The 71,870-nt window shown below is 27.7% G+C and overlaps 2 protein-coding genes across 4 annotated transcripts in view; one reads left to right on the top strand and one right to left on the bottom strand.

The window, feature by feature from the left end:
- LOC117177374 overlaps positions 1-8,650 on the top strand; it is a 15,634-nt gene extending 6,984 nt beyond the window's left edge. The window contains exons 3-7 of one of the 3 annotated variants that reach the window (XM_033368018.1): positions 2,016-2,138; positions 2,237-2,401; positions 6,131-6,295; positions 6,539-6,584; positions 8,169-8,285. In XM_033368018.1, coding sequence (XP_033223909.1) covers positions 2,016-2,138; positions 2,237-2,401; positions 6,131-6,295; positions 6,539-6,562 — 477 coding nt within the window. In that variant the 3' untranslated portion in view covers positions 6,563-6,584; positions 8,169-8,285. Of the gene's footprint in view, positions 1-2,015; positions 2,139-2,236; positions 2,402-6,130; positions 6,296-6,538; positions 6,585-8,168 lie in introns of all 3 variants that reach the window. The other 2 variants (XM_033368016.1, XM_033368019.1) reach the window with 2 other exon arrangements.
- Positions 8,651-11,786: 3,136 nt separating this feature from the next.
- Positions 11,787-59,277, bottom strand: LOC117177170 (interferon-related developmental regulator 1). The gene is made up of 10 exons (XM_033367679.1): positions 58,937-59,277; positions 49,065-49,535; positions 44,124-44,286; positions 43,795-44,025; positions 34,818-34,825; positions 25,611-26,086; positions 21,578-21,831; positions 18,548-18,791; positions 16,571-16,786; positions 11,787-12,559 (listed from the first exon to the last, which is right to left on the bottom strand). Exons 1-10 carry the CDS (start codon positions 58,968-58,970, stop codon positions 12,473-12,475), a joined length of 2,184 nt encoding a protein of 727 aa, XP_033223570.1. The 5' UTR covers positions 58,971-59,277; the 3' UTR covers positions 11,787-12,472.
- Between the last annotated feature and the right edge of the window lie 12,593 nt (positions 59,278-71,870).

Below are 71,870 nucleotides of genomic sequence, written 5' to 3'. Positions count from 1 at the left end.
GATTGTGAAGATGTTAGGGTATTTTTAATCATTTTAAGGAATTCTTAATAGTTCTCACAAATTTTAAGGGATTCCTTAATATTTAAAAGATTTTCATTCTTTTGAAATATTTCAGGATATTTTTGAAGGTTTTACAAATTGTATAATAGGTTTCAGTAATTTGAAAGATTTCAAAGGTTTTAAAGATTGTAGGGTAATTAAGAAAAATTCCAAGTAATTTTTCAGTGCTTTAAAAAGTTTGAAGAAATTTCAATTTTTTTTAATATTTCAGACCATTTTAAAATATTCTAAGAAATTTGTAATAGATTTGAATAATTTGGAGATTCCAAGACATTTTTAATAGTTTTCAATAATTTGAAGGTATTCCAAAAGATTTTAAAGAGCGAAAAAAAAAAAGTTTTAAGGGATTTTAAAGAATTTTAGAACATTTTAAGTATTTTAAAAGATTCCAAGGAATTTGTCATCGATTCCAACAATTTGAAGACTCCAAGATATATATTTAATATTTTTTTAATAATTTGAAGGGATTCGAAAAGAGAATGTTTTTAAGAATATTTTTAAAAATTGCAAGGAATTTTCAAGGGATTATAACGTTTTTAAGGTTTTAAAAAAGTTACAAAGCATTTTAAATATTTTACATTATTTTAAAAGATTCCAAGGAATTTTCAATAGATTTCAATCATTTGAAGAGACCGCAAGACTTTTTTTTTATAGATTTCGAAGGAAATCCAAAGAATTTGAAAGATTTGAATTATTTCAGGGAATTTTTTATAGGTTTCAATAATTTAAGGCGATTTTCAAGATTTTTTGGTACTTTTAAACATTCTAAGGAAGTCGAAAAAGTTTGAAGGGATTTGAAATATTCTAGAGTATTTTAAACGATTCCAAGGAATCTGTAATCGATTTCAAAGAATTTAAAATATTTTAGGGTATTTTTATAAATTCCAAGGAATTTTTAACACATTTCGAAGGAATTCCAAAGGGTTTGAAAGATTTGAATTCTTTTGAAATATTTCATGGCATTTTTATATCCCAAGACATTTTTAATATGTTATAATAATTTGATTGGATTTCAAAGAATTTTGAAGATTGTATGGTACTTTTAAAAATACCAAGGGACTTCTAAAAGTTTGAAGGGACTTCAAATGATTTAAATATTTTAGGGTATTTTAAAGGTCCCAAGGAATTTTTTTATAGATTTAATAATTTTAAGGGATTCCAAATGATTTAAAATATTTATATTCTTTTGAAATATTTCAGGGTATTTTCGAATATTCAAAAAAATGTAATATGTTTCAATAATTTGAAGGGATTGCAAAGGGTTTTTGATGGTTTTAAGGTATTTGTAAAAATTCCATTGGGGTTTAAAGTGTTTTAAATAGTTGGAAGGGATTTCAAAAGTTTTAAAAGGATTAAAATTTTTTTATGGTATTTAAAATAATTATAAGTAATTTTTAATAGATTATAATAATTTAAAGTAATTTAATTTAAAGTGTTCTAAAGATTTTAGGGTATTTCAAAACCAAGGATTTCACATATTCTCACGTGATTTTATATTATTTGAATGGATATCAAAGAATTTGTTAACGAGAAATCACTCTGAATTCTTGTAAATTTTGTAAATTAAGATTTTTTAATTGGTTTCAGTTCACATGATTTTTTTTAATTAGCCTTGAATTTTTATGAATTTTATAAAACTTTAAAAAATAAAATAAAAATAAATAATAATAATAAAAATAAAATAAAATTTTTATAAATTCACTCCATTTTTGTTGAAATCAGTGGAATTTTTATCATGAATTCGATAACATTCACGTGGAATTCTGATTTATTTCACAGAAATGTTTTAAATTCAGGGAAAATAAGAAATTGCTAGGGTAAAAATCAGAGAATTTAAAAAACGGAAGTTTTAAGGCCATCCTGAATAATTATCTTGAGGAAGTAATAATAATATACAGATTAAAATATTTGAATAATTATTGAAGATGTTCTAGTTTATTTCTAAACTGTTTTAGACTCTAGTCATCAGTCCTCAGAACTTAGATGAGGATGTTATAGAACTGCTTGGTTATACGAAGTTACAACACCTCCATATCGTACAAAATCGCTACAGTCCCAAAGATACGACTATACGTTTGGTAAATACTTATAGGATTGCTTGAAATTTTTAAAATTGAAATTTATCTGCTGGGTACATTGAAATTAAAATTTTTAAATAACAAAAATTGAATTGCAGCCAAAGAATTTCTCCTGGTCACAGATGAGATTAAACAATCCCAATCTAAAGGTGCACTTTGAAATAGAAACTCAAAAATCCAGCGATATGATATTGGCAGTGGATTTATTAAATTACAAATCAATTCCTTGCTACAGCATTGTCATAGACAGTCCAAAGTCTCAGGTAGACTTCCAAATTCTTCTTCTTCTTCCTCGTTAAATTATTAATTACAGGTCTCACAGGCTGATCCCTATATCCCCTATTGTACCCTATATTAAGTTGAGGTCCCTAAAGTACCCTATTTTTAAGATTTGGTCCCTATCGTACCCTCGGTGCAGCCCTTAATGTAACTTTTAATAATGTCACTTTTCTTTCAATAAACTAACTTATGGATTAACAGGTTGGCAGATTGGTCGGGAAACTGGAAACTTTATTGGTGGGGAAATGACCGGGAATTTAATTTAAAAAACGGGGATATACTTATAATCGCAGAAAAATGCAAGTTTTCATTATTTTAATATTTTTGTTTAATTTAGAAAAGTTATTTCTATCTTATCTACAGTCTCAGGATTTTCTGATTAAATCAGTTTACTCTAATTAAATCATAATTAATTATTGAAGGTTTATTGTATTCCATTGTGGGAAAAACCTTTTGAAATTTTGTTCTCTGAGATTTTTTTCGCTGACTTAAGTTTGATAATCGAGTTGATGATATTTCAAACATATATAAACAATCATTTTCTTAAATTAAAAAAAAAATCGATTTATCCCTTTTTATTAAGCAAAACTTGCATTTTTTCGAAAAAATAAGTTTGTGGATCTAACTTCCGGGACATGAATTTTGAAAAAGAATTATCATTCGAATTTCTTCAAATTTTAGATAAAGAAAGTACTTCATGTAGTTGTTAGAATAAAAATATAATTTCAAAGAAGAAATATTGCTGAATTATAATAAAAAATTTCATTATGTTTTTTTTTCGTTTGAAGATTCATCACTTTATTTGAAAATTTGTATCTAGTTGAAAATATATCTGCTTTGTTGAAAATCAATTTTGTTAGTTAAACATTGATCTATTCCAGTAGAAAATTGAACTATTTTGCTGAAAATCCATCTTTTATTTTGGTTAAGAATTAGATATTTATCAGGAAACTTAACCATTTTTTTTTGTTGAATATGTATCATTTTTAGATACAAATTCAACTATTTGTAGGAAAATTTGTTATTTTTCATTTACAAATGAAAGTAGCTGCTTGCAAATTTATGTACTTTGTGAAAAAATCGCTTTTTTGTAGAAAACAAATTTTTATAATTAAAAATTCATCTTTTTGGTGTCAAATTTAACTATTTTAGTTGAAGATTCATAATTTTAGTTTATAATTCATCACTTTGGTTGATAATTAATTCCATCAATTAAAAATTCAACTATTACATTGAAAATCTGCATATTTTGTTACAAATATATTTTTTTTTGTAATTTTGTTTTCCTTGCAAGTTAATCTTCGTGTTTAAAAATTCCTCCTTTCGGTTAAAAATTCAAGCGTTCCAATTAAATATTTATAATTTTAATTAAAAATTCATTTATTTGGTTGAGATATGAGTTATTTGATTAAAAAGTTCTTTTTTTCTTTGGATGAATAGTATTTTTTTGCCGAAAATTTAACTTTTGGTTGAAAAGCAATTTGTTTTAGTTGAAAATTCATCGTTTTTAGTGGAAATTAATCTTCTTGGTTGAAAATTCATCTACTTGGTAAAAAAATTACCTATTCTAGTCAAAGATTTATAATTTTATTTAACAATTCATCTTTCTAGTTTACAACTCAACTATTACAGTTAGATATTTACAATTTTAGTTGAAAATTCATCACCCTTTGAAATTCGTTTTTTTAAACGTTGCAAACTTTAGCGACATACTATTTCCGTGAAAGTTAGTTTTTTTTGTGGAACGTAAATTTTTAAGCTTGAAATTAACTTATTTAAGATTAGTTTAACAATGCATCTTCTTTCTTAGTAAAAATTAATTTTTTGCTTAGTTGAAAATCCAACTGTTTCAGTTGAAGACTAAGGCATTTTCAAAAGCTTTTAATTTAAAATATTGTAAAGAATTTTAAAATATTTCAGGGCATTTTGCTATCTATTATGATTTGAATAAGTTTCAAGGGGTTTCAAATATTTGAGGATAAAAACTTTTTTTGAATTTCGGAAGATATGGAACGATTTTACAGGACCTATAAGATTTTAAGATATTTTAAAGAATTTATTCAAGAGAAGTGATTTATTTCGTAGAGTTTCTAAGATTCGAAATTATCTTTTGGAATTCACCCTTAATTCTTATTAATCTATCCTAGATACATTTAATTCTTTTGAATTTTTTTAATTCACTTGAATTCTTCTAGATTTTGTTAATTTTACTTACTTCAATGGATTTTTTTAATTTCTAAAAGTCGTATTTAATTTATCCTGAGGATCAATTTGGCAAAATAATCAAAGAGTTTGAAATGTTTCAAACCATTTTCTCAAATTTCTGGGCATTTTCAAGGTATTTAAAAAATTTCAACATATTTTAAACGATTAAAAATATTTTATGCTATTTTAAAAGATTGCAAAGAAATTTTTAATGAATTGCAGTAATTTAACGGGATTTCAAAGCATTTAAAACATTGTTTTTCTCTTTCTTGGTTGAAAACAAAATTAATTTAATCAATATTTTATTATAGGACCATTAAGGTTATAAGGGAGTAAGGGTCTTTCAAAAGATTCCAAGGATTTTAAGAAGATTTCTTAGGATTTAAATGATTTTATGGAGGTTTAAGAGCTATCAAGATATTTTCATAGATTTTCCAGTATTTTAGGTTTGGAAGTTTTTTGTTTCAGAAGTGAGGGTTTTCGTAAAGTTCCAAAAATTTTAAGAGTTTTAAAAATATTTTTTACGATTAATGTAGAATTCGCCCTGAAATCTTAATAATCTATCCTGAATTCTTTTAAATCTTTTTGAATTCTTTTAATTTCACTCAGTTTTACTCAATTAAGTGGATTTAAAAAAAGTGTGTTCAAAATTCGATTTGAAGTGTTTCAAACTCACTTTGAATTTTTAGGTATTTTCTCAAATTCCTTTAAATTGTATTTAATTTTTCAAAAGTCATTTCAAACCTAATTTAATACATTTTTTCATATTTTTGAATTGTTTTCAATTCACTTGATAATTGTTTAAATTTTGTTTGATTTTTGATTAATTTTATCGAATTATTCTCATTTCCCTTAAATTCACTCAAATTTTATTGTAATTAATGGAATTTTTCGATTTTTAACATTTTCTCCAATTCTTTTTAATTTAACTTGGATTGTTTTGCAGTCATTAGTTACTTCATTGCTTAGAAATTAGTAGGGTTTCAAGATTTTACGAGATTTTAAATTTGTCTAAATTCATCCTGAATTCTTTTAAATTCTTTGGAATCTTTTTAATTTACTTGAATTCTTCTACAATCATTCAATTCTATTTATCTCAATGGATTTTTCTTCTACATTCACTCAATTGTATTTAATTCAATGAATTCAAAATTGTTTTAAATTTTTTATTTAATTAATCCCGAAGTTTTGTAACCTCACCTTAAATTCTTTTGAATTCCCTTGAATTTTTCTAAGCTCATTTCAAATTTACTGAATTCAGTGAAGTTTTAAAAGTATTTAAAAATTATATCCAATTCATTTGGGTTTTTTTGGAATTTAACTGAAATTGTTTTTAAGTCTGTTGAATTTTTCCTGAATTTGTTCTGTATTGAGCTCGAAAAAAATACCATATTATCGTGACAAAAAGTACCTTTTGGTCCCTATATTTGAACCCATAGGAACTGTGAGGCCTGTTAAATTATACTTCTTTCAACTTTGCATTTTCGAATACTCATGATCAATTGCAGGTTCCAGTATCTGCCATACTAGAACACGCCTCGTGTTTCGGATCAACGATCAGAGCCTATGCTTTCAAAGGATTATCCAGATACTATCTGCCCAAAAATTTCTCAAAACGAATAGACGAGGCTATCGTCAGATTTTGCCGAATGTGTCCAAATCTCCACACTCTGGTAGCTTTTTAAGTTGGAAAAACTTTATTGTGTTGCATTGGCTTAACTTCGTTTGTGATGGCTATTGTACATAGATAATAACAAAGTCTGTATTTTTCTACCCTTGGACTAATTTTTTAACACTCAGCATTAATTATTGTAGATAAAATCCTACGAGAACTTTGTTCAAAATCTAAACCAAAGTTTTAAACTTTTTCTTTGGCATGCTTTGCTATTTTTATGATCGTACCTTTTTCTCCTCAGCTATGTTTCAGTACCCAAACTTGAATCGAAAAAGGATTCAAATTAGGTATGACTCTTATTTTTCTTTAAATTTCTTTTTAATCCAAAATGCCATATTCAGGCCTGCCAGCGACATTTTAATGTTGAAAAAGTAAAAAATTCTTTGACGGGGTGTATACTTACCTGGAAAACCTGGAAATTCTTTTAAAGCGCGTGCTTAAATTTTTTTGAAATTTTAATATAAAATTAATAAAGTAGTTTTAGATTACTAGCTTTAACTATTTTGTTAAAACTCATTTTTTTCGTAAAAAATTCACTTTTTTAACTGTAAATTTAATTATTCTACTTTTGCTTGAAAATTGATCTTTTTTTAGATAAAAATTCAAATATTTTGTTGAAAATTCGTCCTTTTTCAAAGAAAATTAATCCTCTTGGTTGGAAATTCATCTTTTTGTTTGAAAATTCAACAGTTTCGTTGCTCTTGTGGACAATTCGTATTTTACATTAAAAATATTTTTTGGTTGAAATATCGACTTTTACATTTTCCCCTGATAATTCATTCTTTTTGGTTGAAAGTTGCACTTTTTGGTACAAAAGTATATTTTGTTGAAATTTTGTTGAATATTCAGCTATTTTAGTTGAAGATTCATCTGTTGAGTTGATAATTCATCTTTTTGGTTAAAAATGTAATTATTTTATTTAAAATTCGTTTTTTTATTGACAAAATTTAACTTCTTTTTCTGAAAATTTGACAATTCTAGTTGAAAATTAATTTTCTAAACTGATAATTGAACTTGAACGTTCGTCTTTTTTGGTAAAAAAATTAATCTTTTGGGTTCGAAATTCATCTTTTTAGTTGAAAATTCAACCATTCCAGTTGAAGGTTCATAATTTTAATTGAATATTCATCTCTTTGTTTGAAAATTAATGTTCTTAAGTGGAAATCTATCTTTTCAAAAATTTATAATTTTAATGAAAAATTCTCCTCTTTGGTTGATAACTTAACTAATTGATTAACAATTGATTTCTTAACTGGAAATTTACATATTAAATTTTTGTTTGACAATTTATCCTTTTTAATTGAAAATGCGTATTTGTAGTATAAATGTAATCCTCTTGGTTGTAATTTCATCTATATAGTTGAATATTCCATAATTTTAGTTACAAATTTATCTTTTTGGTTGGCAATTCAACTACGTTGTTGAAAGTTAAACTCTTTTATAGTTGAAAATTCGTCTTTTTTAGTAGAAAATTGATCTTGTTGGTTGAGAAGTCATCTATTCAGTTAAAAATTCAACTATTCCAGTTATTCCACCATTTTAGTTGAAAATTCATCTGGCAGTTGAAAAACACATTTTTAATGAAAATTCATATTTTTTAATAGAAAATTAATCTGATTGATTAAAAACTCATTTTTTAATTGAAAATTCATCACTTTGGTTGACAATTGAACTATGTTGTCGAAAATTCATTTTTGGTTGTATCATATTTCAACGTTTCAATTGGAAAACTTATTCGGTGGCAGGTTTTAATATTTCCTAGGTGGATGTTTTTTGAAGAAAGCATGATCTTTGTTTTTATTTAACCGAATTAATGTCGCTTTTTATTTTGATTAAAACGAATAAAAATATTGAACGTTGGTCCTGTACAGATGATTCATGACAAAATATCAACGGCTACGATCCTAGAAATAGTATCGACGGCAAAAAGATTGCGCTATTTATACGTCCGGCGAAACGTGATTTTAAAAAGATGCGACCGGGATTGGTCAAATGTCACCGACTGGTCACCCAATCATTACCAGTGGATTAAAATGAATAGCAATAGTTACGAAGGCACTGAAAGGGAAGTATCGAGAATTTTGGGATATCGATGGCACATGCTTTCTGAAAAAGAATTTAGAAATCAGGAGGTGGATTTGCACATTTAGATCCACTTCATTTTTCAAAGACTGTAAAAAAATCATCATTCACTAAAATTCATTTATATCAAGATCATTAAATTATAAATTATTTTTTGACATCTTTATTGTAACAAATAAAATCTAAACATCAAAAAATGATACAAATGATGTATTTATTAAAGTTGTTAAAAAGTGTAGATGTTATGAAAAAACGTAATAAACTTCTTGAAGAATTAAATTTTTATTTATTTTCTATATTGTTGAATTAACGTAGTGAAATTGTTTTTTTTTTGTGTTTAGTCTAGTCACTAATTTATCAAAGTACATTTTGGATTGTTACATAGGAATGAAATAAAACTGGTTTTCTATTTGTGATGTAAATCTTATTTATTACATTCCACCTAATCTACACGTGAACAAATCAACAAATAAAACAACGTCCCGAAAGCCAGAGGGTAATTTTATGTTTAATTTACCATAAATACAATTTTATTTTATAACAACTATTTTTGTTGGAAATCCAACTATTTTAATTGAAAATTCAACTGCATATTTTGGTTGAAAATTTAACTATTTTATTGAAAATTCAGCTATGACAGCTGAAAATTCAACATTCTTTTTCGAAAATTACCTTTTTGAAGAAGTCCTATTCTGCTGTACAAACTAAAAAGAGAATTTTGTTTGTTAAACCTTTAACTATTCTGGTTGGAAATTCAACTATTTTGATTGAAAATTCAAACATTTTGTTGAAAGTTAAGCTATTTTTATTGAAAATAAAACTATTTTGTCGAACATTCAGCTATTTTAGGTGAAAAGTCAACTATTTTTTTGAAAATTACCTTTTTTGTAGAAGTCCTACTTTCGGGTTGAAAATTTAATTGTTTTGTAGAAAAAAATGTTGTTTGGTCAAACCTTTAACGATTTTGGCTGAAAATGCAAGTGCTTAGTTAGAGAATTCGTTTAACATTATACTATTTTGGATAAAAATTCAATTATTTGGTCGAAAAGTGAAAATCACCTATTTAGTTCAAATTAACTTTTTTGATGAAAATTTATATTTCGGGTAGATAAAAAAAAATTTCTGTAGAAAATTATTTTCATTTAACTTGAAAATTCTACTGTTTCCATGAAAGGCACATTCTTTGTTAAATTCATATTTTCGGTTTGAAAATTGAAATGTTTTGTGAAAAATTCATGGGGGGGGGGGGATGGGTAAACACTTAAATATTTTTGTTGAAAATTGAAGTACTTGGTTGCAAATAAACTTTTTCGTGCAAAATTTACATGTTATGCTAAAAAAGGGGATAAGAGAGGTATTAACAAAGAGAGTATCAGAAATTTTTAGAGAAACAAAAAACAGGGTAAGGTTAGGAGAGTAATTAGGGAAAGACAAAGATAATGAGATTTAGAAAAGGAGGGGGAAGGAAGAAAGAATGGACAGGGAGGTGGAAAGGAATAAAGTTAGAAGTCAAAGAGTATAAATATTTGGGATATATCTTGCAAACGAATGAAGATCATACAGCTCATATAAGAGAAAGGAAAAAAAGCAGCAGGGGTAATGAAACAGATATGGGGAATAGGAAAAAGAAGGTTTAAAAAAAATTGGAGAAGGAGAATGTAGTTATTTGATACGCTGGTATGGCCGGTATTAGGTTATGGAGCAGAGATATGGGGATGGAAAGAAAGGAAAGATATTGAGTTTACAAGAAAGGTATATAAGGTGGGCACTAGGGGCAGACTGGAGGACGCCAAGATATATGGTGAGAGAAGAAACGCAAAGGGGTAAGTTAACTTTGAGAGCGGGAAAGAGGGCATGGAAATTTGAGACGAAGCTGTGGGAGGGAAAGGGAGGGGAGTTGGCGAGAAAGTGTTTGATGGTGGTAGAAGAGAGGAGAGGGAGGACGATCATATTAACGAGATGGGAAGAAGAAAGGAGGGAGTTTTTTAATGATACAGAAATAGAAGACGGGACTGGAGTAAACTATGAAGAATTGGAAAAAAGGGAGAGGGAAAGACAATTAATAGAAAGATGGGGGGCGATTGAGGAATCAAAATACAAATAAATGGTATAAGATGATAAAAAAGCAAGGGGTGCCAAAGTATTTAGAAAAGGGATGAGGAGAGAGAAGGTGGACCAGAATAGCAAGATTTAGATTGGAAAACGAGGTAAGGGAGGGGATGTACTGGGAAAAAGAAGAGAACAGAAAGTGTAGATTATGTGAATGGGAGAAGGAAACATGGGAGCATGTATGGGAAGGATGTAGGAGAGGAATGGAAGATAAAGGAAGCTGGCAAGAAAATGTGGTTAAGATTCTAGGGGAAGATGGATTAGGAGAAGAATGGATGAAGGAGTTGGAGGGTGCTAGAGGAGCGAATGAGAGAGAATGAAAGAATGCACGTGAAAAAAGGTATAAAAAAAGTGAAAAAAAAGGAAACGGAAGAAGCTTAGATTAGAAGCGTAAAAATTGCAAGTAATGGTAAAGTAAAAGTTAAGTAGACTAAGATGCGTTTGCGTTCTCATGTCTGTTTGGTTTAAAAATTCAACATTTTGGGGTAGTAGATTCAATTGTTTGTAGAAAAAACTTGTTTAGCTTTAAATTCGAACTATTTGGTTATAAATTACCCTTTTTTAAATTCATATTTTCGGGTTGAAAATTTAATTGCTTTGTTGAAAATTCATATTTTCGTTTTAAAAATTCAATTGTTTTGTAGAAAATTGAGCTATTTTAGTTGAAAACCCACTGACTGAAAATTAGACTATTTTGATGAAAATTCAACTATTTTGTGAAAATTACCTTTTTTGTAAGAGTCAGACAATTTTGGGTTAAAAACTCAAAATTTTTTGCAGAACATTTTTTTGGGTTCAACATATAACTATTTCGGTTGAAAAATCAACTATTTTGGTTGAAGACCCAACTACGTGGTTGCAAATTACCTTTTTATTTGGCAATTAAACTGTTTTGTAGAAAATTTAACTTTTATGACTTGAAAATATTAATTATATGTACCAGAATAAATATTATAATATACATAAAGTATTAAAGTTATAAAACTTTGATAGAAAATTTAACTGTTTGGTTAAGAAATTACTTTCGTGCTGAAAATTACATTGCTTTGTAAAAGTTCTTGTTGTTTTTAAAATTCATCTTTTGTGTCTGAAGATTAAAAAAATTATACAAATGATGTATTTATTCAAGTTGTTTAAAAACTTAGTTGTTTTAAATTTAATAAACTTCTATGAGAATGAAATGTTGATTTATTCCGTAGTAGCCGTTAAAAAAATACGTCACACCTTTAGAAGGAGGACCTTAATTTATAAAATTACATCTTCGATTGTTATTTTCCAATGAAATAAACCCTGTTTTATACTTGTGATGTAAATCTTCTTTATTAAATTCCACTTAATCTACACATGAAAAATCAACAAATAAAACAACGCCCCTTAAACCAGCGAGGAATCATGTGTTTAATTGGTCATAAACACTCAATTTCCAACAAATTTTTACAGAAGTAGATACACAAATTAGTAAAGTATATTCGATTGTGAAGCGGAATACGATAATAAATTACACGTATTTTATTGTATTTAGATACCCACTACTCATAAATGCTTGTCTTGCCTTCGTCCAAATTATGAAATACTGCACCTTTTTTTTTTTAAAAAAACGTCATCATAAAAAATGTAATTTTCCACAGAGGGAAACCTAATAGTGCTACTTGCGATCACTTAACAAAAACAGAATTTGTTTATCTAAAATATGCAGTCAACAAGTAAAATCATGTATATACAATAAATAATTTAGGCACGTACAATGTATCTCGATTAGCAAAAGTATTAAAGGCTACAATAATTTCGGGGCAAGTATTCTGCGAATCTTACCCAAGCATTCTGCACTATTGTCTTATTGACTATGTATATACAGTTTGTATTTTTTTCCATTCTGATAAGGTAATTCTCTCATTACCTGATGATTGTTACAATAAATTAAAGATACAAGACAGCCGATAATTTCTTATTTTAGTCAATTATCTAACGAGTAAGGTGAGAAAAGTTACATCGACAAAGCTATTGAACGCTTGTCGCGGTTTTTGCTTCGAATGAGAGTCCTTGCCTTAAAGGCTGCTGCATTCATCAGAGTCTGAAAAAGGAATTTATTTATTAGTCCTTAGAAACATTTAGAGTCACGTAAGTTGGAAGAGCAGACCTCGGACGCACTTTAGAGATCAAAAATATTGTAAATAGTGTCAGAAAATTTAAAAAAAATAACGTCAAAATATTTTTATAAAAATAGTGTCTATAAATTATAAAAACTCTCATTTATCCACCTTTTTTCCATTTCAATGCTAACTGAATTAACCCTTAAAGTGCACTGTGGGTGTCAGACAACCCAAGCAACTGAAATTCAGAATTTTATCATAAAATTGACTTTTCAACTGTGCAAATAAATATTTTGTTTGAAAGCACCCATGTTGCAATATTTTTAAAAATGAAATTACACTATTTCAAAAGTGAAGTCATACATTTTCAGGCATTTTTTCACTTAATTCAATAATTTTCTTAACAAACAGAAAAAAAACGGTTATAAAATCAACTCTGCCTTATAAAAGATACCTTAAACTATACCCGATAATTTTATTGTGACAAAATATTCAATAGGGGTTAAACAATACATGATTAAATACGCTGGGGTCTGGAACACCCACGATGCACTTTGACGTGATTTTTACCATGTATGCACTTTGAGGGTTAAAAGAACCCGTTAAAAAAACCCAACTATTTTTGGTTGCAAATTCATTCCTCTCGATTGAAATGTTCAATATTAAACTTTTCGTTAATGATTTATTTTTTATTTAAAAATGTTATTGCCTCGATCAAGATTGAATTATTTTGTAGAAAATTCAAAAATATGATTGAAATTTTCTTTCTTTCTTGACAAACCAAATTTTGTTTAAAATTGAAAATGTAAATATTTTCTTTACAATTAATTTTTTGGTTCAAAAATGTATTTCTTTCTGTAGAAATGTCAGCTTTTTGGATAAAAATGCAACTGCCTGGCAAAAAATTGATCTATTTCATTTGAAAATTAAATTATTTGTTGAAAATTTACATTCTCTGGTTGAAGATTCAACTGCTTTGCAGAAAATTCGTATTTTCGGCTCAAAAATTAAACAATTTGGTAGAAAATGTAACTATTTGGCTGAGAATTGAAATATTTTGTACAAAACTAGTTTTTTTACTTAGTAGAAAATAATTTTTTTCATTGCTAATGCACTATTTTGGTTGAAAATTTTATCTTTTTTACTTGAGGATTCAAGTATTTAGTAGAAAATTAATCTTTTTCAGTTAAATTCAACTGTTGTTTTTTTAAATTTTAAATTAAAACCTTCTTTGTTGAAATATCAACTAGTACATTTTTCGTTCGAGCTCATCTTTTTAAATTGAAAATTGAACTGCGTTATTAAAAGTTATAATTTCTCTGGTTATCGATTATTTTATTAAACTGCAAAATGAAATATTTTGTTGAAAATTCAACCGATTGATTGTAACTTAATTGCATTGTTGAATATTTATTATATTCTCCGGTTGAAAATCCAACTGTTTTATGAAGAATGCTGTCATTTTGGCTTGCAAATTCTGCTATTTGGTAGAGAATTCCACTATTTTGTGAAAGATCTATGTAATTTAAAAAAAATGGTTAACTATTTAGTTTAAAAAATTTAGACGAAAAAAAGTATTTAAATAAAATTTAGACTAATATAACATCCATTATTTAAAATATTTAGTTAAAAATTCATGTAATTTGTTGAAAATTCGTCATTTATGGTACAAAATTAATTTCGTTGTTAGAAATCCAACGATATAGTTGAAAATGAATCTGTTTCAGTTGAGGATACAAGTGTTTGGTTGAAAATTTGTATTTTTTGATTATAATAAACAGTTTATTGTTAAAAATCAAAATCTTATTTTAGTTTAAATATCAGCTATTACATTTTTTTTATGGAAATTAGTATTTTCAGGTTGAAAATTCAACTGTTTTGTAGAGAAATCGTCTGTTTGGCTTAAAAAATCAACGATTTGGTAGAGAATTCCACTATTTTGTGGAAAATCTATGTAATTTGTTAAGAATTTATCTTTTTGGTCCTACACTCAACCATTGAGACAATTTGTAACAATTGTGATAAAATAGTGTGTCTTTAATGTCATTTTTTTCAAAATAGTAGCAAAATAGTCTCATCGCTCAAAAAAAAAGTTTCAAATAGTGTCAATAATGTTGTGTATCTGAGGCCTGGAAGTAATTTTTTTCACGTTTCCAAAGTCTTTCACATATTCCGCTGTATTTCCTTTTTTTTTCCTTCAAATTCTCCCTTTTTCCCTTTGCTAGAAAAATGTCTCCTTTCTTCCTTTTCTCTTTAAATGTATGATATTTGAAAATACAATTATTCGTTTTAAATCTACAAAATAATTATATTCAAAACTAGAATATGCTACCCCGACTAGTGAAAGTTTTTTAAAATTTTAATTTAGAGAATTATCTATTATGATTCAACTTTTTTTAATTTGATTAATTTCAAACTAAAATATTTAGGATTTAAATAAAAATGTTAAGCTAAAGTATTTTTTTCCTATATTCAGTAGATATTCAATATTTTCCCTCAAATATAGATTCGGCACAATATTTAAATTAATGTAAAGATTGTTCAAAATTAAAAAAAAATCTTCTTGCTCTTACTTTTTCTTAAATGAAGTAATTCAATTTATAATCATGGAATTTGAAATTATTTCAACATACCTATATAATGCATGTTTACGGGATTTCTACGGATGTTAATAATTTCAAGGGACATGAAGGATATAGCCAAATATTTCAACGGACATTAAAGATTATAAGTTATTAAAAAAAAAAGAACTGAAAGCGATTTCATTTCAAAAAATTTTAGATCTCTTAATATTTAAAAATTTTTTATGGATTTTTAAATGAAAAGTGCTTTTATTATAAGAAAAATAAAATTGCAAGAGGCGTGAATGCACGCGTTGCGCGCGTGCATTTTGTTTGCAAATTGTTCACATATATTTAATGAATTTTAATTTCATTTATATCTCAGGGAACAAATCTAATTTTATTTCAAAAGATTTGTTTGGATTTCAACAGTTTCAAGGGATACGAAAGAATTCGATAAATTTTAAAGGATTATAAAATTTTAAGTTATTTAAAAAGATTCTCAAAAAAATCAAGAGACTTTGGGTTTCACAAATTTGTAGAAATTAAAAATTTTTCTCCTATAGATTTTTACAATAGTTGTTTTCAATTGCGTAAATGCACGTGTGCATTTTATTTAAACCTTTTTTTAGATACATTTCATTTATAATTTTAATTTAATTTATATTCATGAAATTTCAAATTATTTTGGTATATTTTAACGAGTTTTTACTATTTCCCAAGACTTCAAAGGATTTTAATAAATTTACAGATAACTTTAGGGAATAAATTAAATTTTATTCGAAGAAATGTCTATGGATTTCAACAGTTTCAAAGGTTATAAGGGGCATATGCAAATTTCAAAGGATTGAAAGTTATTTTAAAAGATTACAAAAAATTTCAAGATATTTCATTTAATAAAACTGTAGAACGCTTAATATTTAAAAATGTCTTATTGATTTTTAAATAGAGACCTTTGGGGAATAAATCAATTTTATTTCAAGAGATTTTGTACGAATTTCAATAGTTTCAAGAAATATAAATGAATTTGACGAATTTTCAAAGGATTTCAAAGATTTTAAGTTATTTTAAAAGACTCGAAAGAATTTCAAGCGATTTAAGTTTAAAAATGTCTACAACTTTTTATATTTCAAAATCTTGGACAGAACTATTTCATCATAATTATAAGTATCACGTTTTAATTACTAATGAAGGAATTTTTTGAAGAGGAAATATTCTTAATTACGAGAACGTTTTGAAACATTTAAAAAAATCTTTACTTAAGTAATTTTATGTTTACTCAGACTTTTTATATCGCCGTAAATGGATTTTTAACGACCTAAAGTAAATCCAATTTAAAAAAATCTTAACTATTCTCCCCATTTTTCGTGAAAAAAATAAGCTCTCTATGCGCTGCGAAACTTGTCTTTCCAATTTACGAAAAAATCTTACCTTTTCCAGCTTAGAGGTCTTCTGGTTTGGATCCATAGGTAAGACTCGATTCCCAAGGTGAAAAATTTCCCTCAAAAGATGGTTTTCCGAGAGCTGAATATTAATTCCAGGACCGAGGAGTCTGCAGCACGCGTTGTATTGAGTTCGAGCGCACCAACCTTCTAGACACAAAACTTCCCTGCCAAATCTGATTTGCATTTCCGGTATAATGTCTTCCTGTAAAAAAGCAGAGGAAAAGCGAAATTAGATGCTGTCTGAAAACAATAGTGCTCGGACTCCATTCAAAAATTCAAAATAGGATTAATTATAACATCAATTTAAGAAAATAGGGTGGAGAATAGAGCTATGCAATTTTTTTTAAATTACATCAAGGGGAAATTTTTTTCGAAACTTAAAATGCCCAAAAAGCTTTGAAATCTGTTGAGATACTCTGAAAATTCCTGGAACTCTTAAATCTTTTTGAATCCCTTAAAATCTTTGAAATAATCATTGATATTCGACCTATAATTGTGAAATCCCTAGTAATCTCATAAAAACATATTAAAACCCCATAAAAAATCCTTAAACCTGTTATAACTTTCAAAATTCGTTAAAATGCTTTGTAATGACTGGAACACTCCCAAATTTTTTTAAACTCCCTTGAAATCTATAGAAATTCCTTAAAATTTTATAGAATCTTTTAATTCCTTTTGAAATTCTATTAATCCCTCAAATATTGTAAAATTTTTTGAAATTTTGCAAATGCCGTAACAGTTTCTTGCAATCTTCTAATTTTTTAAATCTTCTGAAATCTTATGAAATCAAAAAATTTTCATGAAATTCCGCAGATACATTTTCAAGTACACTATATTATTTTTAATTGTTTGAAATTTAAAATAAAATCACTAAAATCTTGTCATTCTTTGAAATCATCTGAGAGCAACATAAATTTCCAAACACCGAAGTTAATTTTGAAACAAAAAGTTAAACTTTCAACCTAGAAGATTAATTTTCTTGAAACAACAAAAAAATTATTTTGAACATATTTGTATCAGTGAAAAAAAAGTATTCTGTAATCATAACCATATTATTTTTGTTAATTTCTTTAAGAACAATTATAATCGAATTATTTGTGCAAAGATTAGGATTAAATTTGAAAATAATACTAATCTAAAAAGACTGAACTTTTTAACAAAGTTAAAATATAACTTTCAGATCGCAAGAACTAAGAAAATTGTTTACAATCAAATTTATCAAAATTTAATCATTTTACGAATTTTTTCTTCAACATCTTCCTGTTTTTTTTTTGCTTTTCTTATTGAATCTTCCATTTCTTTTAATTTAATTCTTACACTTTCTGTTATATTTACGTTTTCCTCAGGTTTTCTTTTTCAATTTTTAAATATAGAATTCTCTATAAAATACGAAATTATTAAGACTTTGAAATAGAGACGATTAAAAAAGTTCCAGTAATTTTTTCGAATTATATGACTTTTCCAGGTTTATTAAACACTTTTTTTTTATTTCATGACTTTTTCAGGTTTTTAATCCTAAAAGTACAGTTTCATTTTAAACATAATTAATTTATATTCACAGTTGATTAGCTAACAATATTTTTTATCTAAAATCTTCGTTTTCAGACACTTCTGATTCTTAATTGTTTAAGTCTTTAAAACTGCATTTTAACATTCTTTTAATTAAAATGTAAGCTTAAAAATTAAAATCTACAATGCAATTTTTTTAAAGTGATAGATTTTCGAATTAAGCATTCTAAACTGAATTGCATCATAATTGAAAAAGATAGCAATTTAACAAATTATTTCAAAAGCGGTTGAAATCAAAGTTGGGCATATATTTTTTTAATTTGTAAAATTCCCGATCAAAAAATAAATTCATTCTCATTTCCCGTTTTTTTCCCCTCAGTCTCATAAAATTTCCAATTTTCCGGTCCAACGGCCACCCTGGGTACTTCCGAGGCATGTGATTAACGCTATTTACCTCAACATATCGCAAAATGTCTCTAAAGCTGGCACGTTGTTGTTTACGATCTTTCTTCGCTCTATATTTGTTGGAATCTGTCGCTAAATCCTTAAGTATGTCAACAAGATCTAGAGCCCACTCTTGTTCGTAATCATCACAGTAGTCGCGACCAAGTTCAAATATCACCGCCAATGCTTCTCCGGCTGAGAGACGCACATCTAGATGTGGAGATTGCAGCAACTCTCGCAATCGGTTCAAGGACCTAAAAATTATTTTATTCTAAATTTAGCTTTATTGCAAAAAAACAACAACTTATTAACATATCTTTTGTTATATTGAAGATAATAAGGTCTCAGACTCACTTTAGAGAACAAAAATAATATAAATAGTGCCAAACATTTTAAAAAATAGTCTCAAAATAGCATCACAATATTTATCAAGTATTTTGTTTGAAAAATTATTATACGATTTTCAATTTGTTTGTTAAATTCTAGTACTCAAATTTTTATTAATAACTTTTAATTACATTTTTTTATTAGTAGTTGAGAGAATGATAAATTTTGTGAGAAGATTGAAAATTTACTAATATCATGTACTATTTATGTCGTAATAACTGTTCGGCATTTACTTTTACAACTGTAAAATTTTATCACTTCTTCAGGGCCTAAAATGTTGCGTACTCTGACACAATTTGTGTAGTTCGAAATTAGAAGTGTATAGTCCGAAATGAGTGTGCAATGGGAAATTAACTTTATTTTTCAAGCATAATTACCAGTTTTATAGTCTAATATTTGTAAAGTTTTAAAATGTTTTTTCTTTAGTCTATAAGATGATCAAAATTCCTATTTACTTATCGCAGACTTGCCAATTTTTCCCCTTTTTTCTTTTTCCCATTAAAAAAAAATACAAAAAACATATTTCTGTTTGGAAGTTCATTCCCTTCGGTTGAAAATTCAAATTTTTTTTAAATAATATTTAAGTATGTTCATTAATTTTTTTAATTTACATATATTTTATTGAGAATTGGTCTTTTTGGTTTGAAATTAATTTTTTAAATTAAGGATTGAAGTATTTGGTCAAAAATTCGCATTTGTTGGTTAAATACAACTGTTGTTTTTAGTTTAAATTGATTTCTTTAAATATCAAATATTACCATTATCGTTGAAAAATCATTAATTAAACAATTTTTAAAACGAAAAATAATATACACTAAAACTTAATCAAATAAAATTTGGACTAACATCGCATCCATTGTTAAAATATTCAGCTAAATACAATCGACAATTTTCTAGAACATTCAATTATTTCGTAAAAAAGTAATCTAATCTACAGAAAATTCATTTTATTGTTTGAAAATTCATTCCTTTATTGAAAACATAATTACTCCATTTTTTGTTTAAAAATTTATAATTTCAAAATTAAAATATCAATGAGTAAAAAATGTAAGTAACGAAACAAATATAAATTACAAAATTATTCAAATAAAATTTGGACAACATCACAGCCATAGCTTAAACTTAAACTATTTAGTTGAAAATTTATGCGGTTTCGTGAAAATTAGTCTTTTTTTTTGTATGGAAAATTGATTTTCCTTATTGCAAATTCAAATATTTTGTTGAGAATTCATGTTTAAGCTAAGGATTCAACTAATTTCTTAAAATTTTATCCGTTTTGATCAATTCAATAATGTTTTATTTGAAATTGAAATCAATTTCGGTTACAATAGCAGCTCTTATATTGGTATTAAAATTCATATTTTTAGGTTGAAAATTCAATTCCTTGGTTAAAGATAATTCGATTTATTAGAAGATTTATTTCTTTGGTTGAACATTGAACTTTTTTGTAGAAACTTCATTTTTTGGATTCAAGATAAGCTTTTTCTACAGAAAATTCAACTATGTGGTTAAAATATTACGTATTTTCGTGAAAATATATTTTTTGGGTAAAAAAAATTATTTTTTAACTTAAAATTGAACTATTTGAGAGAAAATTATCTTTTTTGTTAAAATTTAATATTTTTTGGTTGAAAATTCAACTGTTTAGTATGGAAAATCCCTATTTTTGTGTTTAAAATTCAACGGTTTTGCAGAAGATTTCTTTTTTCATTTAAGATGAATTTTTTAAATGCAAATTTAACCATCCCACTTTTAAATCGAAATTAATCTTTATAGTTTAGGAATTCAACTATTTGGTTGAATATTGTTTTTTTCTTGTGAAAAAATTAATTTTCTTAGTTAAAAATTCACATATTTGGTGAAAAAATATGTATTTGTTGAGAATTCATCCTTTTTGATCGAAAATTAAACTATTTCATTCAAAATGAAACTGTTTCATAGAAAATTAATTTCTTTATATAAAAAATTAATTTTCTTACACAAAAATTTAACTACACCATTTTTTTAAAAATTGATCTTTTTTATTTTAAAAATTAAGTAAACTAACTTACGATACGAAAAAATATAAATTTAAAATTAGGGAAAACTACTTAGTTGAGAAGTTGCGTTACTTGTTGAAAATTTGTATTTTTTGGGTATAAAGTAACCTTCTCGGTCTATAAATTTAACTGCTTGGCTAAACAAATGTGCTTGGTTAAATATTCATGTTTTTTTTTTGGCAGAAAATGATCGTTAGGTGTTGAGAATTCATCTTTTTGGTTTACTAACTTAACTATTTAACTGTTTTGCGGAAAACTCATGTTTTTGTTTAAAAATACAACATCTCGGATAATTTTTTTTCTTTATTTACTATTTTGTTAGAAATGCATCCTTTTTATACAATAGTTTTTTTTAAAATGAAAATCTTACCCTCATTAAAATATGAACAATTATATTTTATATTGAGAATTTTTTGTTTCGAAAATTTATAATTGGTTTATAGATTTTTTTAAAGGAAAAGCAAAGAATTAGTGACATTAGCGGACAATTGTGTAAGAAAATACTGCCTTTAGTGGAATTTTTTCAAATTAGTAGCAAAATAGTGCCGCTCAAAATAGTGAGCTCGAGGCCTGGGAATAGGATATCACTCGATGTTTGGATTTAAAATACTTACGGCATGAAATTTCTGGATTGGCTGCTTCCGAGAATTCTGTAAACATCAGATGGGGCCATCACAGACAAAAGCAAAGTCCAGGAAGAAATTGCAGCTGCGTGAAGTGCTGCCATATCTGCCGAGACAGTTGCCAATGCACCATTGCCTTTCAGATATGAACCAGCAAAAATTGCCGTCAGTACTTGATTTATTTCAACCGTGTCAGACTCATCATTCCCAGAGAAGAATTGATTCATGCTCAAAGCCCAGCAGCACTAAAAAATAAAAATAAATTCCGAGAATTATTAAGAATCTAGAAAACTATTTCTATTTTTACCAACTAAACTCAGAATGGCCACAAAACTTTATTTTTATAATTCCCTGGCTAACTTTAACGTTTTTCTGACAGGTAATATTTAAAGAGCAAAATTCTAATCTTGTAAAACTTTTAATATATATATATATATATAAATTTAAGTAATGTTATGAATTAAGTTTATATTTATAAATCTTTAATTTATTACTCTCAGGTCAGGTGATTTTACAGAAATTGAATGGAAATGAGAAAAAGTCGATAAAATTCATAAAAAATCAAGGTGAATTAAAACAAAATCAAAATAATGAATTGAAAGTACTTAAAAAATATGAAAAAATTCATTGAATAGTTAGTTTTAAATGAGATTAGACAAATTCAAGGGAATTCGAAAGGATTTCATGAAATACCTAAGAATTCAAGGCCAGTTAAAAAGACTTTCAAGATGAATTACGTAAAAACTTAAAAATAATTAAATTAAAAAAAATCGATTGAATTTAGAAGAATTCAAGTAAATTCCAAATTAACTCAAATTAATTAGAAAAAATATTTGACATTTTCTTCAAATCGTTGAACCCCTACGACTTCCCCCACTACTTACAAATGAATTCTTTGAAATCTATTAACATATTAAAAGATTTTGTAAAATTACAAAAAATCTGATATTTCCGGATATTCTGCAAAATTTATTAAAATATATTGAGAGCTTCTAAAATCGCATCTTCGAATTTTCTGAAATCCCTTCCAAATTTTTGAAATTTTGTGATCTTTTGTGATCTTTTTGTGATCTTTAGAAATTCTAGGACACTACATAAAACCTATGAAAATTTATTGAAATTCCTTCAAATCGTTAAAATCCCTCAAAATTTTGAAATTTTTTGAAAATGCTTTGGAATATTTTTAAATATCCGAAAACATATAAAATCTTTTTAAATATATTGAAATCCCTTGAAATTTTTAAAAGCTCTCAAAAATGCCTCAGAATTTTTTTAATGCTTCGAAATTCTTCAAAATTATATAATCAATTGACAAATTCTTGGAATCGTTTAAAATATCCTGAAATCTTTAAAATTCTTTAAAATCGTTGGTAATACCATGAAACTTTTGAAATTCTGAAAAATGCATTAAAATACCTTTAGAGCTTTTAAAATCATAGAAATCCTCGGAAGTTTGATAAAATCCCTTCGATTTTTTTAATGCCCTAAAACTGTGTAGGTCCTATAAAATTGTCATATCTTCATAAATTCTAGGAAATTATTTAAAACGCCATGTAAATTTATTTAAATCCCATGAAATCACTCAAATCCTTGAAAATGCCCTAAGATATTTAAAATCCTTTAAAATCTTCTAGAATCCCTTGCGATTTTTTAAAGCTCTTAAAAATTCTTTGGGATTAAACAAAAATATCATGAAATCTTGAAAATCTCTTCCAAATTACTGAAATCTTTGGTAATACCTTGATATATTTGAAAATCTACGAAATCTCAAATTTCTTGTGAACAATTTTTATGGAAATCCATTACAATATTATAAAATCCCGTAAAATTACACGAAATTTGCTGAAATATTTATAGAAATCTTCGGAAATCTTATAATATCCATTAGGATCTTAAAATACCCTAAAATCGTTCCACATCATACGAAATTCTGGGAACCTAATTTAAAACCCCACGAAATTTAATTTAAATTCCTTAAAATCGTTCAAATTCATTAAAATTTTGAAGTGCCTTGAAAATGCTCCGGAATTTTTTAAGATACTTAAAAATTTTTTAATCCTTTAAAATCTTTTGAAATCCCTTAAAATTTTTTAATCCTCTTAAAAATTCCTTGGAGTTTTTTTAAATACACTAAAATCTTTAAGATATGTACTTTGAAATCCGTTCTAAATTATAGAAATTAATTTAAAATTTCTTTTAATCCTTTAAAATAGCCTACATTCTTTCAAATCCTTTACAATACCTTCAAATTATTTAACCCCAATCAAAATTCCTTTAAAACTTTTTAAATACTTTTAAATATTTTAAACCCTTCGCAACAGTTCAAAGCTCTGAAACATTTCGTGTGAATTAAAAAAGATTCTTAATAATTTTATTATTAATTCTGATTCTTTTAATAATGCTTATATATCCTTGGGAATCGCTTTAAATGACTCAAATTATGAAAAATTCCTTGGAATCTAAAATAAAAAATATTATATTTAAAAAGTAATTCGAGAAAAAAAAGGGGAAATATTTCAAGAAAGAAAAATAGGACAAATTTCAACAACAAAAACCAATTTACAACCAAAAATGGAAAAAGTTACATTTTTGCATGCAATTTCATATTAATAAACCCAAATCATTTTTTTTTAAACTAAGTTATAGAACTTTCAGGACAAAATGACGAATTTTCTATGCAAACAGTTGAATTATCAAATAAAAAATATGAATAAATTTTTTTTACAAATTTATCTTTAAAATGTAGCACTTGGTCATTTACAAATATAGTATTCGAAATCTGCGAATGAAAAAGATTCCAACGATATGTTTGAATTAAAAATTTGAGAATAAATGATCTAGTTTATGTGAAATTTAACGCGAAAATGTTCAGTATATTTTACTAAATTCAACCACGCTAACTTTAATTTACTGATGTGATACCCGACTTATTTTGGGGAAATTCTGTAGCTAACTTTTAGCTAGATTTGAAAACTTATTAAACTAACATGATAAATTTGGTTTATTTCTCAAAAAATGGTGTTTCTCAAAACTATTCTAACATAATTTTGTACTCCCATGTGAAAAAGTATGAATAGTCTCATTCTTAGCCTAATTTTGAAACTTATTAACAAACATAATAAATTTTTTTGATTGCTTAATCAATTACATTGCACAACATTACCCTTTTAATAGTTTGCCGTTAAAAAATTTATTTTTGTTTTATACAAGAAATTAATAAAACAGATGAAAATTATACATCATATTTTCCGCTATAAATTTTCCGCCTGGGATACTATGATGAATATCATGCAATTTGTTTATGGAACTTAATAAAAATACCGCTTGAATTAGGGAAAGCTCAGGGGATTTTATTGATCAGCCGAAGTCAGGGATTTTGAAAAAGAATTTCAAAAGTCCAAGAATTTCTATAAGAAAAACTTTAAGTAATTGTTAAATAGTATCCTTTTTTTCTCGAATCACTTTTTTAATGTAAAGTCATTATAGTTACTCTTTGAAATGAAAAAATCACTGTAGCCACTTTTCTTTCAATAATTAAACCCACGAGTTAATCGCTATTGAATTCGGGTATACCTATATCTGAATTTTCTTGAATGCTTTTGAAACTTTTGGAAGTATTTTAATTTAATTTAGAAGTTATGAATAGCCTTTTTTCAAATTTCAAGGAATTTTAAATATATTTCAGTCATTTCAAGCGATTTCAAATGATATTAAATATTGCAAGGTATTTTTAAACATTCCAAAGAAGTTTCCATAGCTTTAAACAGTTTCAAAGCGTTTGAAACGTTTCAGGGTATTTAAAAAGTTTCAAAAGTCATTTTTATTAGGCTTAAACAATTTGAAGGCATTTCAAATAATTTAGGATTTTTTAAAAGATTCCGAGGAATTTTCAATTGATTTCAATAATTGAGAAGGGATTTCCAAGGTACCGTACCGCAGATAGCTGGGGCGGAATTGACCATGGCCCTGAAAAACACCCTGAAAATGATGATTTACTTGTAGAATTATATTTGTTTATAATTACCTCAGATCTGGCATTCGTGGAAGCGGAATTGTCGTTAGCAATGAAGGTCAGGGTGGATTTGAGATCCCTACAAACGAGTTCGGCACTGTCAAAAGCTCCCAATTGAACACAAAGTAGTGTACTCAATCTTGCGGCAGTTGATTGTTCTTCGCCGCGGCCTTTTTTTAACCCTCGTTCAACCGAATCTGAAATTGTCATTTTTCTGTCCTCAACGAAATCAGGAACATACTTGGTGGCGAAAATTTTCTCAATTGCCTGGAAGCAGCCAGTTCTTCCCTTAGCGCTCTTTTGTGTTAATCCGTCGATGGCTTCCTTCAGATTATCTTCAAAAGCATCTAGCTGGGTAGGTTCATCTACCTCATTATCGTTAATTTCATCCAGTATATTAGGGTCCGACAGGCCACTCGTCTCGCTGCACGCATCATTTATGGATTCCTCATCAGATGTTGTTTCTGCCCTCTTCCCGCCATGATGACCTTGAATTAATTAATACAAAATTGGTGAGAAAATTCGGTCTCGAAATCTAGTTAGGGTGTCTACTCAAATTCTGAACATAAATTCTGTGACACTTCCAGAATTTTTCCAGAGATTTCTAGATTTTTAGAGTTAAAATATTTCCTAATTCGGAGCCATTCAAGTAAATATTAAGAATCACATTTTTTAAAACAGTTTCAGACTTCAAAACATTATAAATCTGTGAACGGTTAAATTGTAATTAACTAAATTTATTACAAAATCGGAAAAATTTTAAATTATAGGAATAAGTATACGACAATTATACAAGTTTTTTATAAACAATCTTTTCAGCCTATATATCTAAAATGTACAGCACTGGTGATCTTTTAAATTATTTAAAATTAAATTTCGATGATCTTTAATTTATAAAAGGACAATCAGAGCCTATAATGTTTTAAATTTAGGACTGCACACCTTTTGTATCAATAACGGGTTTTACAGACCAAAATTCTCCAAAAACATGGGAAATAAGTCGATTTTTCACGAAAATAGGGAAATTAATTCTTTTAAATAAAGCTGAGAAATGTAATAGTTGATATTTCAAACAAAAAATTTCAATATTAAGCCATAAAGAGTTGAATTCAAACAAAAAAAGACGAGATTAAAACAAAATATTTTAATTCTCAACAAAAAACAGATTCTTTTTTAATCAAAGAGTAGAAAACTTAACCATGAGATTTAATTTCTAGCAAAAGAGATAAATGTTCATTAAGAGTTGAAATTTAAAACAAACAAGATTTTTTAATTAAAAAACAAAAAAATATTTCATTAAAAATTTTTTTGAGTTCTCAAGCTAAAAATACGAGCTTTCTACAAAACAGTTGAATTTTCAACCAAGAAAATAAATTTTCCGCTAAAATAGGGTAATTCTTAACAAGACAGTTAATTTTTGACCAAATAGCTCAATTTTATACTAAACTGTAAACATTTCAAGGCAAAAGTACAAAGTTTCTACGAAACCAGTTGGATTTTCAACCCAAAAATATGAATTAAAAAAAAATAAATAAAAAAATAGTTAATTTTCTACCAAACAGTTAAATTTTCGACTTGTTGATATTTAAAACTAAATATATGATTTTCTTCAAAAAAGATTGAATTTTTAACACGAAAATACGCCATTTTAATAAAAAATTAACTTTTCAATAAAATAATTGAAATTTCGACTTATTTGTTGAAGTTTAAAGTGAAAAAGACGATTTCTCTTCCGAACCGTTGAATTTTGAACATGAAGATATGCATTTTCAAATTTAAAGAAGTTATATTCCAATAAAAAAAATTGAATTTTTAATCGAAAAAAATGAATTCTCAACGAAAAGTGTAATAGCTGATATTTCAACCAAAAATATTGTAATAATTAAAAAAATGTTGAATTCAAATACAGACAAAACTAAAAAAAAATAGTTGAATCCTAAACCAAAACAGATTATTGCTTAACCACGCAGTTGAAAATGTAACTATCGAGATTTAATTTCTACCAAAAGAAATGAATTGTCAACAAAGAAATTAAATTCTGAACCAAGAAAAATGTTCAGTTATGAAACAAATTTTTTATCAAAAAAATGTTACATTTTCAAGTTGAACTGTCTACAAAAAAGTTTAATTTTCAACGACCAAAAGGTCAATTGTTGTACAAAACTGTTAAAATTTCAAGCCAAAAAAATTCCTACAATCTATTTGAATTATATACAAAAAATATGAATTTTCACCAAAAAAAGTTAAGCTCCAACCAAATAGTGGAATTCTCAACTAAAATAGATTAATTTTCGTAAAATTTAAGCAATTTGATGTTAAAACCTTTAAAAATGAACGATTACTTTTTTTTTAATAACTACTTTCGAAATTAGAAGTTAAATTATGTATTAATATTTAATCAGTTGTTATTTATACATCGAAATTCAACACTTTCACTCACAAATTTTGAATATTTGATTTGTAATTGCTCATTTGAAATGAAAACACAAATATTGATAAGTATTATAAAATTGTTTCTTTTATTAATTAAAAAATGGCCAATTGACTGAGTGAAAAAATGAAATATTTTAAACTGAAACAATATTTGAATAGGTTTTGTAATTGAACAAAAGCGTTTAATTATGCATCTATTACTTCAAAATTACATAAAAATGAAAAATAATGTTGTACAATTTTTAAAGTAAAATTCTTTAAAGATCTGCATTCACTCATTAATTTTCGGGATATATTCGGCAAGTAATCCGGGAGAAATCCACGGCCAAAATATGCCAAGAATTGAAGGGATTTTATTTTATACCCTTTTTTAATATTGAAAACAATATTTAAATTAAAAAACATAGGTATGTAGTGAACATATATATCTTAGGTCGCAATATTTTCTAGATCATTAAATTCTTTTGTATATTAATTTAAATAATATATGTCCTTGAAAATGTCGGAAAACAAGTCACAAAGGTTATCAGATGATCTATTCTGGAATGACCCACTTTAGGCAGAGTAGATTTTAAGAAGTAAGAGTTTGTATGGAATTACATTTCAAAGTCAGAAAACAGCTATTTTTGACTGTTGAGTATGCTGTAACAATTATTATTTATTTCAAAAGGTTTGGTAATGTTTAAAAATCGAAGCATTGAAATGTGCAGAATTTTTAAGTTTGGAGAATTTAAATTTAATTCAAATAGACTTTTCGACTTCTAAGTTATTTGCGACAAAAAACAACTTGCGTCACTCTGGTAATTAATATTTTCCATTACTCGACCGAAAGAAACATTACAATATTTTGCAAACTTGTAAACGAATCTTTAAAAAAAACTAAGCTACATAAGAAAATAAAGGTTAAATAAACAGAATTAGAAAATCTGATCTTTCTATCGTTCAATTAAGAACTCAATTTCGCTGTATCTAATAATTATGTATCGAAAGTAAAGCAAGTAAAACACAGAAAGTGAATGTTGAATTACATAAGATGAAATGAAACCAGTTGTTACTTCATATCTTTGATTAATTCTGATATCACCTGGCTCTGTTATCTTAACCCAAAAACAATAATGATTTAAAAACCTGAAAATATAAATACTATACTGAAAATATATATATATTTTTTTTTAATTAAATAATAAACCATAAAAATTTTAGAAAAGAGAAATTCTTGCGGAAAAGAAAGGTCCATTATTAGAACAGAGGAAGATCTCAAGGTTATCTTTAAATTGAAGAATTAGTGTTAATTTTTCTTTGCTAATTACCATACGTTATTTAAATTAAGCTTATTTAGACTGAATTTATAGTATGTATTGAAACCTTTGTTTTCAAAGACCAGATATACGAATGTGTAAGAATATTTACATTTTTCTTATCTATTTTCTTGAAATAAAGGTCTGCAGATATTTCAGAATAAAGAGTAATGGAATATTCTGGACTTTTAAGAGCTTATCAGGTTTCTGTAGTTTAAAGTTAATAATTTTTAACGCTATATCTTGCCTAATACTATTTATACTCATTGTTTTCTATTTTTCTTATTATTGATATTATATAGCTTTCTAAATTTTGCTTCAATGGAAATGATTCCAAAATATCTTTTTTTATGAAACAGAAAGACTAGAATTCAGAGATTCAAAACTAGAAATTAAAAACAAGTTTTTATAATAAATAAAGGTGAGAGTTGCACATATTAGCCATTAGAAATCAATATAGTAATTCAAAATTCTTATAAAGGTCGAGAGAAATACTTGGCGATATTATTGAAACCAGTTTGGACTCAATTAAACTTTTAGGGATAAAAAATAAAATAATAAATTATAAATGTATAAAAATTATAAATATATAAAAATTATAAATATATATAAATTATATGTTAATATCTCTAGACTTTTTTCTCTTACAATTCATAAATATTATTTTTGAACCAGTTGAATTTATATAATAAAGAATACATTTTTATCAAAAGAGACGAATTTTTTACGAAATGGATTAATTTTTTAACCCGAAATTTTCAATTTTTAACAAAAAAAAAGTTCATTTGAACCCGAACATTCTAATTTTCAGTTGAATAGATACATTTTCCACAAAATAGACGAATTTTGAAACAAAGAACGAAAATGATTTTCAACCAAGTATGTAATTGAATTTTCTAACAAAAAATACATGAATTTTTGACTAGAAAACATCTATTTTCAATACAAAATGTAACAGTTAAGTTTTAAACAAAAAATTTGAAATATATACCAATAGAAAAATTTTTAAACCTGTTTTAAGCTGACTGTAATTATTTAAAAAAATTTTAAGAAACCTTTCGAAATTCAAAAATTTCCTTAAAGTTTTGAAATTTTTATGCAACTGAAAATTTCGTTGACAATTAATTTTTCAAAATAAAAAATAATTTTCCGATGATTTGCAAGGAAATTTTTGTTCTTTCTTAAAACTGTTCGAAATTCTTAAAAGGCTTCTATATTTTTCCGAAATCTTTTAAAATGATTAGAATTTTTCTAAGAATTTAACAAATATTCTGCATAAACTTCTAAGTCCGCTAAATATCTTTTAAACTGATCATTTTTTTGACAATTTTTGAAATCTTTTTAAGTATATAAACTTAAAAATAAAAAAATTTATCTATTTTTTTCCAGGTAAATTTGTGAAACATTTAAAGAACATTTAAACAAAATGCAATTCAAAACTGGAAGTCAAATCAATTTCAAAGCATTGACCTGTTTTCAATATAATTTCCAGCAAATTCTTGTCGACTAGCAGTGGAAATTATATACACGCATGTTTTTTCAGCTGTTGCTAAATTTGGAAACAAGAGATTGTACATTTATATCATTAGAACATCATTCGAAAAATATTGTGGATGATTTTAAAACAAAAATGTTCAACTAGCAAGATCACAAAGTTTTATAACAAATTTGATTAGGTTTAAGAGATATCTAGAAGGTTTGAAACGATTCAAAATAATTTAAAAATTAAAAAGTTTTTTAAAACTGTACATTTTTGAATACTTGTACATAACAATTTGGAAGATTCTTAAGCATTTTGAAAGGCTTTAAGGAAATAAAATTTAAAAAGATTTCGACAAATGTCGAAAAAATCTGGAAGATTAAGGGCAGATTTTTTTACAATAGTCAGATTTCTGGGAAAATTTAAAAATATTTACGTTTCAATTTAAAATATAGTCTGGAAGATATTAGAATTATTTCTAGATTTTGCAGAGTTTTAAAGATGATTTTTTTAAAGAAAACTGAACTACTATTTCAAAATATCGCAAATTTTTCTTGAAATTCCTGAGAAAATGATTTTTTATTTTGAAAAATTAAATGTTAAAGAAGTTTTTTTTAATATTTCAAATATCGGTGTCATTCATTTTTTTATTCGTTGAAAATACAACTCCGTACTTGAACCTAATTAGAAAATTCCCGAAATTATAAAATTGCCGAAATACAAAAATCCCAAATTGAAAAATTCCTGACAGAAAATGACCGAATTTAGATAAATGATGGTTGATTCTTATCAAATATTTTTATCAAATAAAATCGTGTGTTAATGTTTAAAGTTTAAAAAAATTATTTTCTGAATTTGAAATATAAATTGAAAAAAACATATACATATATATTTTTAGATAAAAGTTTTGGTTTGAAAATTTGCATGGTATCTAAAAAAATTAAAAAGAAATTTTTAGATAGATCAATATTGAATGGAATCTTATAAACTTTTTTTGGAAAATGTTATTGATCGGAAAAATTGAGCTTTTTTATTTCAGGCGTACGTGATGTTTAGCTTATGTTTTAAATATGTATAATTTTTATACAATTATTATTATTTAATTCAAACCATAATTTTTAAAAACTTTAAACATATAAAATTCTTTCATAAAAATATTTGATTGTGTTTTTAATAAATAAATAATATTGATAGAAAACCAATTCTTTAAATTTTAAATTCGAGAAATTTTTTGATCGGCACCTTATAATTCTATTATTTTCTGCCGGGAATTATGAAATTCGGTAATATATAAACTCTTCGGGAATTTTATTATTCGGGAACTTTTATATTTCGTCAATTTTGAAAGCTGTTAATATTATACATTGTCGAGGGATAACTGAAAAATCGAGAAAAATAAAATTCCCGACTATGCAGAATTCCTGAACAACTTTATAATATGTCGGAATTGGAAAATTCCCGAACAGTCTATATATATGTGACGAGCCTGATAAGATTTTAGAGAAAAGAAAGAATTGAGAACAGTCAGAGGTACTTGAACCCCAAGTATACATTTTAATAAATACATAAATAAATACATTTAATTGCTTAAATTCGGGATTTTTCTAGTTCGGATATTTTATAATTCGGCAACCACCTGTTCGAGAATTCTCTTATTCTGGAGTGTTCCAATTCCGTAATATTATTAACTGTTTAGAAATTTTATTTGTCGTGATTTTTTATGCGCCCCAAAAATATTTCCTTTTGTTGTTGTTGTTGTTAAAGTCTTTCTTTGATAAGTAATTAATTAAAAATAAATATGTATTTGTTTTTATTAGAATATTTTCCCCCTGAAGTCGAAAAACGATTTACGCGCAATATAACTAACTCATATGAATTCCAAGTTGAGTACCAACCCTGTTTTTTATATTAACAAATAAATACTTTTAAAAGCAAAAATTTTTGGAACGCAAAGTTTGTTCATGAAAAATCACTTTTGTGATGTGCCTATTCGTAGTGAGCCAAACGTTTAGAAAATGAACCGAAACATATGGAAACAAGAGGAAAATTTTATTCTTCTGAAATGACTCGTGAGTTTTTTTTTAGCTCGTCGTGTCTGGTGCGAGACAAAGAGTGCACATTGATACATAATCTGCAGCCTAAGAGCATATTGAACCGGATTGAGTTGATTTTTTATCATCTGTACGAAACGCACTTACATATATTGATAATAAATTGAAGTTAATACGCAAAAACGGAATTTAAAAAGTTATATTGTTTCCAAAAATTAGTAATTTTTACATGAAAAACAATTAGGAACATTGTTATAATATTTATAAAAATTTGGGTAAGCCGAATTTTTTTATTTGCAGAATCAGCAAAAATGTTCAGATTCTTTGAAGGGCACAGAATATAACCTAAAAATTTGAAAAAATCATGTTTTCACGTTGCATACGCGAATTGTACGAGAAAATGGATCGATTGACGTAGAACTTGTGTCCCACGTAATAGGTCACTCTTACATCTGGAAATTGTGCGAGAGCATGGAAGTCACATGTTTCGGTTGAAAATCGGACCAAGAGACAAGCGATATTTTAATCAATGAACACATACCAGTCTTAAAACCCAACACAAAAATAAAATCCCCGAAAGTAATCGATATGAATGACAAGAGATTGAATTTTAGCAGCAGGCTGACGAAAATAATGTAAATCCGTGACGTAAGAATAAACGAGGTCGAGTCAACAAGGATGATTTGTCTCGCCAAATTCAGGCATGATTTAACAATTTCCTCATTCTAAGAATGCAGAAACCGTTCAGAAAGAGTAATAGATTAAAAAAAAGTAAGTAATTATGACAAATATGGACAGATACAACGAGGAAGGAAGGCAGAAAACCGGGGAATTTAAATACCAAGAGATTACTCACGTTGTTTTCCTTTTCTACTTCCTTTGCCAGGCATTTTTAAGCCTTGCACAATTTACACTAACAAAAATACTCGATCAAGAGGGTAAATGTCTCGCACAATTAATTTTCTTTCGTATACTGAATACACTGTATGAATTTTTAATGAAAATTGGATAAAAACTCATTAACATGGTGTGAAACGTTCAGAACATACACGTCGAGACAGCCAGCCAGGCTTTCTCACTCGCAGTCGTCAGTTCAGTTGGCTTTCTTCACTCGGCTGGGATCTGGGCTAGGTGAAGTCGAACATTCACGAACACCCTCGAAAGTACTCGAAACTTTGTTGCTTTTGCGCCAAACTTTCCGTGGGCGGTCATTTTCAACCAATCAGGTGGTGGGTTGCGCAGAACTTAAGTTATGCGCAAGCGCAATGACTAGTACTCAGGTGATAAGCGGGCATTTAAATTATGGCGGTATGTTTGATATATATAAATTGGGAGCTTAAACCGGTTTTTATTTTCGATTCTTTGAACTGCTTGCATGAATGACTGTTTTGGTTTACCTGTTTTATTCTATGAAATTTCTTAAATATGTCATTGGCAATATCAATCTGTATTAATTCATAATAAGTCCAGGAAAACTGGAAATTAGTCTGGAATTTTGAGAACCGAGAAAAAAGCCGGGGAAATTAGGTATATTTTCAGTATTTTCACTTACTAAAAAAATCGTTTTGTTTTCTCCTCAGTGCAACGACAAACATAATTAAGTATGCATTTCAGATTGGGTGGCAGAAATCCAAGTTGGATGCACGCCGAGGGTCCAACAATAATAACAACAATTGCATGGGGCGAAACTTTCTTTTTTTCATTAACTTGGAAAAAATCATTTTTTAAATAATCGCATTACTGCAAGATTCGGCTCCCCACCCGCTCCATAAAGCTTTGACATATTTTATGGACGCTCCCTGAGTATATTTGGATATTATTTTGTATAGGGCTGTAAAGTTTCATGAAACTTTGGAAACTTATCAAAGTTTCGGATATACTTCCGAAAAAGTCAGTCAATAATATTGACTTGATACTGTTGGCCCAGGGTTTTCTTTTGGACCCCAGTTGAACGCACAAAAAGGACTTTTGGTGCAGATGAATATAAATTAAGGTATGAACAATTTTAATTTTGTTAAACAATTTTTTTTTTCAAAATCTCGAAAAATATTATTTAAAACCCAATTTTTTCACAAATGTTGTAGATTTCGTCCAAACATATATTTTTTAAATGAATACTTTTTTTCTAAAATTAATTTTTTCGAGAAAAATAACAAAAGTGAATTTTCAGATCATTTTGTTGTTTGGGCGTTTGAAAAGGGGTAGATCTACAACCAAAGTTTTAAAAGTTTCAAATATTAAGGCGGGAAAATTTTAAATATTGAAACTACTGAGTATTAAATTTCAACATTTAATTATGTATTAATAAACTATAAAAATTGTTAATTAATGCAGTAAAATATTAATAATGATTTTCGAACCTTCTATTTTTCTTTATATCTTCCAAAATCTTGATAATATTTATTTAAATGATTCGAATTTTTCTACAATTTTGTTTATATTCTGCAAAATATTTACGAAATTGCCATAAAATCTTCCAGATTCTTTTTCTTAGCAATTCTTTAATTCTCTTGAAATATTTTTCCTAACGTTTTTACAAAATTTTACAATATTAAAAAAATTTCCTGAAAATGTTCCAGACTCTTTTTTTTTACAATTTTTGATATATTTTTAAACATACTCTTATAATTAAATGTTCAAAACAAAAAGTCATAAATTTTTTCAGGAATATTGAGAAGATTTTTTTTATTATCTTGTAAGCTTTCAAAATACGTAAAAAGCTTCCAAACTTTAGTACGGAATCTTCAAAAATTCCGTAAAATTAAAGAAATTGCTTGAAAAGCTTCGAATATATTGTTTTGACAACATTTTAAAATGTTTTTAAATCTTTATAAAAATTTTCTTATATGTACTTAACTTTTCAAAATTAAAGAATCATTAAAAATGTTCTCAGGAATCTTATGAAAGTTTTTTTTTTATTATCAAAAACCTTCAATTTGATTTATAGCTGTTGACATTTCTTTAAAATTTAAATTATTTTAAAATCATTTTCGAACTTCTGAACATTCTACATATCTTTTAAAATGATTAGAATTTTCCTAAAATTTGTTCAATGTTCTACAAAATTAAAAAAAAAACGCTCTAAAAAATTATTTTTGAGTAAAAATATTAAGAAATTTTTAATTATTATCTTGTTATCATTCAAAGTCTTAATAAAGCTTCCAAATTTTATTTCAAAATCTTCAAAAATCTACATTTTCTTTCAATTTCTTTGATTTTTTTTTTAAATCTAAATATCTTTTAAAATTAGTTCAATGTTTTGTAATTTTTTTCAAAATTCTATAAAATTAAAAAAGTTGTTGCCTGAAAAGCTTCTAACTTCCTTTTTGAAACTTTCACAAATCTTCTAAACTGTTTTCATATCTTTATAAACATTCTCTTATAAATTAATTTATCCAAATAAAACAATCATTTAATATTTTCTGAGGAATCTTAAGATAGTTAATTTATGTCATTGAAACCTTTTTCCATAATTCTTAGAAAGCTTCGTTTTTCGAAATCGTCAAAAATCTAAATTTTATTAACCATTTTTTAGAAAATTTCGAAAGACTTGAATTATTTTCTTACAAAATTTAAAATCATGTACAATAAAAAATTGTCTTTGAATCTTTCAAATTCTTTCTCAAGATGTTTTGAAATCTTCAAAGCTTAAAATTAATCTTTTAAAATAAATCTTATTGTCAGAATCGGTATTTCTTGTTGTTGCTAATTTTAATAGCAACATTTTAATAACAGAATTACTTTTCAAGATTAAAAAACAATTTACAATACATATGCTTTATATATACTTTAATATTTGAAATCTTTGATTTTCTAAAGTTATGTTTAACATGTTTTTTCTTTAAAATAAATATTTACAATTAAAATCACAAATATCTAATAAAATTTTGTTTCACTTGACCACTCTTATCTTAACCACTAAACAATTAGAAAAATGGTATAAAAAGAAATTACCTATACCTAAAAAATTTAGTTTTTATTCAGATAACCTTAAGGTTTAAAAATAAATTATAGTTAAATAAAACAAATGATGTGAAAAATAATATAGAATTTATTACAACATATAATTTTAGTACATAAATTGCGAGCCGAATTCGAACAACTTTTTATGAAAAAATACATATCAAAAGATTTAATACACGATAGTGAATGAATGATCGTCGACGATAATTAAATTATTCATATTCAAACCATACACTCAATGATATCCCAACATTCTTATTTTATTCCACAGAATCATTCATTTCCCGTACGAAATTTAAACTTTGAATTAAAACAAGAACATAAACTTAATAATTAAATTTAAGGAACGTATAAAAAAAAGTGCACTGCGAAAAAGTCAGATAAATGTATTAACATAATAGAGTAATGATTGTAATTATATAAGCATTCCATAAAAACTTTCATGTAACAACCAACGCGTTTTTGATATAATATTAATGGAAAATAACTTTCTTATATCATATCCTTTGGTATCATAACATGGTAACATGCTGGAAAAAAATGCAGGTTAATTATTAGTTAAAAGCACCGCAAAAGTTTGTTTAAATGGAGAAACCATTTCCTAAGTCTTCTTACATGCTTGAGCAAAGTTACAACACTGAAATAAAAACACAATATTATTATAAAAATAGGTTAACAAAGGGTTCTTTTGCAAATGCCCAGTTATTTTCATCACACTGGTAATTTTCTCTTCTTTTGATTCAATCGAGTAATCGGTTAAATCTTATATTTAATTAACTGAAGGCACGTTCGCGATTCTTATTCTGCATTAATCTTAAATGCTTACATACTTTGTTCGAGTTTTACAGCAGAAAATTTTTTTAGTCGTAAAAAGTTAGTATTCCGTTTCGTCCAAATTCCACTACAAACTAGAGTTAGGCAAGCTTAGTAATATAAAACCCAAGCCCTTCACAATTTTTATTTTTATTTTTAAAAAGAATGTTAATTTGTTGAGCCATAACCCCCCTCCCCCCAAATTAAATAACTTCGCCGGAAAATACTAAAATATTTAAAGGTTGAAATGACAGGCCTCTGACTCATTTTATCATTCAAATTAGTATCAATAGTAACATTATTTGAAAAATAGTAAGAAAATATAACACGAAATTAAAAAATATTACATCGAGGTTTGACCGTTTTTTTTTTAAATCTGATATACAGTATAAATCTTCCAAAAAATCTCGTGAAATCCTTTTGAATCTTTCAAGATTGAAATTTGAAATCTTGTCACTTCTTTTAAAATTCTTTACAATCCCTTAAATTCAGTGAAATCCCTAAAAGTCCTTAAAATTTCATTTCCTTAAGTTCTCTGGAAATCCGTTTGAATGCCTTGAAATCTAGTAAATATCACTGATACCTTTTGAAATTTTCTGAAATCCTATTAAATTATTTGAAAACCCTTAAGAGTATTTATATATTGTTATATTTCTTGGTATTAAAAAAAATATACCTTAAATAGTTTAAAATCCCCCAAAAAATCTCGAACGACATCTTCAAATCTATAATACCTTTCCAGATTCCTTCAAAAATAATAAAATCTTTTAAAAACACTAAGATCCCGTAAAATCCTCACAATGAGAATAACCTTTTAGAATCCCTTAAAATTTCTTGTATTTTTTGAAATCACTTTAAATCCTTTAAAATACCCTGAAAGTTTTGAAATCCCTTAAACTTGTTCAAATTCGTTAACACTCACTGATTTCTAATTAAAACCCAAAAGTTGAACGTTTTATTTTAAATTTTTAAATTTGAATCTTAAAAAAATGTTTGATTCAGACATTTTTATTTAAACGTAAAACAATTTACAAGTATAAACTGGAAGCTTTTAACACTTTTCAATAGAACAATTTAAACTTAATTGCCCTTAAACTGCAAATTTTTAAATTATAAGTTTAGAAATTAAATATTTTCTTTAGGGTGAACATTTTTTAAATTACAAGTTAAATTATTTTAATTGTAATTCGTATCGTATTATTAATTGTTCAGTTGTTATTTATCCATTAAAATTATTTCGAACAATGCAGTTTCAAATTCAAATTAAATTAAAAGCTCTCAGAATCAATGGGTCAAAAATAGAAAATTTGAGATTGAAACAATATTTTAATGCGAATTGAAATTGAATAAAAGCGTTTATAATGGCTCTATTTGTTTCAAGTTATTTAAAAAATGAAAATGGTTCATAAAGGTTTAATCGGAAGTTTCAATTTGCTTCACTACTAAGACTTTACAATTGAAATAGTGAATTGTTTAACGTTAAAATCTGTAAATTGTTTAACTTTGTGGTTAACTTTCATCATTTAAAACTATAAAAATTTTAATTTACATTGAACAAAAAAGTTAAAAACGAACTTATTTTAAATTAAATTACATCATTTGATACTATATTTATGACATTTAAAGTGATTGGATAGATTTTTCTTAAAACAATTGTAATATTATTAAATTCCTCTGTAATTTTTAAAAACACAAGTCTTGAGTCCGAGGCCTGAAATTGTAATTTTTTTGAAACTCAACATTTCTTTGGGCAATTTATTTTTAGTTAATTAATAAAAATAAATAAAACATATTCATTTATTTTTAAACCCAAGTTAAGGCTCTGATAATCTGGAAAACAATTTAAATTTAGAGAGCAACGAATCATGCAATTGATATTTGGTCAAAATTCCTCTTTAACTTTAGTTGTTAGTCACATGCTATACAATAGTTGCTAGTGCTTACTAATTATATGGCAAAACTTTATTGCAACTGAACTTCTTTATTCAGAAGATGGCCAGTCCAGAAAAATAGAAAATCGTAAGTGTGATTGGGAATTATGAAGTAGTCTTCTACAATCCTGTGAACATTAAAAAAACAACATGAATATAATTCCTGCACATGCACTTATCAGTGTGTCTAAAAAAATCCTGAACAATAATTTCCTGACTATTCCAGGTACAATTTTTCAAATATTTCGCAATTTTTCTAACAATCGACTGTAAATATGTACAACGTTTCAGAGTTTATTATACATTTTTTTCCAGTTTCTAAGGATTCAATTAGTATTATTAATTTAGAAAGCTTTGACAAATTATATTACAAAATATCTTCAAATATATTAGCAACATCGATTAATTAAATAATTAAATAATACTAAAAACATAATTAATCTGTTTTTGAACTTGTCTCCAAAGTCGATAAATTTCGATAATAATTAAAACCCATTTTTATTTTATCTTCTTCAAATAAAAATTCAGTGCATATTAACCAAATAGTTGAATTTTCAATCGAAATGATTAATTTTCTACATAAAAAATACGAATTTTTAATGAAACACATGAATTCTCAAACAAATAGTTGAATTTTGAAATAAAAAATAACAGTTTTCTAACAAAAATCAAACAGTTAAATTTTCAGATAATATTAATATTCCATACCAAAAAATGCAACCAAATGATGAATTTTCAACTAAAATGATGAATCTTGAACTGAAATAGATTAATTTGAAACCAAAAAGATGATTTTTGAACAAAAGAGTTTAACTTGCTATAAATCATTTTTATTTTAAACAAAAGATTAATTTTGAAACAACAAGTTTAATTTTCTACCAAAAAGAGGATTTTTCAGTCAAATACTTGAATCTTCAAATAAAAAATACAAATTTTCATACTAATAGTTAACTTTTTATCTAAAAAAGACAAATTTCCATACAAAAATGAAAGTGTTGAACTTCAGATTAAAAAAATTAATACTGAACCAAAGTCATGGATTTTCAAGTATAATGATGGAATATTCAATTGAAATAGTAGTGGAATTTTCAGTTGAAAAAAAATGAATATTAAAAAAAAAACTATCTTAAAGAAAATAGTTATATTTTCAAAATAAGTACGCAATTTTATACTAAAATGATGAATATTTAACTAGAATAATTGAATATACAACCAAGAAGATTAATTTGTACCAAAAAGGACCATTTTTAAATAGAGAAGATAAATTGACAAATGAAATATAAATAGTTAAATTATCAGTTATAAACTTTATGTTCAACCAAGAGGTCAATTTTCAATCAAAATCATGAAACATTCAATTGGAATAATTACATTTTCAGCAACAAAAAAAATTCTAAAAGAAAGTAATTTACAAAAAAAAAAAATAATTAAAAAAAAAGAGTTACATTTTTAAAAAAGTGATAAACTTTTAACTAAAATTATTGTATTTTCTTATTATCTTTATTATTTATATTATTTATTATATTATTTTATTTATTTATTATTTTATTTTATTATTATCTTTGACTAGAATAGTTGAATTTTCAACCAAGAAGATTAATTTCTATAAAAAAGACGAATTTTCAGCTAAATAGTTAAATTCACACTTTAAAAATTAATTTTGAAGCCAAGAGATGAATTTATAACTAAAATGATGAAATATTCAACTGGAATAGTTACATTCTTTATTCTAAATACTCAAAGTAAAACTCAAAGTAAAACTCAAAGTAAAACTCTTGAATTTCAAACTTTTAAAATTGAAGTTTAAACATTTTTCACTTTTATAAATTATAGAGTTTAAAGATTCAGATTAAGTTCAAAAAATATAAATCTACGTTAAGATTTTCAATACTCTAAATTAAAAAATCAAACAATGAACTTAAAAATGTTCAAAATATATTATGTAAAGTTATTTTAAGCTCGATATATTAAAAATTAAAAAAATAATTTTTTTTTAAACTCAACAGTTTTTCAATTATAAGTTAAATTAGTTTTATTTTAAAAAGTTCAAGCATCCTTGAAAAGCTTCAAAATTTTATTTAAAAATCTTGAGAAATCTAGAAGTGGTTTTAAATTTTTCCAAATTTAAAATAATTTTAGAAATTTTTTTCAGAAGTTTTAAATATATTTTAAAATGAATTAATTTTTTTTACAACTTTTAAAAAATCCTGCAAATTAAAAAAAAAATCTGAAAAATTTGAATTTATAAATAACAACAAAATTTGGCTATTCGTACCGAAATTTTGGAGCAAATACCCACAGCCAGATTTTAAAAAAATGTAGATTTTTTCGGATTTCAAACAAAAAATTTAGAGCCTTTTTAATAATTGTGAAAGATTTCAAAAATGATCGAAAAAGAACCTTGAAGATTTTAAGGATTTTTTTTTCATTCATAGGATTTTCCAAAAATTATAGGAAAAAATCGATTAATTTAAAAATATATTTATAAATTCTGAAAAAATATGTTAGCACACTTGTTTAAATTACTTGAAATCATTTCCAGTTTTTAATTAATTTTGAATTGTTTGAAAACTTCTAGATATTTCTTAAAATTACTCAAATTTTTTCTACCAAAAATAAGTGCTGAGTTGTTATTTATATGTTCAGATTTAACAATTTCACTAACAAATTAAAAATTTCTTAAATAAAACAATTAAAATTGTTTTAATTTTTCAATTGAAGTTTTCAATTGAAACTTGGTTTCAATTTACTCGTCTTAAATGAACAATGAAATATTGCTAAATATTAAATATGTATTCTTTTTCTAAATTAAAAAATATAAAATTAAATAGGTTAAAAATTGAATAATTTAGACTTAAACAATATTTTAAATGTAATCAAAATCTTTAATTACGACTATATTATTATGGAGTTATTTTTAAGTTGAAAATAGTTTATAAAGTTTCAAACGCACGTTAACATTTTAAATGGCTAAACAAATTAACAGGAATAATATATGTATCAATAAATGTATGTATTGAATTTAATATAAAAAATAATATAAGGAAAGGCCTAACATTTTGAATTAAATATACTTTATTGATGATCATTAAAATTTTTATTTAAAAATAAAATTATCGGAATAAATGATATATTGATATCAGTTCTTATTAAGATTTTCGAATTAAAAAAGTTACAATTTGAAAATTCTCAAATTTTGAACGGATCTAGAATCGTAAAGCTCCATTAAAAAAATTTATTTAATTCTATTTACAGTTGATAAAATAAAAATCTTTTTTGTCACAAATTTCCAGCTTCAAATGCTTTTAATTCCCGGTCCAGCGGCCACCCTGATTAAGATAATCAATCTTCAAGCAAAAAAATTAATTTTTAACAAGAGTTTAACTTTCACCCAATAAAGCAATTTTTATTCTAAAAAGGATGAGTTCTAATTAAAAAATGTTTATTACAAGTTAATTTTTCAACTAAGGAAGATCTTTCAGTAAAGAAACAGAAAAACTGCAAACAAACTGTTAAACTTTCAAGCAAAAAGAACGAATTTTCAACAAAATACATGGATTTTTAACCAGATACTTGAATTTTCAACTAAAATCGATCAATTTTCATACAGAAACAGAATATTTAAATTTTCAGTTAAAAAAAAATTAATTTACAACCAAGAAAAAAACTAACTTCAATAAAATAGGCGAATACAGTAATACACGCCTACTTTTACAAATGAAGAATCATTCTTACTCAATTTTCTATTAAAATGAAGACAAATTAAGCAAGCTCTCGAAAAATCTCCCTTACAATTCCAGGTTTTCCAGGCTGGGTCGACACCCTTATACATTTCGCTGTAAAAACATCGATTTAATCAAATTTAATCTTGTCTCACAAATGACTTTGTTTGGAATTTGGACCGAAGGTACATAATGCATTTATCTAATCTAGAAAGGAATATTTGTTCGTATTCTCTTAATCGTTTAAATTTAAAGCTGGATTCAACAGGAGGGATTTTTCAATTAATTCAAAGGCTTGGCTCGTAAATATCCCAGAGAAAATTCGCAATCTATTTTGTGACCTCAGTGTCATCCCTGATTAGTAATTATCACAGCAGACTTTCATCTTTGCAAGGAATGAATTTCCGAACTTTTGATTTGAATAATCTGTGACTTTTTCACTTGGTAAAATATTCACACGATTCATAAAATTATTAGAGTTAATATAGCTGATGAAATTGTCGACAAAATTGTTGAGAAAATGAAGGACCTGGTGAGGGTGGAAGAGGAATTAGGGTTCGTGGAATCGGTATAAGCTAGGACTTTAGTATTAATTGTATCTGAGCTACCTAGCAATTTTTCGCAAGGTGTAACTCTTCTGACGAAGGTGAAAAGAGAATCTGCAATATTGGCTGGAGTTGGATCCTCGCAAGTTTCCAATTCTTTCACTACGCATTCTTGAAGTCTGACCAAATCGCTATAAAAAATACAAATTTTTCGTAAATAACTCAAGTTGAATGTGGATTTTTAAGGGTAGAATATTTTGATAATGTTGAGGAATTTGTTGAGAATTACCTGCATGCTTTGTGGTTGAAGACGAAGAGTGGCAAAACCATATCGGAAACTGAGCTCGCGTTTGCAGCTGATTCAATGCTTTCTCCGTAGGTAGAATTCAAACATTGTTGAACTTGACTCTGTTTGGCTTGGAAACATTCAGGTCCTCCAGCAGAGATAAACACTGGAAAAAGAATTTCGATTTTAAAAATTTTAAATTTAAAGATTCAGAATCAAACCAACAAAAATAGAAAGCCAGAGTGATCACTTCCATAACCTTTCCCAGATTTTCCCTGAATAATTTTCCATTGTTCCTGAAGAGTATTATTTCAAGAACAAAATTCTAATCAGGGAACATTTTCAGGGTGGCCGTTATAATAAAAGAAAAAATTACCAGTCATTTCCCGTTTTTTTCCGGTTCGCAAAAATGTTTTCATCTGAAGTAATAAAAACTGAGTTGTAAATCATTTTAAGTAATTTTAAAATAGAAACAATAAAAATTGAGCGATTACATTTTTTTTTATAAACTGGACACTCCTTAAATTAGAAGTTAAATTATTTACATTTAAAATAGCTTTTAAATCCTTAAAGAGCTTCCAAATTTTATTTCAAAATCTTAAAAAATGTACATGTTGTTTTAGATTTTTTCCAATTTTAAATTATTTTTGAAATTTTTTCAGAACTTCTAAACATTTTAAAAATTAATTGAATTTTTCCTCAAATTTTCCATATATATTTTTAAATCCTGTAAAATCAAAAATATTTTCTGAAAATATTCTAGATTTATTTTTGACAATTTTGGAAATATTTTAAAATATTCTCCTGAAATTAATAAAAAACAAATCATTTTCAATTTTTCTGGGTATTTTAAGAAAATTTTTTTTATTCTTTTAAAGCCTTTCTCTATTTACAAAAAAAAAGTTCTAAATTTCATGCTCGAAATCTGAAAAATCTATATTTTATTATAAATCAGGCCATCCTTGGCTCAAATATTACATTAATTTTTTATCTTTTCAGAATTTCGAATTATCTCTTAAGCGTATTTGAATTTTTTCTAGGAATAATAGGTGTTTAATATTTATTTATACAACAATTTTATTTACAAATTAAAAGCTTTTAAATAAAACAATTATAATTGTAACATCTAAACTTTATTTTTTGCTCAATCTTGAATATTTGTTTTCTAATTATTGATTTTTGATGAACAGTCCAATATTTCTGAATATTAAGCAATCGATCTTTTTCTAAATTGAAAAATTCCGAATACACAATTTTTAGAATAAAAAAATACCTGAAATTTAATAAATTTGAATATAACAATTAATTAATAATAATTAATCAATACATTAATAAATAAAAATAAATTAATAATTCATAAATAATAATTATAAATATATTATTTTGAAGTAATTTTAAAGTTTAAAACAGTTAATAAAGTTACAACCGGGCGTTCACATTTATTTAACTACTAAGACTTTTCCATTGAAATTGTTTAATTTTTAACGTTAAAATCTGGAAATTCTTAGATTTTCAACTGATTCTGAATCGTCTTGTGAAATAAATGTTATTACTATTCACTTGTTAATCTTTCATGCACAGTTCAATTTAAAAAATCATATCAACCAACATTTTTTTGATAAAAAATGGTCGATTTTAAACGCTTCTAATTTTTAATTTTTAAAGTCTTTAAAACGGAATTTTTTAGAATGAAAGATTATCGAAATACGCACTGCAAACTGAATTATGTAATAACTAAAACATATAACATTTCAACTAATTTTTGTTAAAAACTGCTAAGTTTTTTCCAAACATTGTAAAATTCTTGGTAAGAAAATAATTTCACTGTCATTTCCGGGTATCATAAAATTCATGGTCATTTCCTGGTTTCCCGTTCCAGCGGCCACCTTACATTTTTAATATAGAAGCTCATACGAATGAAAAGAAATTTTAAATTAAAATTGATAAATTCTTCATTTGTTTTCAGGGTTTCCACAGATTAATTTACTTGAAAAAGTTAAGTACTTATTTTGATTATTGTTCTTTTAAGTTAAAAAGAATTCTATAAGGATTCCAGGCGAATTTTAACGAATTCAGGATAAATTCTTAAGACTAAATAACAATGTAATTGATATTGAAAAGACTTCAATTGAATTAGAACAATTCCGAAATTCCACTAATGCGTGTAAAATTAGAATACATTTAGAGAAATTTGAGGGAAATGATAATAATTCGAAGAAACTTGAAAAAATTATGGTTCATTAATTCATTAAGTTTGAAAACTATTTAGAAAAAATGTAAAGAAATTACAAATAGTTTTATGAAATGTCTAAAAATTTAAGGTAATTTTAAAAGACTCCAGGATCAAGAGAATTCCAAAGGATTTAGGAGAATTCGGGATAAATTATTAAGAATCCAAGGGAAATTCCAAATTGATTCAAATGAATTGCAAAAAATATTTGAAAGCCTTCTTAAATATTTCAAACCCTATGAAATCCCTCACTTCTTGTGAATAAATACTTTGGAATACATTAAAATATTATAAAATGATTCTGTGAAAATCTATAAAATTTAATTATATTTAATGAAATCCTGTACAATTTATTATGATGAAAGAGCTTTTAAAACCCCATAAAATCATTGAAATCTTTGGTAATATTTTGTTTCCTATCTTATAAAATTTTAGGTAATTTTTTAAAAGCGCAGGACAAATTTTTAAACACTTTAGAATCGTTAAAATCTTGAAAATCGCTTGAGATCCTTTAAAAACCGTAAAGGTTTCAAACTCTTTAAAATGTCTTGGGAGAATTTAAAATACCCTACAATAATTAATATCCTTTGAAGTCCCATTAAGTTACGACATCAATGGTAAATTCCTTAGAATTTTTTTAAATTCTCTAAAATATTTAAATTACCCAATCGTTTGAAATCTCTCAAAATCCTTTGGAACTTTTAAGATCTTTTGAAAAATTCTTGGTTGTTTTAAAAATACCCTAAAACCCTGACAAATCCCTTCAAATTATTGAAATCTATTGAAAATTCCTCGGAATATGTTAAAATATCCTGAAATATTTCTAATCTTTTGACGTTCCATAACACTTTTTAAAGTACTATTAAAAAAATATTAATAATCTTTAAAGATTCTTTAAAATGTTTTGAAATCGCTTGAAAACTTTAAAGCTCTTAAAAATTTCTTGGAATTTAAAAAAATGTCCTAAGATCTTTTAAATTCTTTGGAATTTTCTTTAAAATGTTGTGAAATTTTTTCCAAATCTTTTTTAAATCCTTTGAAATCTCTCAAAATTCTTTGGAACTTTTTGAAGTTCTTGTCAGTTCATTAGATGTTTTAAAAATATACTCAAATCTTTTTACATTCCTTCAAATAATGGAAATATATTCGAAATTTTTTAAAATGCTCAAAAAATATTTAAAATCCTCGTAAATTCCATAAAACTATTTTAATCTTTGAAAATTCCAAAGAATTATTCAAATTTCCCGAAGAATCTTCAAAATTGTTTAAATCCCTTCAAATTAGTCAAATCTTCTGAAAATTCTGCGGAATTTTGTAATTACCAGCAAATACTTCGAATGCTTTACTATCTTTTAAAATCCATTATAATTTTTTAAACCTAATGAAAATTTCTTGAAATCGCTTCAAATTATTGAAATCAATTGAAAATTCCCTATATTCTTTTAAAATAAGCTAAAATCTTTAAAATGATCAAACATCTTGAGAAATACCTTGAAATATATAAAAATATCAGAACTCCTACGAAATCCGCAATTATTATGAATAAATTCTTTGAAAAGCAATTAATATATCACAAAACCCCTGGGAATCTTTTAACATATCACAAAAATGTATTTAGATTCTATCAAATTGTTCCATATCTTCTGAAATTCTAAAAAAAATTCCTTCAAATTATGGAAATCTTTCGAAGATTCTTGGAATTCTTTTAAAATGCCCCGAAAATATTTAAAAACCTTTGACATTCCATAAAACTTTTCTAAGCTTTTAAAACTTCTTTAGAATTTTAAAAACGCCCTAAATTCTGTTGAAATCTCTTTAAATGATTGAAATCTTCTAAAAATTCTTTTGAATTTTTTCGGAAATACTTACAAATAAATCCTTTTAAATTCCTTCAAATTACGGAACTCTATTTAAAATTCTACGAAATCTTTTTAAATGTCCCAAAAAATATTTAAAATCCTTTGGCATTCCATAAAACTGGTTTAAGACCTTGAAAATTCCTTTAAAATTCTTCGGAATCTTTTATAATCAGTTGAAATCCCTAGACATTTTTTAAAGCTTTTGAAAATTGATTAAAATATACTAAAAATGCCTTAAGTTATTTCAACACTTTTCAAGTCCATTGTAATTTTTTAAAGCTCTTGAAAATTCTTTCAAATTTTTTTTAAAACTCAAAAATCTTTAAAATTATTTAATATACCTTTAAATTGTTGAAATCAATAACAAATTTCTTGGAATCTTTTTAAATTCTCCCAAAAATATTTAATATCCTTTGAAATCCCATAAAAGTTGTTTTAAGCTTGAAAATTTTTTTTTGGGTACCCAAAAATATTTCAAATCCTGTGAAACCTTTTGAAAATCCTTGGAATGTTTAAAAGTAAAATAAAATCTTTAAAATCCTTTGAAATCCCTTCAAATTATTGACCTCTCATAGAAATTGTAGGAATCTTTTAAACTACTATTGAAAAAAAATGACTAAAGTGATATTTTTATTTTAAAAAGTTATTTGAGAAAAAAAGTTACTAAAAGTGACTGTCAGTAAGACCTGATTATTCTTGACAGTTTTTTCTTGAAGAAATCCTTTAAAGTTCTTAAAGAAATTCCCTGACTTTAAAATTTTTTCCAAAGCCCTGACTTTTCCCTGATTTCCACGTTTTCCCTAACTAGCGGTCACCCTGAAATTATCTCAAAAAGTCCAAGCAATAAATTCCTACAAGCAATGCGGTCTCCTTCCTTGAAGCAAATAAAATCGAGGAGACTGTTGGTGATGTTCAAAACAATTGGTTTGTTTGCTCTCTCCAAAGGTTCGAGACAAGGTTCCAGGGAAGTCGTCAAGTCAAGGACGCACTGTTTTAAAATTGGTGTCTTTTGACAATACTTTTTGAATACTTCGTCCAAATCGCCAGTAGGTTTTGCAGCTTCCATTTCAATCTGCAGCTGAGTTACATTCACTAGCGACTTTAGACAATTTCCCATGTCTTCAATTCCCTTTTTGGCGTTACCAAAAGCTGAGGGTCCTCCATTCTTTTCGCATTTTTTTTCGACTAAATTCTGAACTTCTGCGATGGGCAATCCAGAGGCGTTTACATTTTTTAACTCAGGAATGTCCACAATCGAGTTGAGTTTCTGCAAAGCATCTTCTGCGTTTTCGATGGTTTCATCAGCGCAGCCGCTACTTAGAAGACCTGAAATAGAAAAGTCTTCGAGTTAGATTCATTTTTTCAAAAAAAATGGATGACTTTTCCGTAAACAATTTTTCATTTTCCCTGGTCATTAATATTCAAAGATCAGGATTTTCATGTTGTAACACTTTAACATAGAATCTTTTACAAACCAAATAAAATAATTTTAGATTAAGATTTAGAACGATTAACTTTATTTATTATTTATTTCAACCAAAAGGATGACTTTTCTACCATAAGAGATGAATTCTCAAATATAATTTCGAATATTTATATATAAAAGATTAAACTCAAAAAAACAGTTAAACTTTCAAGAAAATAACTTTATTTTCAAAAGACATTTGAATTTAAAAATAAAAATGTATTTTCGTTTAAAAAAAGATGAACTTTCTATCTAAATAGACGATGTTGCAACAAAACAGTTACATTTTCGACCAAAAATAATACATTTTTAATAAAATACTGGAATTTTCATAAAAATAATTGAATGTTCAGAAGAAAGTTGAACTTAAAACGAAAGATGAATTTTCATTCCAAAAAGGATGAATTTTATTTTTAAATAGACGAAGTTATAACAAAACAGTAGAATTTTCGACAAAAAATATACATTTTTAATAAAATACTGGAATTTTCAACAAAGTGATTTAATTTTCAGAATAAAGTTGAATTTAAAAAGAAAAATGTATTTTCATTTCAAAACAGATGAATTTTTGATCCAAACAGACGAAGTTGCAACAAAACAGTTACATTTTGAACCAAAAATAATAAATTTTTAACAAAATACTGGAATTTTCGACAAAATAATAGAATTTTCAAAAGAAAGTTGAATTAAAAAAAAATGATTTTTCATTCCAAAAAGGATGAATTTTCTGTCTAAATAGACGAAGTTAAAACAAAACAGTCGAATTATCGACAAAAATTATAAATTTTAATAGAATACTGGAATTTTCAACAGAATAATTAAATTTCTAGAAGAAAGTTGAATTAAAAAAGAATTTCAGAAGGCAGTTGAATTTAAGAAGTAAAATGAATTTTCATTTTTAAAAAGATGAATTTTCTATCCAAATAAACAAAGTTGCAACAAAACAGTTACATTTTCGACCAAAAATAATAAATTTACAACCAAATAGTTGAACTTTGAAACCGAAAAGATGAATTTTTAAGAGGAGTGTAATTTTCAGCCAAAAGATCAATTCTAATTGAAAAATGCAATAGTGTAGTTTTTAAGAAAATAAATAAATTTGCAACAAAATAGTTGCATTTTTAACCAAGAAAAATGAATCTTCAAAAAAATGTGATAGTATACATATTTTAACTAGAAAAGATGAAATATTTAGCAAAAGAAATGAATCTTAAAACCAAAAAGACGAATTTTCACACAAAATTTAAATTCTCAACTAAAAAAGATCAATTTGTAACCAAGAATGGATAATTTAAATTTTCAGTACAAAAAATTAATTATTACTTAGAAAAATAGTCTAATTTTCAATGAAAGATATAATATTTCAAATCAAATCATTATAAAAAAAGTTCATTCTTAAACATTCAATTGCATTTTCAACCAAAAAAGAGGAAACTTAAACCAAGAAGATAGGTTTTTAACATTTAAAGGGTGGCAGCACATAAATAGATAACCAACATTTTTTCGAAAATGGGTTTTATTGCATAAAAAATTCTTAATCGATAAAAAGATTTGTTCGAATAGTCCTGTTTAATGAATGCAGCAATAAAAAAATGTATGTGCTAATTTAAATTTCAGCAAACATTTTTAGCTCAGTATTTTAGTAATATTTTCTTTATTTTCTGCATTATATTTTTTAAAATTATTATCGTTTAGTGGAAACAAATTTTCTCTTCGTAGTTCTTTCAACGGATAATCTTCTCGCAAAGTGTCATACCGTTACACTCAATTTTCATTTTCTCGGTACAGAATAATTATTTCTATCCAATATTTGTTATTTTTATTTAGCTTGCCCATATCTTGGAAGTAAATTTGTATTCATATAAATATTTTTTTAGGTCAAAACTTTTTTACGCTCATTAAGAAACGCAATATCTCAGGAGTAGGTTGTTATTTTTCATTTATGGTCAGTGTCACTCTGAGATTGTCAGTTAACACATACATTTTCTCGAAAATGGATAACTGTTTTTAATCAAATTTTGTTGGGCTAAAATCAGCAACACATCATATCGGAAGTGGACTTTGTCTTATCTTTAAATGCTGATTTCGATTTTACAGAATGTTTTTTCGCTCTCCTGAAAAGTTCTGATTTCGTTGGTTATCTAGTTCTGTACTCCCACCCTTTAAATAATTAAATAGTAGACAAATAAATTAATCTATACAATCAAATATTTTTATTTTAAATCAATTTTCAACCAAAAAGTTGTATTTTTATTAAAAAAGAGATGAAATTTCTACTAAAACAGATGCATTTTTTAAATCGATAAAAACCCTGTAGAAAAACTAAATGAGTTCAAAAAAATGTATAAATTAAATTTTCTTTAAAGTGTAAACAATCATATAAATAAGAACACATTTTTAAAAATACTCCTAATTAAAAGGGTTATAATTATAAACAATTGTAAATAATAAAGCTAAAAACTCCCGAGTGTTGACAATACCATTACATAAGTGAATTAAATGCAAAAAAAACATTTTAAATAATTAGCATTGCAAAGATAAGTAAATAAATTACCTATTAGAAAAGCGTTTGCTTTGTAATTTAATTATTTATGTTTGCATAGTTAATTATTTTTAATATTTGTTTTGCATTTAATTAACTTCTGCAATGGTACCGCCAACATTAGGGAGTTTTCAGCTTTATTATTCACAATTTGTTTTCAATTTTTTTATAATTATAAGTCTTTTAATTAGAAGTATTTAAAAAAATGTTTTAATTTATATTAATGTAAATAACACTAAGACCGGGAGTTTTTTCAGCTTATTTTTAGTATAATTTTTTCTTTATTATTTGTCAAGATCACGTATAACCGGGAGTTAAAACAAATTAATTGATTTAATTTTTTCCAAATTTATATTTATTCGTTGATTTTTAAAATGCTTTTTTGTTTAAATTTTTTTTTGTTTTTTGAAATTTTTTGTTTTTCTATTTGTAATTTTTTGTTTTTAGAATTTTTTAGTAGAATTTTTATTAGGAAAATTTGTTACTTTTGTAGCTGTCTTAAATTTACGACCGACGTTCTCCATTCACATATTAATACATATCAATGGATGAATGAAGTAAATATCATGGAAAAGTGTACATTTATTACCTGCACCGAGTCATAGTAAGGAATTATTCATAACAGTTCATAGATTGGTGCATAAAGACATCATATAAAGTCCAGTATTATTATTTAGAAGCCTGTATTCAACTGAAAAAAATCCTTTAGTATCAACAAATATTGCTCGACATTTCTGTATTTTTTCACTCGATAATTTCACTCGATATTTCTGTATTCAAATTTCAAACCATAAAAGTCAAATGAGTGCATGTGATTGGTCCAATATCGCCGGGAAATAAGACACCGATCGACTCGAACGATTTTCTCATGCATATCCTAATTTTAGAATTTTTATTTGATATAATTAGCGAAAAGCTGAAGAGGAAGTTTACCATTTTTTAAACATAAACCTTCCTCGAACCATAAGGAATGTTTGTGCCAAGTTTCAGACGCGTATGTATTACTATTTAGGGGAAAACTGGGTTCAAAGGATTTTTACATTAACCTTATAAACTCCGCGGTTTTCCCCATTGGCGTGGAGCACCTGGAGTTTAAGAACTGGATTCAAATGCTTTTTACATAAACTTTATAAACTCCGGTATTCGCCCCATTGGCGTGTGACACCGGGAGTTTAAAAAGATTTTTAAATGAACCTTATAAACTGCGAGTTTTGCCCCATAGGCGTGGAGCATCTGGACTTTAAGAACTGGAAACAAAGGATTTTTACATTGACCTTATAAACTCCGGTTTTTGTCCAATTAGCGTGGGGTACCGGGAGTTTAAAAGGACGTTTACATAAATCTTATAAACTCCTGTTTTTGCCCTATTGGCGTGGGACACCGGGAGTTTCAAAAGATTGTTACATGAATCTTTTAAACTCCGTTTTAAATCAATTCTTAACGCCTTTTCATACTAGATGGAGCTATGAAATAAACATTTTTTAAATTAATTTTTTTTTGTTGAAAAAAAATATTTTCAAGGAAAAAATTTAATTTCATCGGATTTTTACATGAGCCTTATAAACTCCGGCTTTTGGCCTCATTGGCGTGGGGCACCAGGAGTTTAAAAAAACGAATTTTCTGACAAAAAAATGTTTCATTTTTCAACCAAGTTTCTACCAAATTAGTTTTAATTTTTTACCAAAAAGGATAATATAATTACAACTGCAAAAAATATATAAATAGAAATACAAGGCAAATAAAGTACTAACAAGAATATTATATCAGGTTGACGCACAATTTAATTTCTAAAATTACCTAATTTTTCTCTGCTAATTTCTAATTTTCTCTGAACATTAATATTCAAATGCCAGAACCTGTATCTTGTACAATTTTTAACAGAATCCCTTATAAATAGAATAAAGCAATTACAAAGGAAATTCCACAATTAAAAAAAATCTTGTAATAATTTATTTTTCTAGAATTTTCCAGTTTCGGAAATTTCATTTTTGAGGTTTTTTTATTCAATCATCTGACATTTGAAAATATTAAACAAGAAGGCACACAAAAAAACATTTCTAAATAGACAGATGCAATTAAATTTTGTTTTCGTATCACTCATGAATGATTAGATAACTAATATTTCAATGTTTTTCAATGTTATCAACACACTCAAATTGACTATTTGATAATGATAAATATCTTCGACCCATATCTGAATCTAGTAAATTTAAGAAAAAACAAGATTACTCTTTTCAAATTGATATACTTGAAAAATGTAATTGAATTTAGTTAAATTATCAAATAAAAACTTTTCATGTAATTTGCATACAATTTAAGAAATGATAATATTTTGTCCGCTGCTTTTATTTTTAAGCTGATTACAAATGTATCTTTTTAATTGAGATACAAGCTGAAACGATTTCATTCCATTTGCAGAGTCGAGGGTCAAAGTATCGAGCGATGAGTCAAGAAAAAAATCAGATAATTATTGCTTTACGCATGTAATTCACATTTACCTACTTGTATGAAGAATGTGACGTTAAATGAATAAAAAAATTACCTCCAAGGCCGAAAACTGCTAAATGCACATGGAATAAAAAAAAGATTCTGAAAAACTATTAATAAAAAAACTGTATAGAAACTGAAGATGACAGGTGTGAATTAGTATTCATCTTTTATTAAAAAGCTCGAGAGAATTAGAATTAAGCATTGACGACTACAAGGTTCTAGGTGAACTCAATTAGTGTTAAATAACATAACATAATAAAAAAAAAGATTAATCAAGGCAGAGAAATATTTTTGATTTTTTAGTTCTTAGAATAACACTTGATCAGCAATTTTTTTAGCTTTGCGAGAAAAACTCGAACTTAAAATTATTCTTTAACTCGTTAACCTTACGAGTTTAAATTTAAAAATTAAATCAAGTTCTTGAATTACGTTTCGATAACGGTAATTTAAAAAATTAAGCTTTTACATATTTAAAAAAACCTGCATAATTCTAACATAACTTACGAGTATTCTTTAACCTTTGATTTTTTGACCCGTTTGACCTCTTATGATTGTATGAATCATAAATATTGATAAAGGAGATCATGACTCGAGGTTAATATTATAGAGAAAGTATCATTGCGTGTTTCGATTATATTTAGGAAATTAAATTTAAAACCGAATTCTATCATTATTTATTAATATCGTGACTCTAGTCGACTTTGCTTGAGAATATAAACAAAATTGGCAACTAAAAACATAGTCGATAAAAATTCTAATTATTAAAACATTATTTTTTAATCTCATATATTTTCAGTTTTGAATTTTTAATAGTAAAAGTCTTTTTAGGCCCTCAAAAGAAAATGTTCAATTTGTGTGGCTTTTGCTTTGCAGCTGTATAATTTTTTATGTTTTCCGTTCGAAAATTCAGACTAAGCTGTAAACGAATTTTTAATGGAAATATTTAGTAATATTTTGTTAAAAATGTCAAGTTTATGGAAAAATGAAATTAAAAAGCCATAAAATTTAAAACCATTAGAGTAACTTCATTCATCGTATAAATAAATTCCGTTGGAAAAATTATTATTCAAGTTTTTAAACTTGTATGTGCGTTGACTGAAAATAACTCTTGGATGTTTTTAAAATTTTGGACTTAGAATGTAAACGTGTCATATTTTGTGATTTCATTTTTAAATTGTTCAAAATTTTGCAATTATTAATTAAAAGCCTTTACAGCTTAATTATTTGAAAATAGAACAGATTAAAATTGAAATGTCATGTAAAAAATATTCAAAATTGTTTGGTTTTTATTTAAATCATACAGATTAGTATCTTGACTTTTTCCCCCATCATTCTGTAAAAAAAAATCCACAAAATAAAGTTTTTTCACAAATTTTAAAATAACTGCTACCCGAAAAATCATTCAAAATTTTTTATGTTTATCGAGTTAAGCTAAGATATTTGAAGACCCCAAAGGATTTTCAAGATTGCCAAATATTTATATTTCAAAGGATTTTAAAGTCACTTCCAACGGATTTCACAGGAGTTGATACGATTTCAAAAATTTTTAGGTAATTTTAAAGGATTTTTAAGGCCATGCGATGAGTAAGTCACGTGACCCGATTCTAACCTTACCGACAATTTTTTTTTATTTCCTAACTTATATTCACACAAAGCGCCACATCGAGTTGGAAATTTGAGTAACTAAACAAGAAGCACTAAGAATGGCGAGTCTGATCCTACATTTGTATAATTATAAAAAAAAGTTTTTTATTGTAAATAATTTTATTTTATTTTTTCGCCCTTATTAAAATTTAGCACCAGATCCACCTTTCTTAGTGCTTCCTATTTATGATCCCAAATTTTCCACTCGATATCGCGCTTCATGTGAAAATAAGTTGGGAAACAAAAAAAGTGGCAGTAATGTAGGAATCTAGTCACGTGACCCACTCGTCACATGGCCTTAAGGCTCCCAATATGGTCTTTTAAAATGAATTTTGAAGCATTTTAAAACATGTCATAGAACTTAAAATATTACAAGGCATTTCATAATGATTTAGTGATGGTTCTAAGAATTTACTATAAGAATTTAGAAATTTAAAAGATTTTAAGAGATTTTTAATATATTTCAAGGTATTTTAAAAATGTTTGAAAATTGAAGATTGAAATTTAAAAAAAAATATATTTTAGGATATTTGAAAATATTCCAAGGAATATCATTATATTTCATGTAAATTTATGGAATTTCAAGGTATTTTGTAATATTTTAATAGTTAACATTCAACCAAATAGATACGTATTTTACGAAATTGCAAAATTGTTAAGCCAAAAAAACGACTTATCTACGAAAAAGTTGAATTTTCAACCGGAAAATATGAATGTTCAACAAAAAAGTTAACTTTATACCACAGAGTTAAATATGTAATAAAAATAATTTAAATCTTAACAAAATAGTTGAATTTTCAACCAAAAATATAGATTTTCAAACAAAAAACTTAATTTTTAAACGAATCGTTAAATTTTCTACTAAATTATTGAGTTTTCCAGCCAAAAAAGATGAATTTTCTACAAAAAAAGCTTAATTTTCGGCCGGAAAATATGTTGATATATATTATAATATAAAAATACGATAATTTATCATGAAAATAGTTTATTTTTTAGGCAAACATGTACTTGAATTCTCAACCAAAAATATGAATGTTCAAAAAAATATTTGAATTTACCCAAAAATATCTTTAAAAAAAATACATGATTTTTCAACAAATTTTTTGAATTTTTAAACCAAAAAGACGAATTACCAGTAAAACCGTCTAATCCTCAACCAGAAACTACGATTGTTCAACAAAAAAGTTTGTTTTCTACCAAAGAGTTAAATTATTTATAAAAATAGTTTACTTTTTAACCAAATAGTTGAATCTTCAAAACAAAAATATAAATATTCAACAAAAAAATTAATTTTCTACATAATTGTTGAATTTTTCAGCCAAAAGACGAATTCTTTATAAAACGTTTCAATTTTCAACCCGAAAATACAAATTTTCAACTAAAATGATAAATCTTAAAAAAAAATTAAGAAGCAGTTTACCATAACTTAAAACTAAGTATGTACTTGTTTTTTTCAACCACAAAAGATGAATATTGTCTACGAAATATGTAATAGATAATATTTTAACCAAATGAATTTTTAATTTGAAATATAAAACAGTTGAATTTAACCAAAAAAATACCAATTTTAAAATAAAATACCTTATTCCTTAAATTTTATAATTTTGAAGGCAAAAAGGCGAATTATCTTCAAAACAGTCGAATGATCAATGTAAAAATATAATTATTAAACGCAAAAGTTAATTTTCTACCAAAGATTTTACTATTTTATAAAAATAGTTGAATATTCAAGAAAAAATATAATTCTCGACGAATTATGTAATCGACATTTCATTAAAAAATATTGGAATTTGAAATAAAAAACAGTGGAATTAAACCAAAAAACAAGAATTTTCAACAAAATACATCAATTTTCAACCAGATTTGTGGATTTCTAAGCAAAGAAAAAAACGAATTACCAACAAAAAGTTGAATTTTCCATTGGAAAATATGATTGTTCAACAAGAAAGTTAATTTTTTAACAAAAAGTTGAATTTGTCATAAAAATAGTTTGATTTTGAAGCAAAATATCATTCTTAATATTGATATTCACACAAAGATTTTAATTTGAAATAAAAAGAAGTTCAATCTAACCAAAACAGATTTATTTTCAACGAAATACATGATTTTGCAACATTTTAATTTTTTTTATTTTCAAGAAAAAAAAAGAATTATCTACCAAACAGTCGAGTACTCAACCGGAAGATATATGAAAAAATGTTTAAAAAATACCTAATTAATGGATGGGCCCTAATAAAAGTTAGAAAATTCCAATTTAAATTTTTCTGTTTGTCAAACTTTTAATAATAAGGTTAAATTCTTCACGTAAGCATGATTTTGTGAAGTTTAGCCACTCCGTTAAGAATATAATAAAATCTTGAATTTATAGACTCGACTACAGTGACCACAGTGTCTTGGAATTAAAACGTCAAATTACGAATCACGTAGTCCATTCTACTTCCTCTTCGCTCTTTGTTTTTACTTGAAGTTTGAACCCATTTTTGCCAGACAAAAAAATATTCGGTTACAGTTCCAGTTTTTTCAAACGTCTCGAAACATAAAATTTTGAAAACTGCATAGAATATGGAAAACAGAATGTAAACTTACCAACGAGGAAGAGAGAAAAAACAGCAGCCCTCATTTTGTCACTATTTATTACAGCTAATTGGCAAAGTAGAACTTTCAAGTTCAAATCCTAACCACAAAATACACTAGTTGTGTCAGCAGTTTTTTCTCTGACGAGATTCAACGGATTTTATTTCACTGGATGTCTTATTGGAAATGATGCATTGCTGATGATTGTTTCACAGTGTATCTTTAATGACAAGAGAGTTTTTTCAGATATCGTTTGCAATGAGCGTTGGAAGAACACGATGAGCAACGCGCCGTTAGTATTGTATGTCAGTGGTATTCCTGCAATGCGACACTGTTCGATACTGAAGAGTTGTCGTTATTTCCATATTTCCAAGCTTGTTATATAACCTCGTGTCAACTTATCCCTTCCCTGAACTGAATTGCAAACTACCGCATTATAATTCTGGTCGTTCGGTTCGTATTCGAAGCTCAACGTTCCAAGAATATGCCCGGTAAGAAGAAAAGATTTCAGAATAATTCAGAATCTGAATTCTCATTAATACGTGAATTTTCCTCTGTCGAAAGTTCCACCAAGGAGTAGATAAAAAGCAAAATTTATTCTTTTTAATCGACTTAGAAAAATGTAATGGAAGCGTATTGAGAGGAATTAAAAAATGAAGGAATGCAAAAGAAAGAATAGAAAGACGAAGAAAAATGTCACTTTGCATACGAAATAAATATAAAATAATTATGGTAATAGAAATCATTTGTAGTATTGTCAAAGACTTTTTTTATAATTCTGTTTAAAGATAAATAAATTTGGTTTACGTTACACAACACTATTAAATTAATTTATTATATTATTAAATCTATAATTTGTTTAAACAATATAAAATATTATAATTAAAATTACTCCACCGTTATGGCAAACAAAAAGTTGAGATTTCCAAACTTATATTCCACAAAAACGAATGTAGAAACTATGCATGTGCATATATTTTGTGAACAGATTAGAAGGAATTAAATAAGTCGAAAATAGAGCATGTAAGTATGGAATTAAAAATAACCATTAGAGGTTTGTACTGATCGGATTAAGAGGAACTAAAAAAGTGAAAAACATATTCGCCTGCCTGGAATACAAGACAAGTGTGAATCGTTAAGGAAATAAAAAAGAATTGATTTAGGAGATAAACCTATTCGTTAGTTGGGCACTTCTCCCGGTGGAAAATTAGCGCATTAACCAAAATTAAACAATGCTTACTCTTTCGTTTAAATCTGAAAATATTATTTTTTCTCTGTTCTTCTCTTCTTACCAGGTGTAAACGATATAAACACGGATACATGGGCCACAATTTTTCTGAATAATTGATCTTTTTGGGTTGAGAACTCAACTCCTTGGTTGAAAGTTGAACTACTTTCTTAAAAATTAATTCTATTAGTTAAATATTTAGGATATTAATAGAAAATGCAATTGTTCGGATGGAAATTAACTTTTTTGTTGAAAACAAATATTTTAGAGTTGAAAATTTAAATGTTTTGTAGAATAGTCGTCTTTTTTTAGAACTTCTGCAGTTTAAAAGACTGCTTGATCAAAAATGAAATTTTCTGATCAAAATTCATATTTTCGTGTTCAACATTTAACTTTATTCCAAAAAATTAGCTTTTATAAATTTACAAATAATTTTTTTTCAATTAAAATTGAACTATGCCATTTTTGCTTAAAAATTAAGTGATCTTGTTTAGGCAAAAAATTCAACTATTTGGTCAAAAATTAGTCTTTTTGGTAGATAATTAATCTTCTTTGTTAAAAATTCAATTATTTGGTAGATTTTTTTTTTTAATTCATATTTTTTAAAATAATAATATATAATAATATAATAATATTAAATAATCTTGTTTAAAAACTCAACTATTTGGTCGAAAATAATTTTCTTTTCGGAAAATTCATATCTTTGTGCTGAAAACTAGATTTTTTAGTAGCAAATTCTCTTTGCCAGATTAAAAATTGTTCTTTTCTAATAGAAATTCAACTGTTCCATTTTTTGGTAAAAAGTTATCTTTTTTAGACTAAAAATTCAACTATTTAGTTAAAAAATCGTCTTTTTTGGAAAAAAATTAATCTTCTTGGTTGAAATTTCGACTATATGTTAGAAAATTCATATTTTTGTCGATAATTTTCATTTTCGTAATTAAAATTTGGACTGCTTTGTAAAAAATTCGCTTTTCTAAATTCAACATCATTGGTTTTCAATGAAAATATAACTGTTCCATTTTTGGGTAAAAAGGGAAATTTTTTAGACTGAAAATTCAAATATTTCTTTTAATTTTTTTTCGTAGAAAATTAGTCTTCTTGATTTAAAACTTAACAATTTGGTCGAAAATTAATTTTTTTGTTGAAAATTCGTATTTTCGTGTTCAAATTTCGAGTCTTTATGCGAAAAACTGAAAATTATTGGTTTTGAATGAAAATTCAAGTATTGCATATTGACGTATACAGTGATCTTTTTTAGACTAAAAATTCGAATGCGTTTGGTCGAAAGTTCGTATTTTTTGGTAGAAAATAATCTTCTTGATTTGAAAAAATTTGAAAAAATTCAAAGTATTTCCGAAGATTTTAGAGAGTTTAAAGAGTTTTAAAAGGTTTTCGGATATTAAAACATATATATCTATAAAAACCGTGTTTTTCACAATTTTTGATGCTCTACTTTTCTGCTTTGATGACAGATTAAGCAGAAAGATTTGAGAAAATTGTTAGCTTATAGAAAAATATAGAAAAATGCATAAGCAATATTAAATAATTGAAAATACGAGTATGTGCCAGTAATTAAAAAAATGTTACAAATTAAGTTTTTGATGAATATTTTTCTCCTGAAAATATTTTTAAAATACTTACGTACCATAGGCTGAAGGGGGGGGGGGGTACTTTGTTATGATCACTTTTACTTTTATTTGATTACTTTGTTGTAAAAAGCTGTTTTGAGAATGGAAAATCCCCCTTGAATGCGAAAACGACAAGGGAATTTGTTTTTCGAAATGTTTAATATGTTCGAGAATTGACACGTGTGGATTGTTCTGGAATAAATTGATGAGGCATTCAACATTTTATATTTAACATCAGCAAAAATATATTTCATAGTTTATATGTAGATAGCGTAATATGAATTCATTTTTAAAAATTAAATTTAAATATAAAACACATTTGAGTTTTATCTAAATATTAATTTATGTGATTTAAATATATGGAATTTAGGCTATGTTCCAAACTTTAACTGAAATATAAAAAATTTGTCAAAATAGTCAATGGATCTCAATTTTTTTCAATTACTCTTAGGACCACTTACTCTAACAGTACACCTACGTCTATAGCCCAAGAACCCTCTGAACCCAAGATGCCTGGACTACAAACCCACTAAACCTAAATTCATGAATTTGAATACTACAAAACTCAAACTTTCGAACATAAAAATCGACCCCAAAACAAAAGCCCACTAACTGATACAACCCAAACACAACACCCCAATCCACAAAATTCATTCCCACAAAACCGAAACTTCATACTCCAAACCATAAACCCCAAACCCTATACCCCAAATCCTGAACCCCAGAACCTATAAGCCCCAAAACCCATAAACCTCAAAACCCATCCAGCTAATAAACCCACATACCACTAAACCCATATACCCCAAAAACCCCTGTCCCATAAACATCAAACCTACACATATATGAACTCACATATCCAAAACCCATAACCTCCAAACCCTAAACCCACATACCCCCAAAACCCCTATCCCACAAACCCCCATACCCAAATCCCACAACCTCCAAACCTTAAACTTACTAAGTCACAAATCCCAATCCCTGAATCGAAACTCTAATCGTACAAAATTACATATTCCAAACCAACGGGTTTATGGGTTTTGGGATTCATGGAACTTCGGGTTTAGGTTTAAGGTTTAGGGTTTAGGTTTAGGGTTCGGGGTGTGGGGTGTGGAGTGTATGTTTTGTGGGATTTCATTTTGTGGATTGGGGTGTCGGGTTTGGATTGAGTCAGGTAGTGGGCTTTTGGTTTGGGGTAAATTTTTATGTTCGTAAGTTTGAGTTTTGTAGGATTCAAATTCATGTATTTAGGTTTAGTGGGTTTGGAGTCCGGGCATCTTGGGTTTAAAGTGTTCTTGGGTTATAGACGCAATTGTACTGTTGGAGTGGGTAGTCCTAATTAATTCACAAAAACTATTGAGATTCATTGACAGACGTGCGTTAGAGAGATTTTTGTCCATTTTTCCCCACTGTGGGCCGGAGCCGAGAAATCGATCAAGAGAATAGTTTATTTTTGAAGTCCTGGAGAATGGCGCCAGGTCTCGAGGGTGCAAAGATGACTGCTGTTCGAAAATCATAGTTTCAGAAAATTTTGCACTTTTTGTTTTTGCCAAATGACTCTATCTCCTTCGGAGCGTTCGGCAGGACAAGGTCGCGTCCAGCTTCGTAAGAGCGACAGAGTTGTTAGTAAAGCACCCTTAAGTTTGCATTATATCTGTAGAGATACGTATTTCCTACGTGATAAGGACACATCGACAGTATGTATTCTAGGTACTCATTTTGTAAAATGTACATGACACGTTCTGCATCTCTCGCTGGGAACGATAGTCCCAGTCTTCGAGAGCGCGAGTTCTCCTTCCTCGCTTGAGGATCTTAGGATCTTAGCACACTTATCCAATTCAAAGTCCATACCAATCTCTGCTGTGTACTCCACCAAGATATTTAAAGTAGACAAGAACGCCTGTATAAGAATAATTTCGGGGTTTGCGTGTCACTGGCCTTGAGATATAATCAGTCTATGGAAACGTAAACAGTCTATTGTAAACTGGCGGCGACCCATTATTGACGCTGCCACACAATGCCACTCGGCTGTGTACCTGCGTGGGCCAGCAGTTCTTGGGAGGATTGAATCAGTCGAACCTACCTAAACGTTTTTATGCACAGCCAAATCTTGTTTATTGAAACACTCGTTTATTACAAGTCTCGCTTATTACAGCGCGGAAGCGGGAACGCATTGTGAGACCACCTTACGGATACGTAGAGTGGTGGGGTCCCCCTCAAGTTTCAATAGACGAGATTTTTACGTTTCGATGGAGTTGCAATAAACGAGGGTTGACTGTACTCTGAAGTTGCTTTGAACTAGAAGGATATAGACCTTTAGGTTATCCATGTAAAATACATGAGTTGCCTCATGCTCGCCATGATTTTTGTGATCATAGAGGTACTCTGAAGAATTGCATAGGGCGGGAGATAGTGGCAGAAGCGTGATGCAAAAGAGTAGAGGGCTCATGGTGTCGCTTTGAAAGAACCCCCTCTGAAAGTTGAAGTTGTTCAGTGTCACACGATAATTTCCAGATGAGATAGTAAATCTAATCTTACAATGTATGGATAAAACCTTCAAACCTTTAAGCTTTTCTATAGACTATGAGAGGCTGAATCGAAAGCTTTCCAGAAGTTCTTGACACTTTCTGGTCCTGCAGCGGAAAAGTTCTTTATGCACCCAAGTGCTTCGCCTCTTTGGCAGTGATTGACGAACGTTCCTCCTCGTCGGGCTTGAGTGCATTTTTTACAAAAACAAGACCATTGAAGAGGCGCGATGGGTCAGCTCTTCTGTAGTACCTTTACGGACTGCCGCGTAACACATTGTCTGGATAAAGGCAGTTGTCACCACTGCGGTGAACGCTTTGAGTGCCCCATTTATGCTCTTAGTCATTCTTAAGTGGTATAACCAGAAATCTATTTTCTGAAAGCTACAACCTCGATGACCGCAAGCAATGGAAACCCAAACCAGATTGCCGTCGTCAATCTAACTCATAGGAAAATGATGTTAGACTGTGGATACCGGCACGTTACTTTGCTGCCTCTTCGGTGAAATCTAGATTTGAGGAACGGCCGGTCCCAAGCTTATCTTCCTAACTCTAATTTAGCACGTTACGATTTTAACCAAATGCCGGGGAAGTCTAGGCCGGGTTCACCTCAAAGAGCGGCCTGTCGAGAGGCCCGACTGGAGGACGAACGTCTGGCGGCTAAATTCGAAAGTGTTCGACAAGCAGACAAAGACTCCTGAGACTCGTCACTCCATGAAACCGGACACCAATTTAGTGAATGTAAATGAGTTTTATTTCTTTTCAAACATAACTTTTACACCCTTCCAGTGAAGCGATCTTGTAGCTGGTGGGAGGGCCTAAGGATTTGATTGGACTAGATATCTGGAGATGTTGAATCAGAGGGACTGCATCCCGAGATGTGGTTACTATGGAGAACTGGCTGACTCCAGTCTGCGGGACCTAAACTAAGGAGCAAATCTTCCAGGGGGTAATAGCAAAGCCCCCTAAAATATTGGGTACTCGAGTTCTCATACTTCCAAGCCTTGGTCAGTTACAAGACACTTGTCTTCACGGAGTCTTTAGGATACCAGATTGAATCACTTAGTATGTAGTCCCTCCCCCTACTAGCGAGATTCTGCAGAAATTTGTTATTTTGCTAGCTACTCGTGAGACCAGCATGGTCTAAAAGTAAAACAACCGAAAATAGTGACGAAAATAGCTCCGTCTCGCGGTTCTCATTTTACCCAACACCAAAGAGGGTCGGCTCCTCAGAGCCCACCTTATCGGAAGTGGTGTAGATCACTAAAAGTGTTGAAAACAACCAAACTGCCGCGGTTGAAGAAAAGATTAATGAGAGGAAAAACCGTAACGGTGCACAATGAATTTTATATATCAAAGCATCATCTTGAGCTACTCCTCCTGCTCGGCCTACGGACAATACGAGGAAGGACTGCAAGGGACGTTCCGAATTAATCTCTTAATAGCTAAGACGGGAATGCCAATGATGCAGATAAATTTCCGTGGCAGTTAAGGGGCCCTCGGCTGTTCTAACTAGGTGTATCATAGTAGTAGAGACAGGTCCACAGACCAATCACATAGCCGTCAAGGGTATGGATGCGATTTTTTTCCCCAATGCTCTGCTCCAAGGACCTCAATATTATTAAGACGAGACTCAGGAGCAGAAGCAAAGAAAAACTATAAGGGTAAATCACCTTGGCTTACTTCCCGGGCGACACTGAGGGGCCCTCACCTCCTAAAGAGCTTGAGACACTAATTCTGAACTGCGAGGAGAATGAGATTCCTCTACTGTTGGTCTCTGAAACAAACTGCCACTATACAATGTGGAGGAGCATAAACATCAATGGCAGAGGCAAAGATTTATTAAAGATTTAGCGGGTAACGAGCTCGACATCCTTCATTAAGCTGATGCTCCCAATTCCCAGATTTTAGATTAAATACAGGAATAAAGGAATAAGGTTATTCTTTTGACTATATACTCGAAAGCACTAAGGAGTATGACTGTCGACTGTAAAGTCTCCGTCGAGGAATCTCTCTTGGACCACAAATATATCTTATTTCAGATAGCCTTAGGAAAACCGGCGGTTTTAAAGATCACATACGACAGCTATAAAGAGGAATTCAAATGCAGGCTAATGTAATTCCATACAAGCTATGGTACCATAGATGAGATAAAACACGACGCGGATTTTTTACCAATGGATCTGACACGTGTAATCGATATGGTAGGACGGGAGAGTGGTCTTCATTGCTAAACCTGAGAAGGAGGGCTACATTGCTGCGGAACATTTCTAGCTGACCAATTTAACGTGCTTCATTCTGAAGACGCTAGAGAAACTGGTATAAAAATATGTCCGGGATGATGGCGCTTCTATAGCCTCCCCGATGCATAGAGAGCAGCAGGTCTTTCAAGCGAGCTGCTTTGTAGAAACTGCGTTCCATGCTGCCGTGGCAAGACTGTTTGAACAAGGGGAGTATGCTGTGGGCACCTACTTGGACCTAGAGGGTGCTTTCCACAATACTCTTCCAGAAGTCATTTGTCGAGAGGCTACAAGGTATGGCGTGCCAAAGCAGCTAGTGAGCAGGATATGAAGCATGCTACGACCCAGCAAACACGTTCTGTAACTGTTCCAGATCAAAAAAAGAACTGTGTTCTATAACAGTTGTTACAAGATGGTGACAGAACTGTTCTAGAACAAAAAGGTAACAGCGTTCTAAAAGACTGTGACAGTGATCCCAGATTTGAAGCGAGGTACACTCCAATGCTACCACAGGTCTATGTACGTGCGAATATAGTAGGCAATGAAATAAAATCAAGAGATTGGGATTTTAATATTTCCAGATTTCAATTTTGGCGATTCTCATGATTTGAATACTTCGCGCGACTCTTTATATGTGTATACTTTGAGGTTGCGTTACTTCAAGTGTAAAATATAAATGATATAAATATAAATACTATTATATATATACACATATTATTAATGATAATATTATAATTGTGTTATATTATAATAGTCTTATTTATATCTTGATCCGCATTTGAAAGAAATTAAACAAATTGACGATTTTGAAATTCATCTCGTTTGGATAAAAACTCAATTATTTGGTGGAAAAATTAATTATTTTGTTAAAAATGTAACCATTTTGTAAAAAAAGTCCACTTTTCTATCAAAAGTTCTACTACTTTGTTCAAATTTGTTTATTTTTCATTTAAAGGTTCATCTCTCTCGTTGAAAATATATTTTTGAAACTGAAAATTTAAAAAATTTAACTATTTGGTTGAAAGTTTAACTCTTTGATTGAAAACTCATATTTTTCACTTAAAAAATTCAACTTTTTGTAGATAATTTGTCTTTTGGACTTTAAAATAAAATAATTTCGTTAAAAATTCATGGATTTTGTTTGAAATCTGTCTTTTTTTGTAGATCACTAATTTTCTTGATCGAAAATTCATCTTATTGGTTGACAATTCAACAACTTTGTTGAAAATTCATTTTCCTTTTTAAAAATTATTTATCTTTATCTGAAAATTTAACTATTATAGATTTCATCAAAATTAATCGTATATATTGGTTAAGTTGAAAAATTTGGTTGAAAATAGGTTTTTTTAAATTAAATTTAAGGTATTAAAAATTGAAAAATAATTGATTTCACTAGATGATCCTGAATCCGCTTCAAAATTAAAGAATTAATAGATATTAGTTTTAAAAATTATTTTAAATTATGACTTCAAATATTATGTCAGTCTAAAAATTTCTAACCCATTCAATTTGAAATTTTTTAATTAAAAAAAGAAAATTTCGTTAATTATTAGCAATATTTGACCGTTCGTTTAAAACAATCCATTATAAACAACTATTAGAAACTATACAAATTTGAACAGAATGGTTCCAAATAGAAAGCCTTGAATTGTTAAAATTGTAATGAGCTAAATTTTAATTTTGAACGCTACAGTTTTAATTTAAAAAAAGATTAAAAATTAATTTGAAACTTGAAATTATTTCAAATAATTTGAAACACGATGTAGATTTTTGCAGATTAAAAAAAAATTAAGCTTTTTGAGAGTTGTAAAATATTTAAAAAGAATAACAAAAATTGTTGGGATTGCTAAGAACATTGAAAATGACTTTTTATTTTGAAAAATTAATTTTAAGTGAGTATTTGAAAAGATTTTTAAAATAAAAAAAAAGAATGAGAACGATTTTAAGGCAATTTTTTTATTTTGCAGTTTTTTTAATGTTAGGAAAAAAATCTAATTAACAAAATATATCAATTTTCAATCCAAAATTTTACTTTTTAACCAAATAAATTAATTTTCTATCAAATAATTGGTGTTTTAACTAATACAATGTACAGGATAAAGTTTCAACCAAAAATGGAATAGTTCAATTTCTACATAAAAACGGTTAATTTTTAATCAATTCTACAATAGTTACATTTTCACATAAAGAAAAATAATTTTTAACAAAAAAAAAAATGAATTTTCAACAAAGTTGTTAAATCTTCAACCAATAAGATGAAATTTCAACCAAGAAAATTAATGATCTACAAAAAAAGACAAATTTTAAACAAAATACATGAATTTTCAACGAAATTATTTAATTTTAAAGTCAAAAAGACAAATTATTTACAAAAAGTTGAATTTTTTAAGCGAAAAATATGAGTTTTCAATCAAAGAGTTAAACTTTCAACCAAATAGTTAAATTTTAAATTTCAAAAATGTATTTTCAACAAAAGAGATGAACCTTCAAATAATAAATAAATAAATTTGAACAAAGTAGTTGAACTTTTGATAGAAAAGTAGATTTTTTTACGAAATAGTTACATTTTCAACAAAATAATTAATTTTTCAACCAAATAATTGAGTTTTTATCCAAACGAGATGAACTCCAAAATCGCCAATTTCTTTAATTTCTTTCAAATGCGGATCAAGATATAAATAAGACTATTATAATATAACACAATTATAAAATTATCATTAATAATATGTGTATATATTTATATATAATAACAGTATTAATATTTATATTCTTTATATTTTATACTTGAAGTAACGTAACCTCAAAATATATGCATATAAAGAGGCGCGCGAAGTATTCAAATCATGAGAATCGCCAACATCGAAATCTGGAAATATTAAAATCCCAGTCTCTTCATTTTATTTCAAAGCCGATAGAGATATAAATAGAACCGCCGAAGTGTACCGACCGGCAATCGTGCACCTTCGAGTTTTCAAATTCAGAAGAGGAGAAATGGGTTGCGTGCGCAACCCGGTCATGTACATCGTCTCCTACTATATTCACAGGGACATTGACCTGTGATAGTTTTGGAGTGTACCTCTTTTCAAATCTGGGATCAATGCCCTGTGACAAAATTGTAACCAAACTGTTCTAGAACAAAAAGGTTCTAGAACATTTCTATGACTATGACATATTCTAGAATACTGCGACAAAATTAAGACATAACTGTTCTCGAACTATGTGACAGCACGATTCTGTAACAGTTGGCATGGAATTGTTCTAGAACAAACTGATCATAGGCACTCTGTATTTGTTTCAAGTTTATCTTAGAACTGTGCCGTAACAGTGTTATATGGAAGTTCTAGAACCCTGTTATAAGTGTGTTCCAGAACAAAGTAGGAACAAAGATTAGTTCGCTAATACTGTGGTCGAGCTGACCCTTGCGAATATCCCTAATATGGATATCTCCGACGTACAATTTTTTATAGTCGGGACTGCGTACGCGCTATCCCGGATCAAAATATATCCATGGGGATATCAAAATTTCGGCCTCGCAGTATATTACAACGGGTTATCCCTGGAATAACCCGGGACATAAATGGGGTCAAATTGAATATCCCGGGATATCTTATTGCTGTGAGGGGTAGATAACACTGTTCAATATTTAATAAATAACAGTTCTAAAATTGTTATAGAATTGTCCTAGGTATCCACAATGCAGCGTACCAAAGTTTTAGAATTGTTACAGATCGGTTGTCACAGCTTTCTAGATCTGTTAAAAATTTTTTATACAAAATTTGTAATTGAGTACTAGAATTGTTCTAGAAATGTTACAGATCGGTTGTCACAGGGTTCTAGAACTGTTACAGAATTGTTCTAGCGTATGGGGGATGACATAGTTACTCGAATGTTCGTAACCTGTTACTAACCTGTTCTAGAACACGTTATTTTGTGTTCTAGAACAGTTACAGATCTACTCTGTAACCATGTGTGCTGGGACGGAGGTGACTCAAAAGCAAATGGGGCGAAGGCTTGGGCAGGGGAGTAGCATCGCCAAATCTTGACGGACCAATGCTGGCGCAGTACTGGGTGAATTGGCTATGCCAACGTCTAGCCAAGACTTGGCGAACGAGTACTGGAGCGGCACTGAGGGAATTGAAGTTCAATTACTGTACCGATACTGGGAAAAATAATAGATCAAAAAGCAAATATATATATAATAACCATTCGATTCGGTTTTGATTCCTCTAGAATCAAACCGAAGGGCCTATGACAAAGCCACCGAAGGAATTAACCCCCAAGCGGAGGTGTGAAAACCGTGCCGAAAGCTGAATGGCACCTGGGTGAGGTGTCTAGAATGGTGACTCTGGGTTACCGGGCGACCTCTCAGAGTACGCAGCCTTATCCTTGCATGCGGGACTCTACAAGGATGGGCGAACCCCTTTCCCTAGCTTCTCGTGAGAACAATGACAACACCAAACATAATTGTAGTAAGTGTGGTTCAAAACAACAGAACGCGCAGGGCTTCCGACAATGGGTCGGCCAACAATGCCGACCAATCTAGAGCTGGGGGAGCCAATGAAATGGATTCAATGTGATGGATCGGCGGGATCTCGCGACCTTTGGGTGGACGGAGCGACTGAATCACGACTTGCTAGCGTGCTAAGATGCGAGTGTGGCCCCTGAACGGGGTTACATGGCACGGCTGCATGCTCTGTGGTGCTATCGCACTTTTCGTAGCAACGTCTGCGAAACCATGCTGAACTACTCCGAAAAAGGGGCTATGTAAGCGGAACGCCTACTCTACCATAGCTAGAACAAGCCGGCAACAGAGAAAGAGAGGCGACACTAAGACCAACCGCGGGCAGGCATCCAATAGAGGAAGAGCGATGCTTTATGACCCGGAGAAACATCAACACCAAGGTTTCTCTCAAGCCTAAAGATCTGGCTGAAATAGATGACCAGCTTCGTGGACATTTTTCCGGGGAATCCGACTTCTGGGCTATCAATTATTGCAATCAATCAATGCAGCGAGAGCTTTGGCCGATGCGAACCGTAAAACAAAACCAACGGTTGATCATAAGACCAAAAGACGAATGCATCAACTTGCCATAAAGATAGGCTGGGCAAGACAGTACGCGTCCCGCATTCAGTGTGTGATTGACTACATCACATCTGGCAGAACTTTTACCGTCAAGGTTCGAAAGTTCGCGCGCGAACTCCGGACTCGTTATCACACACTTAGCAAGTCAAAGCTGCTGACCATCAGGCAGCATATTGTTGAGAGAATACGGATACTATCTGACGCTAAAAGAAGTCTAGAGCGGAGGGAGAGGTGGATAAGAG

Source organism: Belonocnema kinseyi, chromosome 7, assembly GCF_010883055.1.
Source record: "Belonocnema kinseyi isolate 2016_QV_RU_SX_M_011 chromosome 7, B_treatae_v1, whole genome shotgun sequence".
Classification (NCBI taxonomy): Eukaryota; Metazoa; Arthropoda; class Insecta; order Hymenoptera; family Cynipidae; genus Belonocnema; species Belonocnema kinseyi.
The sequence above is the reverse complement of the archived record's forward strand: the minus strand, read 5'-3'. Positions and strand labels throughout refer to the sequence as shown.

Excerpts from the sequence above, each read along its gene's own strand:
- LOC117177170 (XM_033367679.1), bottom strand. The coding sequence starts at position 58,970 with ATGAGGGCTGCTGTTTTTTCTCTCTTCCTCGTTG. Across the intron at positions 44,287-49,064 it reads GGAAGGAGACCGCATTGCTT|TGTTTATCTCTGCTGGAGGA; the intron begins GTAGGAATTTAT and ends TTCTTTTTCCAG. Across the intron at positions 21,832-25,610 it reads CCACGAATGCCAGATCTGAG|TGCTGCTGGGCTTTGAGCAT; the intron begins GTAATTATAAAC and ends TTTATTTTTTAG.